General features: G+C 40.6%; 1 protein-coding gene across 3 annotated transcripts; it reads right to left on the bottom strand.

The window, feature by feature from the left end:
- Window positions 1-13,079: 13,079 nt before the first annotated feature.
- On the bottom strand, window positions 13,080-60,748 carry kiz (kizuna centrosomal protein). 3 transcript variants are annotated; one of them, XM_035435723.1, is made up of 14 exons: window positions 60,241-60,748; window positions 59,091-59,153; window positions 57,945-58,107; window positions 52,358-52,970; window positions 51,848-52,160; window positions 40,946-41,065; window positions 40,058-40,225; window positions 35,903-36,053; window positions 33,243-33,399; window positions 31,986-32,048; window positions 30,155-30,250; window positions 29,557-29,647; window positions 16,868-16,914; window positions 13,080-15,362 (listed from the first exon to the last, which is right to left on the bottom strand). In XM_035435723.1, exons 1-14 carry the CDS (start codon window positions 60,303-60,305, stop codon window positions 15,259-15,261), a joined length of 2,214 nt encoding a protein of 737 aa, XP_035291614.1. In that variant the 5' UTR covers window positions 60,306-60,748; the 3' UTR covers window positions 13,080-15,258. The 3 variants fall into 3 exon arrangements, with proteins under 3 accessions (XP_035291614.1, XP_035291607.1, XP_035291622.1); XM_035435716.1 differs by having other exon boundaries at window positions 52,358-52,973; window positions 60,241-60,747; XM_035435731.1 differs by lacking the exon at window positions 31,986-32,048 and having other exon boundaries at window positions 52,358-52,973; window positions 60,241-60,746.
- Between the last annotated feature and the right edge of the window lie 11,341 nt (window positions 60,749-72,089).

Below are 72,089 nucleotides of genomic sequence, written 5' to 3'. Positions count from 1 at the left end.
GGAAACCCTGATATTAAATCCTGGACAAGTGCCATGCTAGATGTTGGTAACATCCTTGTGTGGAAGAAAACCAGGGAAATCCAATGTAATATAATGCAGTGGATCCACAGAACTGTAATATTCAATAACATGAACTTGCAATTCTCAGCAATATTTCAGTGCAAATAGGAAAAAGGCACACTCATACACTTATTTTAGCTCTATCCATTCATTTTATTTTTTTGGGGGAAAAATAACCTATGGTTCTTTCTTATGGGGATGATGGGAGATGCAATTCTTCTCCTTCATTGTCATGGCCTGAAAGTCCATTTTGCTAAACTGGAGCAAAGACTAACTGTCAAAAAATCACTGGTATAGTGATATTTTTTTATGTCCCTCTTGAGAGATTAAATGCACAGTTAAGGAAGGATAATGGTTATTTCCAGACAAATCAGGGCTCCTTCATATCCTTTAGAACTTTTTAAGATACCATAATTATTTGTGGACAACCTGTGGTGAGTGGGAGTCATATAGGTATTTAAATAAATCAATGTCTGCCTGTGGTGAGATAAACTATAGGACCAAAACTATCTGAACACCCCTTGGTTCCAGTGAATCAAATCTGAATGCTACATCATACAATCACATTCTAGACAATTCTGTGCTACCCCAACAGTTTTGGGAAGGCCCTTTCCTGTTTCAGCATGACAATGCCCCCAGGTACACAGCGAGGTCTATATAGAAATGCTTTTGTCAAGAACAGTGTGAAGGAACTTGACTGGCCTAAACAGATCCCTGACCTCAATCCCATCCAACATCTTTGGGATCAATTGGAAGGCCAACGGCGAACATAATCACCCCATCAATGCTCAACCTCACTAATGCTCTTCTGGCTGAATGGAAGCAAATCTCTGCAGCAATGCTCCAAATTCTAGTATGCAGCCTTCCCACAAGAGTGGAGGTTGTTATAGCAGAAACGGTGGACCAACTCCATATTAATGCCTATAATTTTGGATGAGATATTGGATTTTCATGTGTCCACATACTTTTGGCCATGTAGTGTATGCTTGGATATGGTGTGGGATGTCATGTTTTAGTATTACTGAGTGGTCTGTTTTGTATTTTACAAGAATCATGGAGCACACTGCTTGGTATTGTTTTTAATTTAGCTTTAGTCTTTTGCATTATGTCTTATAAAGCAGGTCATTATGCACATTGTACCATTATGGGTGTTAGTTATATCATCTGCAGATAGTAAAAATGCAATTTCCAGTCATTTCATGTGTAAAGCACGTACCTTTTTGCATACAAAACCGCAAATCAAATACAAAATGACAATGACCAGGAAATGAGAGGACCGCTGTTGAACAGAGAAATGCAGTCACGTCAGTGTTAACATATTTAGAATACTTAATGGAATTGGGTCTATAAGAAAAAACAGCCATATTAAGAAATTGAAAATTAAATGGCCCTCTTCTTGACCATATGCCGTCTTCAGTGGCACCAGGCCAACTGTCCAAACAGACCTCGGAATAAACAAACTGGCTCAGACAGGTTGCAAGGCCTCGTGAATTTTTTTTCTTTTTTTCCCCAAGGGGTCTCACATCATCTGTTAGCTTCCATTTGAATTCCTTTAAGTTTGTGTTCTTGTGACCTTACATTGCTTCCTGTCTTTTATTGCTTATGGATATATCATAAGGAAATAAAAAAATTAAAACACATGGGAACAAGAACAGAAGGAAGCATTCATCAGAATCCTTGACCACTACAGTATCATTTTAAGGGCACACCATCCATGAGCAATAAAGACACCAAAGAGCATATGTTTCATCTCCAATATGTTCCAACTAACAACTTTAACTTCACTTGTTGATAGTTCTTTATAACGATTACTTTACATAAATAAATTAAATGTGTGATAACAAATTCACTCGTGTTTAATGAAATTGCCTTCCTTTGTTTTTGAAATAATTTTGAGGTTTCTCATCATAGGAGCTGCTTATCCTTCGCCAGATGACAGGGAGATGACGGGACAAAAGATGCCATTTTAAAGGACTCAACCACAGCCGTGCAGTGGAGAAATGTGGCCTCTGTGCAACTAACGTCAGCATTATTAGATCAGTGGAAATGGAGTTGGTACAAATACTCAGGAAGACGCTGTCTGCATTCGTTCAAGGCCTTAGCGGCCAACTCTCTTTATACCTCTCAAGATCACTGCAGTTTGCTTAATACAAGCCTTGGTCTGTAGCGCTGCAGACATTATGAAAGGGTCACAATACATTTCTCATTAAGGTTAACAATGTGTAAAAATAGCTTTTCTCTGATTGTGCACAGATATAAAGTATGGAAGAAGGAGTAGCCTTCATGAGGGCAACAACAAAAAACAGCACTCCTCTAAAAAGGTTATACAATAAATCATTTTCGTTTCTCCAAGGCTCCATGATCTGTTTTCAGTAACTCAACATCCATGAAAAGCACTACCCTGTCTAACTGAATGTTGGTGGGGGGGGGGGGGAGGGGGTATGGTAAGATTTTAGAAGTGAGCTTGCAACTCCCATTGCATCTCCACATTTATAATATTTACTGTTTAAATTCCATTAATAAAATAAAACATAAACACATTTGTTTTTTTTAAAGAGTGAACTAAATATCCTAATACGTTACTTTAGGGAACAGTAGTTCAATAATATTGCTGTTGCCCACTGTCGACTCTGATATTTGGGGGATATAGTACATAGAAAATAATGTTTTTATGTAATACTGTAGAGGAGGGAAACAAACATTGCTAACTCATGTTGTCCATAGTATTAATCGTTATTTTGACAGCTAACAGTAAAATTTGCTATTAGTATTCCACACAATGAGTCAAAAGTTTAGGTATTTCATAGTCATTTGTATTCTAATGTGTCTGATGATGAGTTATGAGTTCAAAATATTAATTGTCATATATGTATCTACTAGTTGTGCCTGGTTAAAAAGGTCATCATTACTTCCCGAGAAAGACAAATAGGTCAAGAAAGACTGCATGGGCTAATTTATCACCCTTATTTGAAGTTGCTTTTGCCATCAACAGTTCCTTGAATATCTGTGGACTATAACTCACCCAAGCATTAGATTCTGCCTTGTAGTGCTGCATAATAAATGCATACAAATTGCTTGCCTCAAAAATATCATTAAAGCAAAGCAGGCCATACAAGTCAATGACCTAGAACCGGCAATCACTGGAATGTTGCTACATAATTTAACATTAGCTTACAAATAATACTGGATTGAAAAGACACTGTTAAGACAGAAGTTGTAGAATGTAATGAGAAAAGGACTGAATAATTTCTAATGGATGCTGACTGCTTCGCTGCTTTCACACTGCTGGAGCTTATCCCAGCATGCATTGGCTGAGATACACCCTGGTTGGAATACACCCTGGGCAGGACACCAATCTATTGCAGGGCCCACACAATTCAATCACACCGATGTGCAACTTAGAGTCTCCAATTAGCCTACCTGCATGTCTCTGGACTGTGCACCCAGGAAACCCACAGAGACACAGGGAGAACATGCAGGATGTGAACCCCACACCCTCTTGCTGTGAGGTAACAGTGCTACCCACTGCACCACCGTGCCACCCACAAAACTATCAAAACATAACAATAGTTAACAGACAGCTATTTTATATCCAGCCAATAAAAGCAATACTCCAAAGTTTATGTGCTTATATTTGCACAAGGAAGAAAATAGTCATATTTATTGTGATAATTTCTGTATAATGACATGTATCATGTCAGGACGCAGATTGAGATATGGCCGCTGTATTGCAATACAAGCCATAATAAGAGGGGAACATGGCAACTATATATATATATAGGAGATATGGTAAGATGCAATCCAAGAAAGGGGAAAAGGCGTGGCCTGAAAATTGTAGTGCCTGGGCTGGAAGAGGGAGATTTATTTATGTATTTATTTATTTTTAAAGCAAGTGAGCTTGTCCATTACAAAGAATAGCTGTTTTCCTCTATCTAACTGTATGATCTTCATTGTTTGGTTACCATTAATAAAATAAATGTTTCATAATCTTTCACTGTTTTTAGGAACTCCACATTCACATCCAGACCTGGGAACCAATCACCTGGGTGCAAAAACAATAACATTGAAAAAGGGAACGCGAATGTTGCAAGAAAAAGTTTTTGAACCCTTTGGAATTACCTGGATTTCTGCATGAATTAATCATTGAATGTGGTCTGATCTTCATTTAAGTTACAATAATAGACAAGCACATTCTGCTTAAACTAATAACACTCAATCAATTGCATATTTCATGTCTTTTTTTAACACACTGTCTAAACATTCACAGTTCAGGCTAGAAAAATATGTGAACCCTTTTATCTAGTAACTGGTAGGACCTCTTTAGCAGCAAGAACTTTCAAATGTTTTCACCAAATGTTTCCTATAGCTACTAATCAGACTTACACAATGGTTAGGAGGCGTTTTAGACCATTCCTCCTTACGCAAACTGCTTCAGTTCAAGATATTTCTCAGATTGCTTGCCTGAACAGCCCTCTTCAGAGCACAACATATACATTGGGTTTAAGTCTGTGCTCGGCCATTGCAAAACATAGATTTTCTTCTGTTTTAACCATTCTGTTGTTTATTTACTCATGTGTTTTGGGTCATTGTCTTGTGGCATCACACAACTTATATTAAGCTTCAGGTGATGGACTGCTACCCTGACATTCTCCTGTAAAATTTCTTGACAATTCTGAATTCTTTGTTCCCTCAATGACAAGTCAAGCTGTTCGGACCCTGAGGCAGCAAAGCAGCCCCAAACCATGATGTTGGGATGAGGTTTTGATGTTTGTGAGCAGTGCTTCTTCTCTCCAAACATAGCGTTGTGCATTTCTGAATAAAAGTTCAACTTTTGTCTCATCCGTCCACAGAACATTGTCCTAGAAGCATGGAACATCCAGGTGGTCTTTTGCAAACTTGAGATGTGAATCAATGTTTTTTTGGAGAGCAGTGGTTTTCTCCATGGTGTTCTTCCATGAATGCCATTCTTGTTTAGTGTTTTTCTTATAGCAGACACATGAACAGAGACTTTAGCTAGTTCAAGAGATTTCAGCAGGTCCTTTGCTTTTACTCTAGCGTTCCTTTTGACCTCCTTCAGCATTGTACGCTCTGCTCTTGCCGTGATCTTTGCAGGATATAGCTATTGATAGCTAGCTAATCTAATGTTAGTTTAGTTAATGGCTCAAATAAACAACATACACACATCATTGATAAAATTTTATCGGTTGCTATGTACACTGTAGGCAGTAAAAATTTCCAGTGTTAATTTAGTTCTAACAGTTTTAATTCAACACTAACAGATAGCATTTGGTCCCAGTGAATCTACCCTGTTTCAAATGGATACTTCCAGTAGGACAATGCACCATGTGACAAAGCACAGATCATCTCCATGAACTTCATTTTACACCAATGGCTTGCACGGTCCCCAGATCTCAATTCAATATAGCACCTTTGGGATGAGGTTGAACAGGAGGTTCATACTATGAATGTGTGGCCAAAACATCTGCAAGGCCTGTGTGATGCTATTGAGTCAGCAGGGACCGAAATCCCAAAGGATGGTTTCCATCACCTTGTTGAATCCATGCTGCTAAGAATTCAGGCTGTTCTGAAGGCAAAAGGGGGTCCTAACCTGTACTAAACAGGTGTGCCTAATAAAGTGGCCTGTGAGTGTATATGAACCACTTACAAGTGTAGCCTACGATTTGTCTGACATTAACAAAAACAACTGGAAGAGCAAATACATCTTTTAATCTCAAAAAAAGTACTAAGGCATAAACATTTTAATTCCAACTTAAAAATGAAAGGACAGGGTCTTAGGAGAAAACTGTGGCATCAAGGCCTCATGACACAGCAAATCAGAAAAAAGCAATAAATACCTTCAGTCTATGACAAAGGCTGTTTTGGAAGCCCTTTTCTCTCTTCAGAAAATATGGGACAATAACTGTTACACTTTCAGTAATGTTGCACCAAACTGGGTCAGTGCTTAGCCTGTTCTGAATGTAGTACCTGATAAATTTTATAAAACAGTCCATGAACTCAGCACCCTTGAAATATAAAAGAAGGTACTGAGGATAAATGTAATGATCCTTACTGTACAATGGATCAGTGAATTGGTATCAGCGAATTGGAAGTGACCTCAAAGCCATTTAAGGTTTCATATTCACTGTAGATACTCATTAAAACTCAACATAGCCTCCACACTCTTTTAAGTTAGACAAATCGTTTTGCTTTCAGTTTCCAATTGCTATTGGAATGGATATCGCTTTTTTTCCAGGAGAGATCAACCTCTCATGGTGGCTGTTTTTTACATTTCGGAAATGCATAAGGAAGCCTACAGAATCTTTCACAGATGCAAAATTAGAATCAGAGTAGCACACATAAGTGTCTTATAAAGATGCTGCAATTGCTATATAACTTCACTGAAATCAGCTCAGGTGGGAGATGTTCAACAAACATGTTTTCATGTTTTGCTCACCATAAATGCAAACTATGCCCGATTAGCCTTAACACTTCACGCTTCAGTTTGGGCTAACTTCGTAGCTACCTTGGACCAGAGACTGTAAAAAATATGGACAAAGCTACTGTGACGTCACCCATTGACTCTACGTGGGTCTCTAAAACACATTTTGAAGCTCAATGGCGGGCGCGGCCATTTTCTCGATTTGGAGCCAAAACCATAGAGTTAAGCGGTCTTGTGATTTTTAGAATTTGATTGACAGTCCGGTGCGGAAAAGCCCATCAACCTGAACGAGGCTAGTTGACTGTCTGCCGTTACGTTTTAAAATATATTATCAGATGTTTACGGAGTTTAATTTCCATCTGTGACTGTACTGTGTCATGTAATCACGTTATATGTATGACATTAAAAATACAATTAGGCTATGTTCAGTTATCTTCAATTCATGTTTCTCAGCAAAACGAATATGCTTAGCTAGCATATCAGCTTGCCAGTGAGCTAGGTAGGCTATCCGTGGTTAGCTCACGAATTAGCAATATGAACCACAGGGGAATAACATTGACTACACTGATGGTCAATCAATCAGAGACGTGTAGGCTACTGGTGATTTGACTAGGCTAATTTTCGTATAACTGTCTGGTAGATCTGCTGTTAACCGAGCAAGTTATCGTCATAGGTTTTCGCCACAGTCAGTTAATGAGCCAGTAACTGCTACTAGCTACTCCATCGCCGTTTGTGGTGTTCACTTGCTGGGTGACGCTAGCTGACCGATCGTTCGCAAATCACTTTCTATCGAATAATAATTAACAAATCTACCAAGTATTTTAATAGCTGATCTGCAGGCGTGTAAATATGACAACGCACTTTGTACAGCAAGTTTTCCACCTGGTGCATGAAGACAAAAATGATGTAGCCTACATCGAATTTCTAATTATTATTATATTAGGCTATTATTTTTTTCTTGTAAATCATCAAAACCAATGGAGAAAAGCCAATAGACGCAAGGAGCCCCCAGAACCGATTCTGAGAACCACGGTCTTAAATGCCTAGCTTGTCGGTCTCTTAAATGCTAAAAACATGATCCTTTCTAAATGCCAAGATGGTTAATTTCGTTAAATTCTGTGTGTGATTTCATCGTGTGTTGTATATTCAGCAAATGAACCTTGAGACTTCGCTTCGTGAAACTGAAAAAGTGTTTATCCCAAAATCGGGATTATAGTAGCCTAGCTTTGTCACATGCGTGAAGCATGGCCCAGGTAGACATTTACGGAATGTACACGACTGACAAGCCGTCAAACACGTCTGACAGATTGAATGTTTGCCGGTTAAGGTTAGCTAGCTAGCCAAATGGCTTGGTAGCCGAAGTTGCGAACTGTTGTAGCATAGGCTACTACTGGACTATCAAATATAGCAAGCTGACTACGCTTTCTGCCAAGTAATTATTTGGTTAAGTAGGCTAAAGGAAACAGTAATAATGACTCGGCTACCGAAAAACTTAAGAGGAGGATTATTTTATGGTCGTCTAGTGCAGCTGTAAATAGCACACGCCATAATTAAATCACCACGAAATGGGATGCCTGTATTTTCAGACTTAGCACAGGCGGACCGTGACCATAGACTGTAGCCCCTTCTGTAGCTCAGTCCTCCGCAGTAATCCGGAAGTGACGCAAGCTGTACCTCATTGGTCCAGAACAAATATTGGCACTGTGCCCAAATGACGCAATAAATCATGAAATCGACCCATGGACAGTCATAAGACGAATAAAATACACCTATTATGATTATTTGTTCTTGTGAGAAAAAATTATTGACTTTGTATTTTGATCTCATTTGTACCGTAGACTTACATGGAAACCGGATATGAAAACACCTATACTGGAGCCATCCGTAGTGGCGCTAGTGAGCAACCAGGAACTACAACACCAGGAAATGAGCTTCAAAAACGAAGTCTGGTTTTGGCCGCTTGCCTTGGACCAGCAACTGACAGTGATGGTAAACCGTTTCCACCTTGACTGGGTGCAATAGACAGCAACTGGCCAGGGCTCCCCATGTCATCACTGCATCAGCATCCTATTGCGACTGAAGGTACTTACCTGATGCCTAGGGGCAACAAGTGTTCATCAAAAGAGATTTAACAACCTTTCCAATCAGTGCTGGCTCTCTCCTGTGGTGTTTGTAGTATAGAAGATAGTCACTAGCTATCAGGTGAGTATAGTTTCAGATGAGTTTGTTAGTTGAGTATAGTTTCAGGTGAGCATATGAGGTGAGTATCGTTTCAGTTAAGTATAGTTTCAGTGGAGTACATCAAGTAAATATAGCTTCAGGTGAATATATCAGGTCAGTATAGTTTCAGATGGGTATGTCAGGTGAGTATATCGGGGAAGTGCATGCACTTCAGCCACAGTTCTCCCCTGCACAGGCGGCACAGTGGAGGTGCGAGAGTGCATTACAACTGGTGCTTCAGATTTTGGAGAAAAACAGGAAGGCATTCACAAATCGAACGTCTTTCAAGCAAAACGACGTTCAAATAAAATAACCGCATTTCAAGAACAATCCTGACTCACCCACCCAATTGCAGCTGTCAACAACAGGTTACTCTCAGATAGAGGGCTGCTGGCTGACAGCCACAATTTCCACCCTGTAGTGCTAAATGAAAGTCTCCTCACACACAAGCTCGATGCGCAACACAAGAGACACAGCGGCCTAAGGCCAAGGACACAGAAAGTATGCATGTCTGTGTGGGTGGCTAAATGGCAAGAGGTGAGCCATGCATACAACGCAGACAACAGAACTCACAGCAGCACACAGCCCTCTACAAGAAGAATCACTTGATTGACAGCACCACCGGATGAGAACACCATTCATTGTCAAACTAAATGCAATAGAAAAAGGGCAATATTCATGCATGACAATAAATAATGCTAAGAAAACCTTTTTACTTTTTTTTTTTTTTGGGTTTGTATACACAGTATGTATTTATTCCAAATTACTGATGGTCACACAAAGTTGTTACTGTTACCAAGAAGATAAGTGTTTTGAATACATTTTACAGATGCAAATAGCTCCAAGAAACAACAACAGAAGAAAGAGCACACATTAGAAGTTTTAAGAGTATTAAGGTAATACAGAAAGGTAATGCAGTAACCCCAAAGCAGTTTTTATAGTACCATTGCATATGTACGCACACACAAATGCACAAACACACATAGGTAAGTTGTACACATGCGCAGTAAAACACCATATGACCACAATTATCTGAAAATATCTTGATCTGGGGCTGTTTTTCATGGTTTGGGCTAGGCCCTCTAGTTCCAATGAAGGGAAATCTAAATTCTATACCATACAATCACATTCTGGGTGATTATGTGCTTCCCCAACCTGTTTCAGCATGACAGTGCCCCCGAGCACACAGCAAAGTCCATACAAAAATTGTTTTGTCAAGAATGGTGTGAAAGAACTTGACTGGCCTACACAGAGTCCTGACCTCAACCCCATCCAACACCTTTGGGATCAATTGGAAAGCCAACTGCGAGCCAGGCCCAATCGCCCAATCAATGCCTGACCTCACTAATGTTCTTCGGGCTGAATGGAAGCAAATCCCTGCAACAATGATCCAACATCTAGTACAAAGTCTAACCAGAAGAGTGGAGGTTGTTAGAGCAGCAAAAGACAAAAACTACATATATATAAATAGTATATTCCAAAGTGTAAAAGGAACTGCTGCCACCACTAGTAGCCCTTCCTCAGTTAGTGGGTTGCGGTGCCAGTCCCTGGATATATTCGTAAAAGACAAAAAGTGGTCCGCAACTTTATTGTTATTTATTGTGCAGAGCAATAATTACAATTTTGACACGTTTCGACAAATGTCTTCCTCAGAGCATTGTAATGAGGTGCACTGACAGTGCCTTTCTAGACTTTGAAAAGGCAAGACTCACTGGAGGTGTTGTAGCACCACCCACATGATTCAATCAGATTTGTACCTTGGCAGACAATGGGATTTCAATAAGCCAATCACAGTTAGTGACCTACAATAGTCAAGAGACATGATACCAGATCTCATAAGGCAGGGGTAACCAACCCTGTTCCTGGAGATCTACCACTTTGACATAAAATTTATATTGGTATATATACCCAGTGAGCTAAATTCAAATGGTCTTTGTGATTTTCCAATGTGACTCATTCTGTAGCTTTGCGCACATGCTCAGTTGCATCTCCAAACTCTGCTATGTTTGGAAATGTCTGAAGAATAATTTTATTTATTTTTAAAATAAAAATACAAACTAGCAGTTAATTTACTTCAAACACAGAACAGAAAACTAGGTAATGTGCGGGCATTTCTTTCAGACCTTGTGGCTTGCTCAACAATCCCGTGGTTTAAAATCAAAATTATATTTTAAGATCAAAGAAAACAAATTTACGACAAAATTATGTGGAATCTTATTCATTCACTGTTTTTATAATAAAGCCTCAGAAACTTGAATAATTGGATAATGGAGATATTATCATTCGAATTTGAACACCTTTTGATTTGTGCAGATACTATAGTGCATGTTTTTTTTTATTTGTTTTTTTATTTTTTATTTTTTTTACATTTGTTAAAGTATTTGCTGGTAGACCATTTGCTTTAAAGCAAAGATCTACTTCAATCAACTATGAATTCAAAGACAGCTAACACCTGTGCATTCTTGTCTGATAAGAAAATATTTGTGTCATCTGATGTAATTTCATTCTAATCTGATTGCGGACCTGATTGGGGAGAACATTTAGAGTCGTGAGATACTTCAAAAGATAAGGAGGGGACTGGATTTGTGATTTCGTTCCTTCAAGAGGAAACCTTTATCATCACAATTCTCTCTTTGACAGACTGTACAGATTAGTCTTAAGGATATCTAATGCATCTCAGTCACATCATAAAGTAGCAAAGGCCGTTGTCTACATCTGTGAACAGGTACACACCGTCCCTGTTGTTATTATGACATTTAGCTCAGCGGAACCCACTGAACAGCCTGGAGTTTTGCTTCCCACTGAAATTGTGTTGCGTTTGAAAAGGCTGTTGCTTGAGTACTGCTATGCAATGGGTCCTTTGCACAGGAAATGTGTTGCTAGAGGCATAAGTACACACACACAGACACAGACACACACATCACAAATATTCCAAGTGTGTGACGTGCATCCCAAGTTTCCACAAACACAGAGAATTATGCTTTGCTTATGCACGCCTAGTACAAAGTGCTCCAAAGCACTAATGCAAACTCCCTCTACTTTAACAATGGCCACTATGAGCCAAACTAAGAATTAAACTGATTCAGAACCCGGCCCAACATACCTTTACCTTTACTTTGTGGCTACAGTGAAAGCCTGCAATACTAGGTGTGAATAAAAAAAAAAGTTCACAGAACTTATATATAATTTTATATATAATCCATATAATTTTGACACAAAAAATCCACTAAAATAAATAAAATTCAGAATCATTGAAACTTAGCCAAGTTAAAAGGCTTTAAATTGAAGGGCTGGCATGGGGGATTTGTGACATATTGTCTAAAGCAAAAAAAAATTATTTCAAGCTCGTCCAAAAATGTGATTTTCCAGCAAATGTTATGTTCCCAGGGGTTGAACATATGAACAGACTCATGCTATTGCATTTACTCACAATTATAATCAAAACATCAGTTTTCAGATTGTGCCGGTACTTCTTTCCTTTTGTGGTTGCATGCTCCGTAGGTTTTAATAGATTTTTTTATTTCTTTTATTTTTTTTTTTTTTTAATCGAACATGCAAATATCATCAAATGCAATACCAGCAAACCCAAGAAAGTGTGCTGTCACTTAAACTGTGGTCAGATGCTCGGCTTGGGGATACAAGGGTGCTGTGGGTGTGAGCCGTTCGCTAAAATGCATTGGCTTAAGCCAATGGCAAACGCCCTTATGCAGAAATATGCACCGAATAGTGGCTGAATGCCACCCCAACTGTAGATCAGAGGCATTGATACAAAGTCACTGTATTAGAAAACTTTTCTTGCCTAATCTCGGAAGCCGATTACATTCAGCAGTGCAGGTATTCCAAAAATCCACCATTTTGATATTCATTAATAACATTAGCTTTTCAATGAATTAATCAATTAAAGCTGCTGATTACACAGATCACCCCACCCTGTTTCTATGGTATAAATTAGTTGCTTACCATAAAGTAAAAAAAAAAAAAAAAAAAAAAAACCTTTCCTGGGACCAGTTTTGGGCACCCATCTTAGTTACTCCTAATGATACACGACTGGCTGCCTTGCTACAAACTACACAAAGTATATGGTGGCCAGTTGTCCGGCATTGTGGCACCTCCAGAGCTGTCTGTATGCTCCCACAATTTCTATTGGATGGCACCGACTCTGACCTCAAGATCACATTCATGAAAGCTGCCTCGTTTCACATCCATATGAGAAGTTAAACGAGCCTGCTTTCACCATCATAAATAATGGCCAATCACTGTGAATAGCAGTTCAGATTCTGAGAATATATCCATTAGCCATTCAGCTAAATGGATATATTTTTTTCTAAAAAAGTTTGTATGAACAAAGGATGCCACTGCATATGGTGTGACCTGCTTTAATTCATTCAGAGTAGTGGCAAACACACTTTCTGTCAATAGAACACTTGCACACCAATAACTGTTATAATGGGCAAAAGTATTTTTTTGCAGATTTACAAAAAGGTTGATCCAATGTCATGTAACTTCAGGTGAGTGAAGAATCGATAAATCCATGAAACATCGACTGAAGTTCTTTACTGTTGCAGATGGTAGCATCACCGGATAACTGTATCAATTATTGCGTGGTTGTTTACACTGAATAACCCCACATTTGCCCGCTCCTTTTCAGAGACACTGATCTTATTCTTTGATTAATTTCATTTCCTGATTTGTGCATTACATTACAGGCATTTAGCAGACGCTCTTGTCCAGAGCAACTTACACAACTTTTTTTTTTTACTTAGCATTCACATTGTATCCAATTATACAGCTGGATATATACAGAAGCAATGCAGGTTAAGTACCTTGCTCAAGGGTACAACGGCAGTGTCCCGGCTATGACTTGTAGAATTGCAGCATCAATTAACCAGGCTTGCGCTCTGATATTTTTGAGCAAAGTACCTGAGAAATTTTTGTCTACAGAGAAAACGGCAGGCAATTGGAACCGCATTCTTAACTGCGGATTTAATGATTTGCTGGATGTCATGAAAAGCTGAGCTATAGCCCGGTGAATGAGAAAAAAGTTCTCTTAAAAAATGTTTATTGTGTTGTTACATATTAGTGAAATATAACTCCGCTCTCACAGCGATCTGCAGCATACAAGTGTCTGTTGACACGCTCCTTAACATAGATATTATGTGAGGGAGCTTTTTAGCAAACTCCAAATTATTCAGACGCATTCACTTTCCGTGTTAGGTCAAGGTAGACCGTAGCCATTACGGGTAATGAGTGTGGAGTCCTACTTTAGAGGGTTCAGGCACATGAAGTCACCTAAAAGCTGACTAATGGATTCATGGGGATGTGCTGAATACTAGCGCTTTAGCAATATTAGATGATAACATGCCATTGCAAATGATAAAAAAAATAACATGGAAGAAAGCTTAAGAAAACTATAGGTTGGCGAGCTAATTTAGGTACGCTTCAAAATGAACGAGGTGTGGGAGCCTGGGGGCCTAGCCTGTGTGCAGAGAGTGAACACCAAACATTAGTGGGATTAAACAGCTTTCTGGCATTAATCAAGAGGTTATACATAGACAGCATATGGACTTCAGTACACTTCATAATGAAACTAAGAATTTAATGAATCAACGTACACAGTTTTGAGAACTTACAACCAAGGTAAGAAAGAAGATTTAAGAAAGAAAAACATTTATCGGGCCAGTGTAAAGACACAAATGAATAGGAATAGGAGAGTGAAGCTCTTCGTGTCAGCATGGAAGAAGCGTTCGGTTTGGTTCCACGTCTGTTTTTAAACATACTGTAATGGGGGGATCTGCGCAGAAGTGGTGTACAAGCAATTATTTTGAGTAGAATGCATAATTTATGAGCGCTCAGGAAAAAAGGCACTCTGTCCGTGTGAACCGAGCGGTTGCTTAATTTCACATGGATACCGCGCATCTGAAAATCAGTTCTTCTGACCAATCGCTGGCACTGATTTCCATCTCCGCAGGTTTAGTTAGTTAATAAAACCACGCATTTTATTCTGATAAATGAAGCCACTTCACGGAGTTCAAAGGTGGCTTGGTAATAGCCGGGATATCCATTGTTCTAAATAATTTCACAGGGGGGTTGACTCTCTTCATTATATTGCCGCATTCTGAATGCAAAGCATTTCTGAAATGTGTGCAGATTTTAAAATGTATAATATTCACCACAATGCAAACAAATCTCTTTAAAAATTAAGTTTAAACTATTTCAACCTGTTTTGAAGAGTTCTGAGCACTGTTCAAATAAAGAGATTCAAGCAGGGTTAACAACAGCATGTTAGAAAACTCTTCAGATATTTTTTTCCCTACAATAAGAGCTATTTGATTTTATTTTTCTGAAAATATATAATGGGGGGTAGGGGTGTCTACCAGTGCAGAAAGATTATCTTGTACATGGAGAAAAAAAAAACAAAACAAACAATGCTTTTACAAAGGGCACCACATACAGACAATTTTGTGGTTGTAATGACACATGCTTTAATTATGTACATTTCAATGTTGGTAGCACTCCAGTCTTCTATGTGGATCGTTTAATTAATCGTCGAAATAATCGAAGTCGTCAACAGCCGGGCCGTGAGACTGGGGGCGCAGGGCCGCTTCGATCTCCGAGTTGCTGTCGTCCGATTCCCCCCAAAAAGCTGAAAGCAAACGCATCAAACAAAGGTCAAACGTGAAACTCGGAGAAGACCTGCAAGCTAATAAGTAATAAGCAATAATGGTATTACTTATTATACAATAGTATTACTCCAAGTAATAATAACAATAACGGAAGCCTCTTGGACGACGTGTGACCGTGACTGACTGAATGGCCACTGTTCCCTTCTGGATCCATACATAGCGCCTACTCTGGCCGGGAGTAAAATCGCAGTTGGCTGTGTTTCTCAGAAAGGCCGAGTTTCAGTAGGCAGGTTTTTCTGGGCCTAATCCCAGAAGGGGGACTTCCCTGGACCACCTGGATGCCCGCAGTTGGGCTCCTCCAGCAGTGCATGAACTGAACACCATCAGGGGTGATAGTCGATGCCCTCACACATCGACAGAGGACAATAAAGTCGGATAGCAGAACCACAAAGGCATTCCTCCTGCTTCACTGTATGGCAGATGGTAGAAGGGGCACAGAAATATAGTAGTACGGGTAAGAAGACTCAAAGGCCTCCTTATAAAATATGCAATGTCACTGCTGTTATCTGTTTTTAACACTGTGGTCTGGTTTTCAATAACATGTAGCTTCTCAAAAATATTTAAGCACAAAACAAAAATGCAGTGTTGAGTAATGATAATAATGATAATAATGATAATAATAATAATGTGAACAGCTACAGTGCCATCTGTAAGCATTTGGACAGTAACATTTCTGTTTTGCCTCTGTACTACAAAACATTGGATTTGAAATTAAACAGTGAATATGAGGTTACAGTGCAGGCTGTCAGCTTTAATTTGCGGCTATTAACTGTAAATCCTTATCGGGTGAACTATGTTGGAATTACAGCCCTTTTATACACAGCCCCCCCCATTTAGAGGACCGAGAGTGATTGGACAAATTAACAATATTAAATAAAGTCACCATATTCAGTACTGCACTGAGTGTGCTGCATGAACTGATGAAGGTCAGCGGACCAACAATAAAAATGACTGAAAAGGACACGCCATTGCTCAGTGCGCATGTCTTTGAAACACAGTAGGCACTCTGACACATTTTAAGCCCTTAACGTCAGTGTGAAAGCACAGTCGACTGACCATCCGATGGCCACGTCTTCACCTTATGTCTCCCCCCCCCCCACCCCCCCACCCCCCGCCCCCCACAATTCAATACCAGTCCTTCCCTGCAAGGTGTTAGCTCAATGCCTGTGCTTGTGGCATTGTACATATAGGAACCGTGCAACACCCACCTGCGGTCTCTAACCACACTTAGCTGTTTGCCTGAGACCACAAAAAGTAGGTTGTTTTTGCATCACAAAACCTCTGTTCATTGTCAATTATGACATAACTCTATAATTATAGCTCAATAATAATAATAATAATAATAATGAGAACAACATTGCAATATTATTATTATTATCATTATTAATAATAATAATAATAATAATAATAATAATAATAATGCGTGCAACAATAAGTATCATCATGGGATCTGTAACCATCTCACCTTTTGACTGCACAGCAGGGACTGCACTCTTTGCCACCTTTCCAGCCCTTTAAAGAAAAAATAAACACAGCACTTCAGAAAAAGGCACCCAAGAAAAAAACACTCACTTCAAACAAGCAAGCAAGCCTTCCTCGTGACTCCAGTTCTCTGCACTCGAACCAAAAACGCTGAAATGCTAGTTAGGAGTAAGAAGGAAGACGTGACCGGTCCTCCGGGGGACGCAAGAGATTTGGCCAGTTGAGTCCATTTTGCAGGGGACGGAACACCAAAGCCTGCTTGCTTGACTTCTCCTTCTAATGCAAGTGAAGGACTTCCACAAGCCCCTTCTCACCGGTAAGCGATCTAAGGAAGGGGTTACCGGGTTCCCATAGCATCCGTGAAATCACTATGTAAATGCGTGACCCCGGAGAAGCCTTTGATCTGCCTCGATGCATATGCAATAGACCGCTCCGCTTTTTTTACCGACCTCCTCTTCAATTTACATCATCACAGGGCCCTTTCAGTCCGCCACAATGTGTCCCCATCATCCCGCGCTTTATCTTTTATCCATATGGACTGTTCTTTCTTACGTGAATGCACTATAATAAAGAGGTTTCGCCGTCGGAAGGGGAGGGGGTGGAGAGGAGAGAGAGAAAAAAATCGAAATAAATATAAGAACTTCCAATTTGTGCACACACGAATGCGATGTGTGCAAGTGTAGACACACACACACGTACACACACCCACATCTGTCTAGAACCTGCCCTCATCCCCATGATTATCTAAGCTTTGACCTCATTTTGCATTGCCTTATGTGCTTCCTGTGTACTGATGTAATCCACAAACAAGAACTGGCCTATCCCCTTCCTGTTCGTAAGAAGAAAAAAAAAGATTTTTTAAAAAGTAGCTCTGGATAATGTGAAGTTCCAAATTTTTAAAACTGAAAAGGCACTTGAAGCACATGATAAATCATAAATAATGTAATTTCTATGGCTCATACCAACAAACATGCAAATGCTGCGATGCTATGACAACATAAACAAAAAGGTACCAATGTGTGCAGTAGATCATTTCACCGATTAAACCAGTGATCTTAATTCCTGGTCCTGGAGAGCCGCAAGGTCTGCTGGTTTTTGTTTTGGCCTTCGGCACCCAATTTAAACCCAAGAAACCAAGTGAGGAGTTTTTTTGCAGAAAAAAAAAAAAAATCCATAGCCAACCAATATCCATTCTTGCACAATGCACCAGGTGAATATGACTGCAGACATTTGTTCAAGGCCATGCTATCAAATGCTGCTTCGTCCACTGTCTATTCCCTCCAGTTAATATGATAATTTGTTGGGATTGAACCAAACTCCTTGCTTTAGTAAAATAATTACTGCTTTATCAATGTAAATTGTCCTGATAAGTGTCCAACTAGACCTGGCATAGGCACATAACAAATTTCAGCAAAATTAGAGGATACTAGACCAGGTCGCTGAAAACATTGGGCCGTAGCTATTGCACACCGCAGAGAACTATTGAAACTCACCCTGGTGGACAAGCGTGGGCAGCACACATTTCTGAGGGGAACGTATGCCTGCCTGTACCCTCCTGAACAGATGAGGACACTGGTGACAGAATGGCCATACAAATAAGACTGGACGTTCCAAATTTGGAGACAAGAACAAAAAAAAACAAAAAAAAAAAAAGAAAAGCTGGTTGTTTAAATAACGTTTCCCTTCCCATTGGATAATAGTCTTCTTCCCTTTAAAGATCTTTAACGAACAGTGATACATTTTTCCTATTTGTGGGTAAACTGAACAGAATTTGAGCTTAAAATGACAACATATTTTAAAAACCGCCACTGCTCTTTTTGAAAGAGCCAAATTACCCTCTAAGATCAAGCTGTCAACCTTCAATCCTCAGGCAAGTGTATAGCAAGAGAGTACCTGCCTTCTAGCCACAAACCTGCTGTGGGTCAAATGCTCAAGTTGCTTTAATAAAACTATACGCAGGCAGGATGCCGCAAGGTCAACGCTGCAGCGGTACGTAGAACTTAGCAATATATATTTTTCAACAGTGACATTTTTCCTTCAAGGTTTTAATCCAATGTTTGCAGAGTACAACACGCTTGGCTATTAAACGCATTTGTGAGACTTTGCACGTAACCCACAAGAGTGCTGTAGTATATTTTCATTTTGAGCGAAGCGGGCTGTAGATACAAGTCTGAGGATAATCTCTTTGCTGGCCCTGGTAAAACAGCATGTGGAGAACATGCAAGCCTTTTGTGTCCATGGACTCATCTGTTGCTATGGATATTCTATTCAGGAGATCGGTGCCAGGCTTTTTTCTTTTTAAGGGAATCGATACGTCTTTGTATGTGTTCGGTTCTCTACGACATGGTGTGTGACCCCCCCCCCCCTCCCCCCTCCACCCTCCCCATCACCCATACTCAAACTCAAATTACACGTTTGTTGTTGGCTGTGTATGTCGGTTAATACAAGATGGTCATGACTCTATAATGGTATTTGAGGTCTAAGATGTGCTTCCAAGTCGATTACAAAGAGTAAATATTGTAATCTAGCCCTTTTACTTGCGTTTTGCTCTTCATCAGAGCTGTTACTCACATTTTGGAATTTTTAATAGTCATAAAGTTTATCTATTTGGTGCTGTTGCCATCCATGTGCAAAATGAACATACAAAGTTGAATGACTATAATTATTTCAACCTGTAGCTGTACAGCTGGGGTGCACAAATCCAGTCCTACAGGCCGATCTGGGTGCTGCTATGTGTTCCAACCAATTACCTTAGTTTTGATTTAATGACAGCTCTATATATGTACTTCATAGGAAAACCTGTAGGCTACAATTGCAATCTGTGGCTGTAGCTGGTGTTTATACAAATGTCAGTTCAAGATACAACTGAGCTAATTAAATAAGAGAAGTAGGCACTGAAACGGAATTAGCCGTTGCTGTACAGGATCCTTCATGGTAGGCAGTTTCACTCAATTAAAATATTTTCATACAAACAGGACTTAAAGAATAGGTATTAATATTTGTAACCCAAACTACTAATTGGAAAAAAAAGCTTGCATACAATAATGAATGCACAAAAAATCTATCCATTCACCAGCACTACAGTTTTGAGGGGGCGGAACCACCTGACAGACAGTAATGGCATCGAATGTGCTTTACAATACCATGAATTATGAATAGGTGGTAGTCACTATAAATACCACCCCATGGCAAAGAAGATCACAGTGACCAGAGTACAATATGTTTTTGTTTTCGAGATGCGGACGGTAGGCTCTAACCCGCCAGTGCAGCCATCACAGTGACGGCGATTAGTCTGAGTCTCGAAATCCCAAATCAAGTCTCAAGTACTGATTCGTGCTTGCCTAAAACAAATAACCGGCTTCACGTCTCACACGGCACTTGGCCTTCCCTACCGATGGTCATGCCGTCGTAGAGAGGGCCTGAAGTTGTCCTTGTTGTGAATTTTTGTCTCAGGTTCAACCTATTGGCTCGCACATTCCTAATGATTTTACCTGCCTACTGAATTTCACTGCTGGGAAACCAGACCCCCCCACCCCCCCGCCCCTGCCCCCGCCCCCTACAGTACTGGACAGAATGCAAGACAAGCAAGTGTCTAGATTCACGTGGCCTTCCTCCTAGAATCTAACCTCGGCCTAATTTTTAGGAATACAAAGTAATGCAACAAAGCCTCATTTTTAAAAGACCATTCTCTCCCATAATGTCCTTGTGATCTTGGTTTGAGAGCCAGCTATGTTTGTAAGGAAGCACAGTAGCAGTCGGAAGCCCAGCATTTTTTCCCTTTTCCGTGTTCCTGTTGAGGACGAAGATGATGGGCCTATAGCCCTTTTCAGCCTTGCCTTCGGTTCTCCGGATCCATCTAGACTGATGGTAACCAACTTTGTTCCAGGAGATCTACCGGTCCTGTAGGTTTTCACCCAAGCCCTGACAAAGTAAACCTCATTCAACAGCTAGAGATTATTAGTACAGTAAAGTGTGTCAAATTAAGGTTTAAATTAAAACGTTAAACAGGATGGTATCACAGGAACAGGGTTGGTTATCACTGATCTAGACTTTGAAAAAAGAACAATAGATGGTGTCCTTAATCATCATTAAAATGTTTTATTTTTCCCCTGTTCTGTATGGATTAATTTCCTATTTTCTCAAATGTAGTTTTTAAAGCTACAAGGCTCCCCTTCACTCATTTAGCATCTATATTATCCTCTATTGGCAATAGATGGTTTCTTTAATCATCGTTTAAATGTTTCCCCTGTTCTGTATGGATTAATTTCCTATTTTCTCAAATGTAGTTCTTAAAGCTACAAGGCTCCCCTTCACTCATTTAGCATCTATATTATCCTCTATTGGCTACCAATTGCTTAAAGTTCATAGTAATAACCTCTATATCTGTGAGTTTGACTGGGTCTGAATACCAATAATAATAAAAATCATAACATAGAAAGTGATTATACCACAATTTGAAAAGCGATCCTAATTTGCATCATCATCCTAAATCATCGTCTCAAGTCATCTTCCTAGATATCATATCCTGAAGGGATTCTAGGTCATGAAACATTTGACTTGAGGTATTCAACATAGCGCCTGCACCTCCCTAGAGGAGGAATTACCTTGGACTGCCCACCAAAAGTCAGTTTTTACAGATGGAACTATGGTTGACCTTGACCGTCATTCTGTGGTAAACTCACATCATCGCCTGTGCATTTCCTACAGGGGGACCATTCAGATGAACAGCCATGTTTGAAAACATTCTGACACCTTTCTCTAAAGTCCATCGCAGTTCAGAAACCAAGCAGCGCTATACTGCCTATTCATTCAGGCAATTAGCCAATATCCGTCATTTCTAAGGTTCCAGGCATCATGAAAGACATACAATACAAAAGTGGCATACCACGAAACAAATCCCATCTGAACACCAACTTATTTGCTCACCGGTCTAAAAATATGCTTTTCTTCAATCATTTTGGAAACTGCACGCAACTTCAACTTTTTGAAGACAGTAAAATATCTCTGACAACAGGCAACATCCATCATTTTCAAAACAATAATAACTGAAAATGACAATGCTCCATAGAGAACTGTTCCTGGTTCAACTGTACAATTCATTTTCAGTGAGTGTGGATTCTTCTTACGTCAACAGACTCGGGAGACAGCTACTGTGGCCTGCATATTTGCACATTCTGAAAGCGAATAACTCCCACATTCCTACGAGGTCATTGTTTAAATGGATCGTGTTGACTGTGAACGGACTCTGAGTTAGCAGCCCTGACCCAAGCAAGGCCTTTACAGCTTCCACGCAGTGGATACGAGACCGCCGGTGTGAAGTCCCGCCTCCTCGGGGTACTGGCTCCTCCTGTTTTATGCAGCGGCTAGGACGATATTCACTTCGGAAATGATCCCGTCTCCACCGAGGTTTGAGCAAATTCAGAGCGATGCCTTCCGCTGTTTACAATTACCACCGCTGCCATTCTGTACTTTGAAAGAAATTATTTTGAAGAGTGTCTGCAATTCTTCCACTCACACAGATCTTACGCCTCTGTGCGGCAGCCTGCCGACGGCTGAAGGGTTTCGAAAACATCGAAATGTGTGGGCATATGAATTTAACAGTTGGTTACATGAGAATGCACAACACTACATTTAAAAGAAAAAAAAAATGGCAAAAGCTTTGGCAATTTGCTTTCCCTCTGCCGTTAAAGATGCACATTTACAACAATTTTACTTTTTTAACCACTGTAATAATAACAATAATAAATACATGTTTCCAACAGCAAATTGGGCTATTCTTCTATATAACTTTCACCTCATGCGAATGATCTATCAGCTGTATCCACTTCAGACTCAGACGTGGCTGATTTCAAGACTGTGCTATTACCATAGAAAGCTGTAGATGGCATTGACCCTTTCAATCTAATACTCCATTTCCATAAACATTTATGCCAGTTCATCTTGTGCCGAGTTTGACTTAATTGAGGCAATGATCTGAATATGTAAGACTGCGACGGTGACTGTTTTTTTTTTTTTCTCTAGAAATCTAATACACAGAGGAAAATGTGATCTGTAATATGATGCAAATTGCACCTTTAACAAGGCTGGTTCTTTTCTTTTTTGTGCCCATCAACCACGTCCCCACGCGCGTGTTTGACGGTTTTTTTTTTTTATCGTTATTTCAGAGGAAAATTTATGATTTTTTTTGAGACACACCACTCACTTCAATAAAGTACTTAATGTAAACAGTTGTTAATGGAAGTACTTGTTGAGCACACGTCTGTATTTCAGTGGTGGTGCAAAGTCACGCAGACAGAATTCTTTAACAATAATAAAAATAAAAATAATAGATTCTAAAATCAAAATATCTTTTCAAATGCAAAATTTCGGACAGCGAGCGAGCGTGTAAAACGTATCTGCTCTCTGGAGGCAAAAACCAAAACCAAAATGGTGACACTTCATCCAGAATCTATCATGAGTGGATATGTGTCTTTGGAAAAAGAAAAGAGGACTGCTGGTCATTGTATTTTAGACAACAGTTTTACCTTTAGTTATCACCTACTTAAGGCAATATAGTAATACCTGCTTGTAAGAATAACATCTGACAAGCGGTGTATCAGGAGTGGAGTACGTACAAAAGCATAAAATGAGCAAATTGGTGCAAAGAAAATGATGAATTATTGCCATGTTTTAGAAACAGAACCTCAGTGAACCGTGCTTGTGTAATACAGATACAGTACAGAGGTTGCAACACTGAAGAGACTGAAGAAACTTTGCAAACATTTTTCAAGAATTCAAATTTCTTACACGCTAACAAAAACAAAATGCTGCATCTTAACTTACGCTCAATGTACTGGCCACACGGCAGCAAAGACTATACAACGGGACCATGAAGTTACCGTATTTTATTTGGACCTTGTATACGTTTGACGAGCTTAAACGTATGACGAGAAATGCACAGCCGCCAAACTGAACTTTCAAAACTAAATGAACCAGTAAGCTCACACCATTTTGATCTGGCAGAAATCGCATAGGAACATTACTTTTGTAACATATCTAATATGCACACATATTTGCATGATTTTGTCCCCGTATTTGAGAAGTTTTAAGAGTGCAGGCCGTGGGACGCTCAGAACCTCGATGACTTTAATTTGGTAAATTTTAACACCTGACATCCAATTAGGCAGCAGAAGAAAACCTTTTTAAAGTCGCCATGCTGAAGACCAGGGACTTTCCTCTTGTCATCATGTCTACCTTCAATGTGAAGAAGCAAGATATTGTGCGGGCTATTCAATCCCTTAATTGACAACTATAATTCCTTTTATTAGCTCGTGTTCTGCTGAAAGGGAAAAAGATATATATATATTTCCGTGGCATTAATACATGGGGCATTCTATGAATAGGCCATGCTTTGACTGAGCTGAAAGGAAGCATTTAAACAGCATCTGAATATGGATGATTCCGTCCTATGGAGTTCCATTACCTCAAAAATGTTATTACAGCGTACAATACGCTTACAAGCAGGCTGCTGTGTATATTTTCATATAATGACTATGGACTGAAACAAGCTCGCAATCATACATACATGCCTGTGTGCGTGTTTATGTACATGCACACAAACATATAGGCATATACACAGAGAAAAATTAATAGGGACTCATGGGTTCGAAGCACTGTACATGTTAAATGCAGACATACTGTATAGTGCACCTTATGCTAAATGATTATAAGGTATGACTTTGATCAATGTCAAGATAGTGATTCAGTTAAATGCGAAAAGAATGGGAGTTAAGAAGCCGGAAAGGTTGAGATCTATTAAAACAATACTTGCCTAACACTTCACGCACAATTAGCGCGGCCAGGTAGAAAATGGCGCCTTTATTTACCTTGGCTTTTTTAAGCCTCTCACGCCCACGCACCAATGCTAATAGCACGGGGCACTCCAGCGCCACATGCTTGTGTGGAAGGCAAAAAGGGGCCACCCCGTCACTCCCATCAAACTCCTACTCCCGTTCTCGCCGTGACCCGCCGCAAAATTGTTTTGGACTGTTTAGACATTTAAACGACGCTGGATCGCAGGACTGATTCGCACAAAGTAATCAAAAAGGCGAGCTCTGGCAACGGAGGCACTGCTTTTCTCTTTTTTTCCCTCTTCCTTTTTTATGGCCACGCTCTGGTATCCCGCTTTCCGACCTGTGAGTGCCCTCTGCTGGTTGCAAAGAGTACATACGACTCCGTTTAAATAAGGCGCCGATTCGCTGCCAAAGCCGTGCATCTTCCCCAGGAGCCTGCCTTATAGCTTCTGCTGAGCTCTGGATGAGCCAGGGGACAGCCATTACAAATTTGTTCTAATTTATTCAAAAAAGACCGGCTTTTACGAACAAGACATTGATCGAAGCAAGTGTTCATTCAAGGGTAGGATACAGATCTGAAAACTCAAATCCTGCTAATGTGAATTTTCGGCTTCACTACTGAAACAAAAGTATGCCTAATGACTGATTCACATAATCCGGTAGTTTTTTTTTTTCTGCATAATATATTCCACGCAAAGTAGCTCTCGTTGAATGTATACGAAGAACCTTTGAGAGGCACAAGCCATTTTCCTGGTGTTAATCAAAACCCTTCATCAGCTCAAATGAAGAAGAATTATATGCAATTTATAACGAGGGGAACAATAACAAATATGTTCTGAGGGGTTTAAACGGAATCTTCAACAGCACTGAGGATTGGGAACTGGGTATTTGTCATTTCCCTTTTTTATACAAAACCACAAAAAAACACAAAGTGCCTTTCATTATGCTCAGCACTTTTTAAAGTTTTTTTTTGGATTAAATTAAATATCATGGAATAATTACCATGAATTCAATTGTTTGATGTATATGAACAGAGACACAAGGATGAAAATTGTTTTTTGTTTTTTATGTACATATTTGTATGTTTTTTTTTACAGTGGAAATTAATGGAGGGAATTGCAAAGAGAGGAGAGTACAAAGAAAGAGAGTGACCTCCTCTGGTTGCTGGCTCTCACTGCTACCTACCTCAAAATGCCACACACATCGCTCTCTGCACCCGCCCACACACACACACACAGGCACACACACAGGCATACACGCGAGCACACAGACACACACACACACACCACACCACACACATGAACACACACACATGCATACACATGCGTGTGCACACACACACAACACACATACGTACACACAGGCACAAGCATACACACGCGCTCGCAAACACACACACACACACCACTTCAACGCAGAGGTCCAACTTCTGATTATGACACTTTGTCCACAAGTGATTGGAGGGCAATTGCCTGAAGACATCCCATTTCTTGAAGAGGACGTCACCAGAGGCTCAGCTCGTCCTGTTTATTTATTTTTTATTTTTTTTCGCCGAGCAGGTTCCGGGGGAAACGTACGCGTGAACACGCACGCCGCAAACTGATCATCGATAAAAAAGCGTCCGTTTACAACACCACTTTTTTTTTGTTTTTTAAAGCAGAGCTAAAGTGAAACTGCAGTAGCCGAAAAAATGAAAGGGGTAGTAAAAAAAAAAAAAAAAAAAAGATGAAGAGACACAGTCTGAGAATGCCTACAGTAAAAAAAAAAAAAAAAAAAAAAAAAAAAAAAAAAAAACAGGACAATGATTCTTGGACAAGAGGAAGCAGTGGCATGCACCTCTACACAATGGGGAACAAGTGGCCTTTACATGGAGTACAGCTGCTTATTAAGGCTCGCTCCTTCCCGCGTCATGCCTTTCATCACCACTCAACCACAAAATGATTTTGCTTTGCCGCGCACAATGGCGGCCAAAGATTTATAATGAATGAATCCTTAATAAACTGTTGCCGATCTGTCCGCATCCCCCCGTGATTTATAATACAATAAACAGCACATTCTATAAAGTATCTGTGCTGGGAGGACAGAGAGAGCGAGAGAGGGAGGGAGGGAGATGGAGACAGAGAGAGAGAGAGAGAGAGAGAGAGGAGAGAGAGTGAGAGGAGAGAGAAAGCTGAATATGAAAGACCTCGATTCTCTCCAATGCCATAATAGTGAAATGAGCACATATAAATGTGTTAAGAGTATCTCTTTGCATCTTGTAAAGACTGCATGTATTTAATCTGTAGAGCTTATTAAGACGGGAGTCATTGCTATGCAAAGCAGCGCCCAGTGCTTTTCTCTCGCCTTTCAGCCGAGTGCACTGTTTGGCCAATAGAGCTGGCCCCCCGCCTCTCATTCTGCATTCATAACATGCAACATTTGCACAATGTATCTCTCAAAGGCCTTCTGAATAGAAAGCCTTAATACTCATGTAAACAACTGCAAACCAATTACTTAATGAATCGGGACCCACACATAATGAGGTGCCACACAAAGAGCTATAAATGCATTTTTTGCACCAAAGCCTCCTGCTTTAAACTACAATCCCCTCAGCTGTAGTCCGGGCTTAACTGGCCCATCATAATTATTGTCTGTAAGACAACAGAGGCGGCCATTTTTCTTTTTTTTTTCCTGTATATTTGGGCCCGGGCAGAGGCTCCCCTTTTGATGTCACTCATCAGCTCGCTGACAAAAATAAGGCAAATAATTAAAACAGAAGCCAAGCGGCGCCGGGGCCGCGGCGCGCTAACGCTCGCGGGCTCAAGTGCGGGGCTTCTCCGCGCCACTCGCGGACGCGACAAAAAGCGCGGGGGGGAGCGGCCGCGCGGCGAAGTGGAGCGCTTCCAACGTCGGAGGCTCCAAAAAAAAAATTTCTGCGCCAGGAGGGCGGGGACGGGGACGGGGATGGGATTATGCTAGCCGGGCGTGGCGCTCCCCTGCCGAAATTCAGAGCCATGTCCCGAGAGGTAACCGCTACTTTTTCCTCCAGAGCGTTGCTACATTCGTCTTTCCTAATTATCCTTTTTAGTATGATGTACGCCGCGTATAAATAAAACAAATATACGCAACGTTTTTATGATCAGCACCTCCTTGAACTCCCTCCTTATCTACATGATGATCAACACAATTTTTTGCTGCGTCTACAAAAATAAATTCTAGCACCTCTCTAGCAATAAACACAAAACATTTTTCCACCCCCCCCCCGCTGGCCATTATATCACCGCATATAAAAATGACACGGATCGCGGTCGTGTTAGACAAGAGTGTTGGTTCAGCAGGTAGCGTGTTTTTCACGAGCGCGCGCGCGCACTGTGCCCTTGCCTCGGTGAGCGAAGGGGCTAGGAGGAGAAGAAGAAGAATCGGGCCGCGCGCCCTTGTGCCAGCGTGGGGCCCGGTAATCACTAGGAAATCAAAGGAGATTATTCTCAGCGAGGTTTACCTACCTATTACCTTTGCAAATGGATTCCCCTGTGACAGCCTGCTCAGTGAATTGCTGCTGTGTTAGATCACTTTAACATTTCCCCTTTTTTTAAAATTTTTCGTTTAATTGTGAAATGCTGAGGCCACAACGTTTGAAAAACGGTGACGAAGTTGTGTTGACCTTCGCGTATTTTAAATTCAAACACACAGACACACGCACACTTGTAAAAGCCCTTATTTGCATCACATCAGTCCTCATGTCCTTGCATTTAAAAATGGAAGATAGAAGTTAAGTAGTGAAATAGCCTCGCTAATTTATTTAAGCTCATCAGTGACACTGTGTTCCCAGTCTGCATGTTTCTTTTGCTAATAGCCAGCTCTGATATCACTGGCAACAGTAGCTGAGAAAAGTCTCCTCCATCCTTTCGGCAGTTCCAGCATAATTTCACCTCCCAAAAAAAAAAAACCATGTTTGGGTTAGGCTGCCACTGCTTTTCTTCATCTGTCAAAACACCGTCTGCGGTTCAGCAGGCTCGGAACAAAACGGTCTGAAAGCGGCTATCCGCCAGCAGGAACCGTTAACAAAACATTTACTCCCTGAGCGGTTCGCCTTTTCAAACACTAGACGTTAAACTACGGGGTCAAAGACGGGGCGGAAGTACTCAGGCCGTCGAAAATATATTGACCTCAAAATGCCTTCAAAAGAAACGAAATGCGTTTCATTAAATGCAGACAGAGGATAAGGGTTTTTAAGTGTTTAAGCACAAGGCTCTAAGCACTGGTGATATTTAAATCCACAGTATACTCAGGCTGCCGGTATACTCAGGTGGCCTGAATGTTTTTCTCCACGTGACCACGTCCATCTTGAATCGGTGCACTGGATCCCCGCGTCACCAAAATTCCGCCCAATTGCGACGTAATCGGATCCGCCCTCAGCCTTGAGAGCCAATTACGTAGGTGGAAAGATTAAGTCTCGTCGTGTGTCGGCCAAGGATTTTATTTACGAATTTAGTAATTAACCTGTCAGGCCTGCGTTTGATTTGAAACGCCATGTAGGGTAATGTAGATTTTTAAAAATCATATGTGGAAATAATCCAGGGTCTATAGGGTTCAATCTAATTTCCCAGTTATATTCAAACTCGTCCATCTGCAGCTGTAGATACCTGGTCGGGGGATGTAGAAAACCTCTGGCATTTGACATCATCAGCCGTCTCGAGAGTTTTGTGCTAGACTAGCTTCCTCGGCTTAGCTGCACAGTTGGACAGCCTCTCAAACTCAGGACTTCATTTCGGGACGTGCGATGCAATTCTGCTTTAAGCTCAAAACTGAACCAAAAGCGCATTTCGGTGGCAGACAATCAAGACAAGTTTTTTTTCCTTACCCAACAAGAGGGCGCTCACTGAATGAAGACGAACTTGTTCTCGTCCTATCGTCTTTCCCAGAATTCTCCATATGATGGTTATGTGTCACTCCTTTCAGGGCAAAAATAAAAATAAAAAAAACATTGATAGGTATGTGAGTGTATATATATATATATATATATATATATATATATATATATACATACACACACACCATTTAAAAAGTACAAAAGTACAATAAAGATTAAGAGTAACATGGCTCAGAAACCCTGATAAAACATCTAATTCCTGGCTTAGTTTAAAAAATATATATATTTACTGCACTGTAAATTGCATCTGCACTGCACCCATTTTTAAATGCGACAAAAAAAATGATAAAAAAATAAATATTAAAAATGAAATATGACGCCAGCTTCACTCCTTGACAAGCCTAGGGCAAGACCTATCCATTCGTGCTGGACTTTTCATAAAAAGCCTTTTTTAGGAGTCCTCTTTAAGTTACGCATTTTCTTTTATTAGACTGTTAAATGTACGACTCCTCCCCCATCTCGGCCCCACGCCCACCCCCGCAGTCGGGCCCCGCTGCAACGCGGGGGGCCCCCGCGTGGGTCTCAGTACCTGACGGAAACGCGTCGAGCTCGTCCTCGTCCTCCGGAGGGCTCTGCGGTCGGCGCTGCGTGGCCGACTGTTTAAGCAGCTGATACGCTTTTGTCTCTGTTTTTTGACAAAAAAAAAAAAAAACACACAAAAATGCCAAAGTCAAATATTTGCGCGGGGGGCCTCGGTTTCCAACTTTCGGGCGCCTCTCTGTTTGACGAGGCAACGCGCGACAATACGCTGGGTCTCTGAGACTTTTTGATGAACGGGGTAGGTGGAAAAAAAAAAACACTGAAAGGCTGCCAGGCTGTTAGTTTAAGCAGCGCACACATTACTGCATCGGTTTCCATAAAAAGCAACCGTTCCCCATGCAATGCTACAAACCAGTGTCTGGATGCGATGGCTCCCATCTGGATTTGCTGCTCTTCTCATTTCTACTTCAGAAGCCACTGCAGAGCCAGGATTTGAAAAAAAAGGTCTGACCGGCTATTTTTTTTTCTGCAACCATTCACAAAGGCCGTCTGTCCACTCTAGTAGGGCGCTCTGCGCGTCTTTTGTCAGGAATAAAGAGGGGCCGCGAAAGATTCGTAACGCCATTAAAGTCACTTGGCTGTGAATGCCCTTGCATGCTATCACACCACACTCCGTTTCCAGTGCTTGCTTTCAAACACCAAAAAAAAATTAGAAAAAACAAAAAAAAATCACCAAGCTAAAGCAAAACAAATGGAACAAACTGCCCCCCCCCCCCCCCAAAAGCTCTGGCTTCCGATTTGTCGGAGCGAGAGCCGCGAGCTGAAGCACGTTGACCGCTGGCCGAGTTTTGGACTCGGCTTTTGGCACCGCACTTCGGTTCGCGGCGAGCGCGGAAAACATCGCTCGATCCGCAAATTAATGTCACGAGGCAATAACTAAACACAATCAAGCAAATGGCCGTCGTAACTGCTCGGTCAGAGAGTGCCCCGTGAGTCATTTAGCCCCGGGCTGACAGCGTAGTGGGTTTTGGGGAAAGTGCCAGGGTTTTTATGCGTAAAACGAATTGACGTTTAAATGCATTTTTAAAAGTTATTTACTTTAACGAAAACGCGTTTAATCTGTACTGTAGACCAACATCACTGCTCGCAGCGCACTTACAGAAATCAATCCTTTGCTCAGTTATACATGCAGACCTACAGATGTTCCATAAGACAGTTTTTTTTACCCCTTTCTTTTTTCTTTTTGCTGCTGCTTTTGATTAGTTGCAATTTGTAGCTAGAGTATTCGTTTTTTTGTTTGTTTTTTTTGTTCTTCTCCACCTTTGGATGCCTTTACTTAAAAAGCTCAGTATGAGATCAGATTGCCAAGTGTAATAATAGATGATTTTACATTTCTAAGGTTCTGGCGGGGGCCGGGGGGGAGGGGGGGGGGACGCGGTACCCAAGGCCTTTTCAGGGGAGGCATCGCGCCGGGTTCTTTCAAGTCTCCTCCGCCGCAGCATTGTTTAGAAGATAATGAGAACCAATGACAGACCTTTTACTGCACTCGCTGTCCCGACAATTAAACCCGGTGCATTATGCCGTGGGGGGGTGGGGGGGTGGGGGGGGGTGGATTATCAATTCGGTTCCGCTCCGGGCCCGGTTGTAGGGAGGAAGAAGGATAAGGGAGAGAAAGAAAGAAGAAAAAAAAAAAGTGCCGTTTTTCTACCAAGATAATTAGAGGGACTGAGCAGCTCTTCAGGTGGGAGTCTGACCCCAGATTCACCTTGATCATCCTTCCACAGCAATCCATTTAAAAGACCCCATTATCCGGTGCTGTGGGAGGAAAACGAGCGGAGCACAAGAACTCCGGAACGGCAGGCCGCTCGCTGCCTTTTTACCTCTAATAGGAATACTTTCCACAAAGCTTTCTTCCCGGCTGTCCTCTTCACCACTTTGTTGTCCTGTAAGAAAGAAGGCCCCAGAGAAGAGCTCAGAGAAGACTAGGGGAAGGTTGGGACTTTGTATGCTTCTTTTGTGTCCCGTCTCGTACTATACGTGTGTGTGTGTGTGTGTGTGCGTGCGTGCGTGTACGTGTGTATGCACGCAAACGCCAGAGAAACAGCATTCGTTTTAAGTGGATTTCGCCAGGGCAGAGAATGAGGCTACAACGCAACACCAGACGTTTTCTGAACTATACTTCAATGCCCGTTCCTTCTCCCTTTCATGATTTCGTGCAGTGGTGTTCTTTACTTGTGCAGCAAAGTGACCTGCAAGAAAACTAACAAATGGATAGTTTTCTTGGCCGCAACTTAGCGCTAGCCCACTCAATGTTCCTAGAGAGAGAGCGGCCCACCCAGGGAATGGCAATGGTCACACGATAGATAAAGCCGATAAGGGGATGCGCTCAGGATGCGCTCAGGAAGCTACAGCCCATGAGTTGTGCCTGTTCGGGATCTTATACACAGATGAATGTTTCCTTTTTTTTTTTTTTTGCTTTTGTTGCTTTACACAAAGACATATCATTATGAAGTGTGAGATATGTCAGCCAGAAAGTTTACAAACATCAGCCTGAAAGCTAATATTAATGTTAAAATACACTCTCAAAGAATTCAACATGAATATTTGCTTTTTTGGAGTGATGTATATATAATGTACTCATTTCTAGTATAGGATTTTCAAGTACAGGAGAGGTTAAGTTTGGGGTAACAAAACTGGCTCTCATGTGAGTCTGAAACCACACCTTGCACCTAGTTTATCAGGTGGATGTTCAAATGTGAAGATACATTTGTGTATAAGAAACTACAGACAGATATATCTGTGGCATGGAATATGATACTTCGTCTCATCTACCAGTGATCCACAGTAACTAAGGATAAAAGGGTTGTTTCCGTTTTAAGTTATTTGTTAATACACGTACGTACTTTAGCAGACTAAGTGCCCTGCATCAAAACCCAAATGCGACATTACATTGCAATGGCTTGTATCAAGATAGAAATGATACAGTGACAGAAATACCAGATCGATGACCTTCGAAATTGGCAGACATACAATTAAAATGATCAAGATGCTCCTCCTCCTTTAATTTGTTGTGTATGGACTATGTCATCGCACAGACAGCAATGGCGATGGCATAAGCCGCGTAAACCTTTTCTTACCGTGGGCGTAGGTTTCGTGCCAGCCAGCGGGCCTGGCCGCTTTGATTTCACCGCCATCGAAAAGGAGAGACGGCAGACCGCCGGACGACTCATCGCTGTCGACGGAGGCGGCATCTCCGCCGGCTTCCTCCAGCATGACGCTCAGGAGCGCTTCGGCCTACAATGGGGACAAATTAAAAATAACTTTCCATTGCTTCCAAATGGAGGACATAAAAGGTAAAATCGAAGCCCCTGACATTTTGTAAAATAGGCATTATCGAGAGCGGTTCTTTTGATTTTCTGTTACTTCTGCAACAGTCTGGCGGCAGGCAAAATTCATTTAAAAAAGTTGCGCAAGCAACAAAAAATAATAATTCCCCGAGTTCCCCTAAATGGAAGAAGCCAAATTAAATGTTCTGAGCAGGATTCTATGAACATGCATATGTAAAACTACTAAAATAGAACGCAAAGTTACCAGGTCAAATCTCTTTTATTTCAATTCTTCTGAGGAAGTTTCATTTTATTACCTCAACCAACAGAGTTGATGAGGGTTATGTTTTCTTCCCATTCAATCTGTCCATCTATTTGTCTGTCTGTCTGTTAGTAGGAGATCTCCAAAAAATATGAACGAATTTGCTTGAAACTTTGTGGAAAGCTTAGTCATCATGGGGCAAAGAACTGATTAGCTTTTCACAATGACTGGTCAAAGACCAGGCATTCACACAAAGGCATATAACTTCCAAACTGATTCACGTAATACCACAGTACTCGTCGTATTACAGCCAAAGGGGGGAGTGGTTGTGGGCGTGGCTTTTCACAGAAATGCATGTAACTTCTGAAAGCATTCACGCAATACCACAAAACTTTGTGGAAAGTTTGGTTTCGGTGTTTACACCGATTGGCCGAAGTTGGATGTAGCAGTGGGCGTGGCTTCTCGGAGGGCATAAAACTTCAGAACGGATTCATTTAAGACCATGAAACTTTGTGTGCCTATCAGCAGGGGAGAACTGGACAACTACTTTCCAGACAAATATAGTATTGATTGGCCACATGATATCGCCACAATAACCGACTAAAATGCTTAAGAGTGGCTGAAAGTTAAACAGGCATATCTCATGTCCAATTTGAGAAACAGTCATGAAAATGTGTGCATCTCCTCATGTCAAGGACATGGAAGAAATGATATCCGAGATGTGGAACTGGCAAATCTTGACATAGGGCATAGTGTTGGTGGAAGTATACACTCTATTGAGTGCCATCTTCTAATTGGAAAAAAGTGAATATTCTCGGGGCTCAAGGGATGGGCTAAATCTGAAAAACACACATCGAAAGATTTACTGTGGGCCCCCAGGCTCTCACTAATCGATAATGGCTGATTGATCAGATACAAAAACACATTTGCGATAGTACACTTCCAGAAGTGCACTGTAGCACAGCAACTTTCTATGCATTTACACAGTTCACGATCACAGCCATAAACATCGAAACGTCCTAATGATGGCAGGCTCCTATTTGCTGTTGCCACGATACCACACACGATACCATCGTACGGCACCCCCGCTCTGGACTGGTCCTCTCCCGCACGGTGTGGTACGTACACAACATGGCTGAGAGACGAGGTGTTCGGCTCAGGTTCTCCTCACAGGCCTGAGCACGACGACAGGGGGACTTATGCTGTGCTCTTTCCATTGTCTGCTTAAATCTGGAGAGCACTACAGCCACTCTGGAGCTCCAGACCCGAGCCAGTGCAGACGGTCCCCTAGCAGCAGGAAGCTCACTTAGGACTCCGCCATTACGGCTCTGTCACTTCTTAAATGAAAAGGGGGGAGGTTTTCGCAAATAAGAAAATCATCTTTTTTTTCCCCTTCCTTCCTTCCAAGACGGCAAAACTAGTCTAATTTATAAGCATGACGGTTCATGAGATGCCACTTGCAGGCAAAATGCAAAGCTTTGTATATATTTATACGCTCAATGTATCCGTTCAAATTGGCCAAACTGTCTAAAAATACTTTTTCGCCATTATGGAATTATATTGTTATAACAATGTTGATGGGATCCATAATTATCAGATGGCATTGCGGGTTTCTGCCTAACAGAAAATAGCTTATAATGGTTCGTAATGGAGAAGATGGCCGCATTATATAACGTTCATGTTATGGAAGGCCCTAACGATCTGTTTGACCTTTCCTTCAGCAGGCCTTTGCCTTACATATTCACTATCATTTTCTGTTCAGTTAATTGGACATTCTACACTGGAAAGGCAATGAAAGAATAATACAGAAGACTTGTGCCATATACAATATCTGTAAAAGTTTGTTTCTTTTTTTACGCAGGCCTGGATCAAACGAACACTTTGCTTCTGAACAAATAAGGAAAACAGCGGGGTTTTTTTTAAAAATTTTTTTTAAAGGTATCAGGCAGAGCCTTGCCATTTGTGATTAGCACACGGGTCAAAGTTTTGCTTTGGTCACGGTCTCCGTGCGTAGCGATCTGACGAATGGGCGGTCCCCCGTTCCGGCGTGACGCAAAGGAGGTGACGTCCGCTCGCGCTGGTGAATGCGTTTTTTTGTTTTTGTTTTTGTTTTTAACCCTCCAATGGCTGCTTTTCAGTTGGGGCGAAAACTCGACTTTGCGCGGATGCGGTCAGGTAGCTCGATGCAGCCGAACGGAAAATAGACTACCTTGTCAGCGTAAGAGGCACCTTTCTCCACCAGCAACGGCGCGAACAGCTTCGCGATGCCGTCGGCGGCGAGCGCGCCGCGGTCCCGCAGCGCGACGGCGTGTCTGAACCAGCGGTCCCACAACCTGGCTCCGTCGGCGGACAGGCAGGACCTGCGGGGAAAGCAACGCGCGGGTGAACCGCGGCTCCTCAAACGCATTAAGGCAACCGACAGATTTATTCAAGGGAACCACAACGGTTCTCCGAAAAGTCCTGAGAGAGTGTTGCTTGGACATACCTGGCGTCCATCAAGTACTTTCGCACAAGCACGATTCATCCAACCCATTTAAAAAAATGTTTCATTTGTTTTTCTGTGAGCTTTTAAATGATGTGGGTTAACTAACAGCATGACAGGCAATGTCCAAGAATAAGCCAGACCTGATTACACCTGTGCCAAACAATAGATTCAGATGTGTTAAGGAATCTCCCAGTCAAACGTGCCCATTTTAAAGGGAGGCTCCAACATTTGAATACTTCAAATGTGTAAGTAGAAGAGGGTGAAACCTGTGGGTTATTTGGTAAAACTAACCAAAAAAAGCAAGCTGTCATACTGACTTGTTAAAATCCTATTTAAAACCTTCATTGTTAAGTCAAAGAGGACACTCAACCTTTGATTTTTATAATTTTGATCACACATTCAGCTGCAGCAATGTATCTGTAGGTGCCAACGACACCTGGATTAATTTTCAGTGCTAATTTTTGTCTGAAAACAGGTCAGCGCAGTGGTTTATATTCATAAGTTAATCAACACATTCAATACACAATTCAATTTAATGTGATACAGAGGAAGGTGCTCTTATTTGTTTGACACTTAAATGTGCATATAAATGATTTTATTTTATTGTGCTTAACAGGTGGAAATATGCAAAAAGTACAAAACTGTGCGATTAAAGCAGCAGAAAATTATCAAACCAGTTCAATCCTTGGGAAAATGAAGGCTCTTGCCTAAACATTCGCTGCATTTTTCCATACTTTTTCCACTTTGAACATTTATTTTTCAGCAGGTAAGCATAATAAAATTTAAATTGCTAGAACTTCTGTGTGGAACGCTCCTTCATCTACTGCTTTCTAGCTGCACACACCAGCAGCATTCACTATTTACTTCAATGTATATTAGAAGAGAAATTTCAATAATAAAGAAAGTTTAACAGTTATGGATTCCTAAACAAATTATGTACAACTACTAAAATTAAACTTTTGGAGAATCCAGCTCAGCTTCAAACAGCAAAGATTGCACTAGTAATACAATACGCAATTGAAATATTAAAACAATCAATAAGAACCGTAAGAAAGTATTTTTTGTTTGTTTTATTATTTTTTATTATTTTGGAGGAAACAACATATTAACAAACAGTGTTGCACACTGTTTATGCGAGCAAAACCTGTCAAGCGGTTTCAAATTCCATTCCCTGTGATCACAAAATGGACAGATTACGCCATGTTCGATTACAATATTCGCAATCATCATTTATTAGTCTTTAAGGTGATGCCACTTTAGTTCACTTTTGGTGATTCATTTCAGAGTATGTTTTCAGCCAGGTTGTGGGCGTGTGATGAAGGGTATTTGAGATATGTATAGTTTCTGATGACCTGCTGGCGTTACAGTGGCTGGTATAGGGGCATTAAAGTGTTTGCAGTCTAATGCAAGAAAATACACTATCAATACACTGGAGTTACCGAAGTGTCTTTTCTGTGCCACAAACCCCCAAGTGCCCCAATACTAGCCACTGTAAAGCTGTAAAATATCTATACTACCCTTCATCACATATTAAAAGTGTATTAGCCAATTGGAAACATACTAAACATAGACATTAAAAACTGCAGAATGTGAACACTATCTCTTTCATGTAAAAATAAATATAAAACATCAAACACAGCATTTTATATGTGATATTGTATACATGACCAATAATTACTGTAAAGCAAAGCCTTTTGTTCAGAAAATTCTGTAGTTAGTTAAGGAGTAACTAAGTTCAAAGTCAACCAAGTTATTTATCGGTTATTTCTGCAGCAGTTCCTCAAACTTTAAAGTTCAAGGCCCCCCTGTGATCATTTTCTGTCTGGCCGTGGCTCCCCCCAATGATTAGCCCCAGCGCTAATCCAGCGCTGCTTACATTTACTGTGCGCAACACCGAAAGGACAGTGATGCTACAGAGCAACTGAAGGCCAGTTCAAAGCGAAACACAGATTTTTTCGAGCTTTGCCATTTCCAGCTAATCTGTCGAGGAAAACTAATGAGGAAGGAGCGCCCCGCCCCCTTTCAAGTTTGAGAACCCCGTAGTTAAGGTTGCGATTTTTCGCACTGGAACATTTACAGCCAATACGGCCTGGTCACACAACGCAATACGACAAGACACGCACCTCTAATTCGCAAGACGATCAAAACAATGGTTTTTTAGCATTGTGTTTTTCACTGCATTAAACATCCTCATCGTTATAATCTGAATTTTATCCGTCATCATATCTTTTGCGCTAACAAAAAAGTTTTCGGTCAATCCTCAGCACAAGCACTGGTAAAACGTTGGTTGTCCTAGCCTTGTTCTCCAAACACATTGTAGGAACGACTTCAAACACCTTTAGCAGGAGGCCTATACAATCCAAAGCCTTCAAAACAAGCTGAGTTTTAAAATAAGAAATGTTTATACTTCTATGTTGTTATTTTTATTTTATAGTAATTTCTACAGTTTTCATTGCAAACAGGTGTTGGAGGCAGCACTTAAAAGATTTACTCTGCCAAACTTGAAAAGCAATTAACAGCTCTTCCAAGGTGTCGGTCGCGCCTGGATTTGCACATGCAACATTGCTGTTTAAATTTTCCAAGTTTAAAAAAATCTTTTTAGATAATTTACAAAACCCCACAATTTCACATCTATTTTGCAACTTAATAACGGTTTCTCACTGTGGGCCGACATTTGCAAGTAGGCTTATAGGACAAGCATACATTTTAGATTTTTTTTCAAGCACGCTTTCAATTTGTGACATCCATGACCTCAATGACTCCATAACTTATAGCATAAGCTAGACATGAAAAAAATGCAGCACACAGTACTCTATCCTATATGCAGTAATGGTTCTGAGAGTCTCAGGTCTTTCTATGAACAAACTACAGGGCAACACAAGCGAGTTCAGAATTCTCTAGAAGACGGTCACCGGAGGACCGGGAAAATCGATGGTATAATTATGCCCATCGGTCCTCCAGATCGGGGTCAGTGTCCTTGTAATCAAGGACGAGAGTCACGGATAGGTCACCTCATTCGTTTATGACACGCAAGCTATGGTGTTAAGGTTGCCCATGTGACCTTTATATCTGAGGTGGCTGGAAACACACGCACCGCCAGCTCAACAATGGAAATTCCTCGCTATTTCCTGTCCTTTCCTCTTTGCTGACAAAATGGACAGAAAGAGAAAAAGGAAAAAAAAAAAACTCATCTCTCTGGTGCCTGAAAAGGGTATTTCACCTTTCTATCTTTTCAACCTTTCATTTAGACACTTTCAGAGATCAGTGTGTTGAACTCTTGTGAAACACAGATATATCTGCTTTAAATTACTCGCCACTGGAGATTGGATTTTACAGTGTGGACAAATAGGGGGAAGTCACCGAAGCCACAGTATATGGGACTCCATTAGCCCTGTGAGATGTGTGTATCTGATGCTCTATACGATATTTAAAAATAAACACTTTTCGCATAGAAGAAGTTGCTTTTTCAGACCCATTTTATCATTTAAAAACATCCATTCAAAAACATTAAAAACAATTAAAAACATCATCCTTGCTATTTGATGGCAATGAAACATTCACAATAATGTAAGTGCCCAAGTACACAATGCCACTAATGTATCTCAAAAAAAAAAAAGTTAGTTACAAATTACAACTGGCACCAAGAGATTGTCTTTTTTTTTTTACATGAATCATTTCAATTTCACCAGTAATACCAGCATCCTAGACCAGTTATCCAAACAGATACAGTAATATGTGCTTCGGCAACCGTTGGCTGTCCTTAATTTTAAGAGTGTGTCGTAAGGCAAGCGGAAGCCACGAACGGGGGGAAAAAAATCTAAAAATAACAAAAACCCAACCACACATCAGACTGCAGCTTAACACAAGAGCTCGACTCACCTGATTCTGCCCTCCTCTGCCGCCACTGTCCAGCTAGCGCTAACCACCTCTCGGGGCAACAGGCACCCCTTCGACGTGTTCCATGACAGCCTCTGAAGCTGGTGAAGGGCAACGGCTCCACAGGCTTCAAGGTCCTCGTCATTCAGGGCAGCGTTCCCGTTACAAAGGCTGCCGAACACACACACACACACACACAACCACGTGAGCCGTTTCCACAGTCAGCCGGTCAATATTTTGGGTCGCCGCGGCAGCCACGGAATTGCTCCTCACGCACCGCGACCGGTCTCGATTAGCCTTTGGGGGTAAGGGGGGGGGGGGGGTTACACACAAGGCAAAGGCCACGGCTAAATGGCTATGAAACAACAGCACACGCCAATGAGCATTTCCCCCATTTTGCCTTAATAAAGAGGCATAATCAGGCAACAGCTGGAAACCTTTCTTTCCTTCCGCCCAGATTTTCGCATCCTGTGATCCTTTCTCTAACATTATAAAACACCATTTTGTATATAACACACATAAACTTAAACAAGTCTGGGAAATCTTATGGCTTAAAAGAAAAACATTTCTATAAAAATGTACAGTTAAACAGTTAACCACAAAAAAAAAAAACAGGAAAAGGTTAAGTTTACAGCTGTCATTTACAAGCAAGCATTTTCTCCCTTGTAAACAAGCATTTACAAGGAAAAAAGCAAAGAATAATTAGAACCCAAGACCCTAAGACCTGAAGGAGGATTGCAAGAGTTGCTGGTGCTAAATAATGACACTTGATTGAGAGCCCTCTAAACACCAGATAGTTTACTTTGTTGCGGGTTAATATCAATAGTAACCGTGCTGAAGTGAAAGGATTTTCACTCTAAGGCAAATAAGGGTGAGGCGAAAAAAGCTTACCTTATCAAATAGCTGAGATGCTGCTCGCTGACAGATGAGATTCTATACACCTCTTTTTCCCTTTCATCTAGCCTTTCTTCAATGCACTCCAGTAAATGAAAGAATCCCTCCAGCGACAGCCTGAAAACACATCGCAAGAAAACAATGCAATTTCTCTTCGCTGATATAAATAGTGTATATTGCCCCTGTGACACAGAGCATCTTACCAAGCATTTCTCCCGACCTACACTTGCTTTTGATTCCCTTATGTAACACAATTTGCCATGTAATGTAAACCAAGTTATTCTTGAAAAGAATTTTAAGATTTATCAGATTTTTGAAATTTTCCATTATCCCACAAATTTTTTTAGGGATGATGACCCCATTTTGAGGTTGGGCCTTGTACTGCCATGACCTAAACATGGAGGGAGGGAGGTGTTATATTGACAGTGTAGACCCTCAATATTTTGTAATAACTAGACTTTTCTTTAAAAGGCTTTTAGTCTTTTTGCTTAGAGGGCTAGGTTTGAAGCTGAGGCTGTCCCGACAAATGTTTTCCGGCTAAGGAGACAGGAAAATCTTAAATTCACCAAAATCAAGTGAATCTTTTCATATTGCACAAGCCCCTCTAGACAGGCAAGGTGATAATAAGGGCCTTTGAGTTTGAGTACACAACATCCACACAAAGCAAAGCACTGACTGCGGCACAGAGTGTATACAGGAACTGGAGAGGAGGGAGGAGCCAGGAGTTGTAGGAGTTTCTCCATTATAGTCTACGGGAGATTGAGAAGTGCAGTCCACTGGATGCCATATTAGTCGCTGGAACGTTGGCAAGCAAGCGTTGCAATCGTTCCATAAGCGTTACGTCTGAGTGAAGTGAAATCAAGACTTTGGAAACTTTTTTGGGGAGGAACCCTTGAGGCCACTCTCTCAAAATCTCTAGAGACATTTATGCACATACACTATGAATGAATAAAAGATATGAAACTGGCATAACATGCTGGAAATTATGATGGTACTAATATACTTAGGATCCATAATCTGACTCTAAAAAATGCTATTTACGAAATACAGAACCAAACAACTAATAGCTGCAAGCAGCAATTATAGGGTCCAAGCACAGAGGGCCATCTGCCAATCTATAGGGCCACAATGTCTATTTTTTCCTGATTAAAAAATATATATATTTGTAAGCATTTGGACCTCTGTACTGTCACTTGGCTTGATGCTCAATTTTGTATCGTGGGTGTCAACGTGATTACCAAGTTACGTCATATTATGTTGCTAATTATAAGCATTTGTAATCCCCCAAGTAAGTTCATTAGCTTGACATTCTACCATTATTTATCATAACAACTTTTACGTTGTCATAAGACTAAAGAACATATGAGACATATGAGTTCTTCATTAATGTTTTCACATTGATACACAACTTAGCAAACAAAAGAAAATTATTTTTAACTAAATATTTTCAGAAAATAAACAATGGAGCAAAGTTTAACATGGTGGATATAATGAATTGTTGAGGCAAATTTGTGAGGATGCACATCTATGTAAATGTTTTTTTTAAAGCGTGACTCAGAATGCAAAGCCCCGTTGACAAATTTATCCAAAAGTTTGCCATTTCAGACAAATGTTGTTGTGCGTCTACGGTCCGGATGCTACCATACTTGCAACGGGTCATTGCAGTATACACACAAAGTTTGTGTACAAATATATTCAGTGAGCCCTTCAGGGAAAACAATAGCAAATCCTTCCAGCACCTCCATTGCTTGGACCCCATACAGAAACAACAACAGGATTTATTCCCTATTCTTCAGGGGGCAATGTCTTATTATTGGATTCCAGGGTCCCCCGACCCCAGTTTTGGGAACACTAGCTCAAAGTCTTCCAACCACCTCAGGAGACCCTGGGTCAGCCTACCTCCCAGTGGAAGCAGAGACCCTTGGGATAGGAGGACTATTAAGCGAATAATTACAAGCAGAAAAAGAGGAGCCCGGTTGAACCAATTGCAAAATGCTTTCATCGCAGACATTTCCAACCTGAATGGTGTACTTGCTACAAACAAATAAGGTTTTGAGTTCAGGGATGATGAGATGCATTTAATTGAGGACTCTTTGCTGAAGATGAATTTTTTGTGTATATAAATAAATAGCCTGGCAGGAGGGCACAAAGGTAGGTTTTCAAAATGCATTCATCGAGCTAATGGCACAAAATGCTAATATATAAAAAATAACAACTGATGTGATGCTGACTGATGTGCACCCCCCCCCCCTCCCCCCCCCCCCCCCCCATCAGAAAAGCCAACATCCTTCAGTTACAAGAAAATCCTCTCTTATTGTTCTCGTGATCTCAAGGCTCTTTGATGGGAGGAACATGCACTCACGCACTAATACAATAGATCAAAGCAAGCCATGATGGATATCAGAACAAAAAATAAAGACTACTGTATGCACAGAACTGCAAATACACACACTGCTGATTAAATATAACAGACCATCTGGATTATTATTTCAGTAATACAACCTACATTTACTTCCTAAAGTAATAATTAAGAGGTATGACTAATGGATGGCACCCGCACAATATGTAGCACTTCTACCCTTTCTCAGGAAGATAAACTTAATTCAACCTAACTTTACTTTTTACACTTTCTGAATGTTATATTAAAAGCAAAACAAACCATTTTTAATGAACTGAAATAGCCTAAATGTGACTCCATGGTGAAGAATGGGTGCCTGTCCAATAGCACTGTCTGCTGTGCACTATACAGACTGTGGCATCTCCCAGACTAAATGAGAAGTTGAAAAGGTTTTCGCTAATATCCCATTAAAAAATGCTGTGAACAAATGTATGGCAAGGGAGCTTTCTAACCTGTTTTCTAATACAACAGCAATTTCACCAGCCACATGTTAGCCCTGACCAGGAACAGTGCTTAATGTAGCTAATGTTGAGTTAATTACCTTGTTCAGTTAGCTGTAACGTACCTTGTACTCTTCCCATCTACTGGCAAGGTACAACTGTAAGCTAGGCAACTTAGCTTGTTAACGTTAGTTAAGAAATTAAGATTGCAAGGAAGCAATTCATTTGGATTCTAGAAGCTAATCATTAGCTTGAAATATTAATCAAATGAACCTAGTCTGCCTGTTTAAATTATATGGCATAGCACTGCACATCTAGTTTGTAAAATAACATTTATTTTACGTGGTTCCTCTTCATGCTAATGGTCATCATTCCATATGCGCTGCAGCCCACGGCCTATTAGCATGAGTGAGCTGGTAAAGAATGAAACTGCTGAAATTGAAGTGGAGTTCCACTGTCAAGATACCAATCAGCATTCAGGAATCAGCATCCGGCTAACCGGTCTAATCAAGTGAGAAGCCTTCAAAAATGACCAGTGATCTCAGCCATTCAGATTTTTGTTTTTCCCCTTCTTAACAAACCGATTTAATCCATAGTAAAAAAAAAAAACTGGAACTGGGAGTGTCACAGATTGGTAGCCCGAGACAAAATAATACTAACGATCTGTCCATCCCTGAAAAGTGAAATTCAGGTAAATGATAGAGGAGGAATTTGGTCTGTAAGGTTTCTCATCTCGCCATCATCAGGACATAGAAGCATGAGTAAATAATGTTGAATGATACTACAGACTTGGCCAATCATATTGAACATTGCATGCATTTGGTACATGTGGCCAGCAATTATATAATTTTTTGTGCAAGAAAGTAGTATTGAAATGGTTCTCCCTGATGCTACTTGCAACCTCTCAGATTGTAAAGCGTTGTCTGAGGAATCAAAGTTGTGTCACAGAAATGGTACAGTATATATGTAACCCCCACTTAAACATTCCAGTTTTAACACTTCTGAAATGTTAATGAATGCAATTCTTAATCTTTTCAGTGTCCTATAACACTGACATCAAGTTACCCGTTGGTGGACAAATATTGCCCACAATAATTTGTCAAGTTCAGATGTTGTAATTCAAGCTATAATAATTGCAACATTGCCTTTCCATGCTCTGGCCACTTTAATGGTCTTAACATGGTGGATTTTTTTGGAATGTTACATTAGAAGTTACATTTAGAACACAAATCTATACAAAAAGTTGTTCTATGTCACGCGTGTCACAGCAGTTAGCATTTAGCTATTATTGATTTGTTTGCATTCTGATAAAGCATCGGTGGTTATTCAAGGTTGCAAATCGACCTCTGTAAGCATGATAAATTGGGACAACTGTCCAACTTTTTCGTGGTCATACAAGCAATATTAGCAGGCATTAGCCGATCGGCTTTCCTGATCAGTGAAACACTGGCACAGATTATCAGCCTTGAGAAATTCATATTGGTTGACCTCCAATAAAGAATGAGTGCAATACCCTCTGAGGAATGAGAGCAAGCAACGCACAGTTCAGCAACAACTTTCCTGCACAGTTCTTCCAAAAATGCCAATTTCCACCGGCTGCACAAGAGCCTCACAATCACAGAAAATACTCTTGTTTCTTGAGCTGGGGGGGAAGGGTTTGGGGTATTTATAGTTACTTCTAACCAAGTCATTTGTGGTTCCGAAAATGAGAAATGTACGGCAGACAGATGAGGATTTTGAGAACCTATCTCTTTCTTGTGTATTAAGCTCTGGGTGGCCCTCATTGAATACACCCCCCCACACACCCCCCCGAAAAAACCCAGCAGAGATGCTGAGCCCCCCAACATAAAAGAAAAAAAAAGAATTTATGACAATCTGTAATGGGCATGGGGTGGGGGGGAGGTCATAGGTCAACAAACAATTGGTCCTTCTCTTTTGCAGGTTGTTTCCTGGTAACATCCTGATTAAGCTGGCAGCTTGAATTATATCCATGACATTCTGTAGTGCACAATCCATCTGCGCTAAGTCCTCTTCAATGCAGCTGAAGTAGCATGGGCAAAAGCGCTGCCTTTTTTTCCCTCCAGTGTGGGCCTTGAAATAGTCATCATCTTTCTCTCCACTTTATTTGTCAGTGCTCTTCAAAAAGAGACCTTTAAAGAAAAAAAAGTGACTGTGTTGCATGCATTGTGGCCATGGTTTGGGTCTACAGCCGCATGTTTTTTTGCTGGCGCATTTTGCTGGCGAGTTTGGTTCAAGGGCGCGAGTCCATCCACCCCCAAACCATCCCCTACCCCTCAAAAAAATGCCATCTCAGAAACAAAAATCGACACAAGATAATAGAAACTCCATCATGCAATGCCATCATGCAACATCAGTCGCATTACCGCAAGTTAAATTTACACGCCTCACGCATTCTTTCAGTGAACCCCACTGACATCTGCACATTTAACAGACCTCCTGGTATCAATGTCCGTCTCTCAGCTGCTGATACACAAACATGTCATTAGTGACCAGTGCTGCTGATATCAAGCTATAATGACAATAACAAAAAGCAAGGATTGTTGGTTATAGGGTGATCACATTTCCAAACAAACAGAAAATACTATTAGTTGGAATGTGCAAAGGGGAATTGCCCGTGATAATATTTGTTGACTCTAGGCAAATACATTTTGCAGCAGTGAAGGGGCCAGTTGTGAAGTAGCTCTTCGTCGTGATGACAGGCAAGAGGCTAGGAAGGATAAAAGCTAACAGTCCCAGGTGCTCACTGTCAGCTCAAAGATTATAAGCATTTTCCTCTTCTTTTTTTTTACTGAATTGTGGCTTACAGTAGCTGATAATGATAGTACAGAGATATCCCAAAACCATCATAACACATTCAGCAGGATTGGCATTTGACAGGAAATCACTCTAGCACAGCGAGCTACCGTATGTGACACACTTCTCTTCCTGCATTCAATGCACATATGCACTTCACAAATCAAAATCAACAAACAGGACTGAACAACTACATTTGTCTGCTTGCCCAAGGGCAAGCAAAACCAGTTGTTGGAATGTGAAACTGGTCAGGCACTTGCCCGGTTAGGACAGTGACATTGCAGGGCTAATTCAGAATTCAGTTTGTTTAAGCTTTGTGTTTGAGAGTCAAAGCTCGAGCAGAAGCAAGAAAGTTTCTGGGGCAGGGGATCTCATTGGTTACAGAGACCACTGGCCAGTCATAAAATCGGAATGTTAATAGCATCAGAGACAGTAGCTAACACTGCTTAGCATTCCCCTAAGAATGTGGACTTGTAGTATTAGCTTCTCTGGTACAGCAGACTCTAGACCAATATGTCATGAAAGTGCAGCGTCACTGATGTAGTAGCATACATAGCATAAACAACGGCACCTCATGTTAGTTCATATGACAACTTATCAATTTTTAAGGATGAGGCTAAACTAATGAAGCATAGCAAATTGGCATGAAGTGCAAGCAATGTTAATGCATTTCATGTCATTTCCTTCCAGGTAAGTCAATTACAGTAATATTTGTCGCTACCTTTATTGACTCACTCCATTAACTGAGTTAATGTTAACGAAACATTAAAATGAAAAGATGTTAATCTTGATATCTAGCTACTTAGCTCACAGTAACATTAGCTAGTAACATTAACAAGCAATTTCTGTTTTAACTTGTCCAGGGATTATGGATGAAAATGAGCCTACACGTAAATGTGCCTGATTGCAAAAACGTCTAAAAAGCCGAAACTTGACAATGAAGCCATTATGTAAAATACTATCAGAACCATTGGGATTGATGAACAATATTACAAAAATAAGTCCCAGGTTGAAAAAAAACAGACCTTCAATGTCCACACACTTTGTATTGCTTCCAGACGGCTGACATTTTGGGAAAGAGATAGCAGCACGGCCAATGCAGCTAGCAAATGGACACGCCAATGCAGCTGGCACATTTCCTACATCATAAAACCAGAATACAGATCGGCCAAAATAAAAATAAACCTGCCGGTCACCGATCGAGTGTTATGGAGCAAAAACGGGTCCTATCCACAGCCAATCGATCAGAGCATCCCCAATTCGCAGTTTCTTTGCTTGTGCGTACATCCATCTTGGTGATGTAGGCGTTTTTCACAACATCATGGACAGCTAGTTATCCATGACTACAACTTAATTCTGCCATTTCCTATATTAAACAGTAATTTGGGTATGACTACAACTTAATTCTGCCATTTCCTATATTAAACAGTAATTTGACTACAACTTAATTCTGCAATTTTCTATATTCAAGTTATTTTGGTAATTCTGGGGAAAAATAGCTCATTTTCAATCATGACCTCTCAAATCTTTCAGACATTTGACACCCATAACATAACCTTGGTGTATTGACCATTGGTGTACTTTTGATGGAAAAAACATAAACACACACACACACACACACACACACACACCTTTAAAAAAATCACAGACAAAGAGTCCATTTTCACTCTACTTTTGGCTTACCCACCTCTATTTTTTAGACCTACATTACTTACATGAATCAGATTAAGATTCATGTCTATAAATATGTTATGTACCTTGTGCCACCTTTCATTTGCACTTTGCCCACTTTTAAGTCAGCAAATGTAGCTTGCGCTACATAAACCGTACACACAATTTAGTTAGCAAATGTGTTCAACACCTGGGTCAAAGGATCACATAGGTTTTAAATGTTGCCGATTACCGAACGTTTGTCAACGTTCATTTGAAATCCCACAATGTAACAAGGTTTCATTATGGCGTCCCTTAACATCAATAGTCTGAGTTATGGGCTTACATGTCAGAAAAAAAACCTGGATTCGGGGGCAGTTATTGAAAGGGGCTGAGAAAGGGGGGGTTTGGGGGGGGGGGGGGGGGGGGGGGGGGGGAGTGTTCAGCGCCGCCTCGCTTCCACCACCACCGGTTCGCGCCGCGAGGAGGTTACAATGCAATAAGCGACTGAATCTCCCGGCCTCGCTGCTGGCCACCCCCAACCTCCCCTCAGCGCCCCCCCACCCCCCCCCCACCCACCCGGAGCTGAATGGAGGGAGCGATATAAACGCTAACCTTGACCTCGCTCCACAGAGCGGCGTACAGTGAAGCCGCGGCGGCGCGGGGCCGGGCCGGATTGGCGAGGCTTTACATCAAAGCCCCCCGGGCCTCCACACACATCGCCGCGGCGACAATGAGGAGCTCGGCGCTCTCCCCCAGAAGAGTCGCTTAAAGGTCACATTTTCACATTTAGGCTGTTTGCTGAACGTAAAGAAAATAATTACAACAATCTAAAAATAGGCGTCTCGCGATAGTTAATTTAATAGTTTACGTTAAAAATATCAACGCAGCCCTTAAATACTGTTGATTTTGTGGACTCAGAGGGCAGTGGTAGCACTGAATAGTTTCATAAATGCACTTTTGTTTCGAGTTGAAAGGTACTCTCACCCCACGAGTGATAATTATATTGTTCTAACTAAAAGAAAAGAAGAAGAAAACAAATACCTATATATATATCCAACTCTTCCTGAATCATTTCCAATTGGACAACAAATGCCAACTGAAAGATAATAACAAAAACACAGTGACATTATAAATAAATTTAATTAGGGGAAAACATTCTTGTGAATATTTAATCTAATTTTAATGCCATTTTATAAAAATGAGTCCATCAGCATATTTTCTTTGATCTTCCACTTCATGATTAACCATCCAACGGGTGAATAAACACACTAACATTTGCCAGGTAAGCATATCATTTCCAAACAGCAATCTTTTTAATTACAGTAAATAAATAAATAAATAAATGAACTTGCAAAAACGTCTGAAAACTGTTCCTATGCAATAAAGATCTTTTCCCACATGGAAAAAACAGTCAAAAACATGGCCGCCTCCGGTCTCTAGCTTTAATCCAAGTGTGGATCGTCTGTGCCAAATCACTCATGACCTGTAGCCCATTCAAGCAAGAGATGAGAAGCTCACAGGAGAAGAAGCACAATTTTTAAAAACAGTTAAAAAATAACCCCAAAAAAATTCAATACATAACATTTTTAACGAAAACTTAACTTAACCAAACCTTATGCCAAAAAACATCAGTGCAACTACTTATTTCAGCCAGTAGTTACGACGCCACTGTGTTCCGAACGGCATGTAACTTTGGTTCCAGCTGTTCGCACTGTCCACGTCCCCCTCACTGTACGCCCTCTCGGCTCAAGCCTAGGTCCCCTCTGTGTCAGCACAGTCAGATATTAGCCCCTTCCTGCAAGGTACTGTGCCGGATCCGGCGGTGTACGGAATAACAAACTGCCACGCCCCCCCTCCCTACATCCCCAGCCCTCACCGCCACCTTGTTAGGAGCGGCCAGCTGCGGATCTCGTGTTTGGACTGACGCCTGTAGGTCCCCAGCGTGCTTATCACCGAGGGACACTAACAGGCCTGGCCAGTTCACTGCTACGGCTCTGTCGCTCAGACACATCGGCTGACCTCATTACCAGTTGCTCTGTATAGGACACAGCGCTAAAAATAAAACAACAAATAAAAATAAGCAAGTAAATAGAAACATATGTTTGCACAGTGGGGTTTGATTATTATTATTAGTAGTAATAGTAGTTGTATTATTGTTATTATTATTATTATTATTCTTATGTCTAGGAGTCAAGTCCCGGGACATTATTATTGTTGACTGGTGGAGGCTCCTGTAGCAGGTGACATACTATGCAAGGCCATCGAGCAAAGGTCATGTAGGGGCAGATCATAAAACCTGCAAGTATTAACACATGAGTACAAGACAAGACATCAGTGAGGAAGCACAAAGCTCACAAATGGCAGCAAGACAGGCATATGACCAGTGCAATACAACCATTTACCCAGTTTTAGCTCAAATTAAATAATGGCAATCAAGTGTTTATATCCTCTTTGACACCTAGTTACAATGATCTTCATTCCTGGTTCTGGCAGGCAGTAGGGTCTGTTGATTTTTGTTTTCTCCTTAATATCAGCAACCAGTTCGGACCCAAGAAACCAGGTGAGGTCAGATAACAGTGTAATCAACTGCTTTCTTTGATGAATTAAGTGCCGAGTATCAACAAAATCCAGCAGCAACCCACTGCAGCCTGCCAGGAATGAATATCACTGCCTAATGCCTTTTTACCAGATCGTCTACAAAACCCCTCCTCGTAGACTGATGACCTCACTGAGTGATGGCTTTTCCTGGGTATACAGAGGACAAAGTAACATATCCAGTTCAATTGATCTCCTAAGAAACGTAGGCAGGAAGTGTAAGATGTTTCAATCTTCCCTGATTTATCAGTATAAATCATTGTCGTTCAAGCATGCTACAGCTTACTCCTTGCTTCTTGTAGGGCTACCAAATAAAAGGTTTGCACGCATAAACTCATTTGTGGTGGCACTGCGTTTCAATGCTGAAGTTGCATAGCACACCCAATGCAGGGTTTGTCTGTAAGGCTCCCGATGAATTATTCAGCCATAACAAATAGTAAAGCTATTTCATCATCTTCAAATATGGAATAGTGAATAAGATTATTAAGCCTACACCAGAACAGTCTTTTCAAACTGGAAGGGTACACAGAACAGCATGCATATCCTACATCTCCAGGTATTTATTTTCACTCTGCTGTCCATCCGTCCATTGAGCTACTTGGCCAACACTACAGGCACTACAGGTTGCTAGTCAATCACGTGTCTGTCTGGTGGCACCACCATGGTCAGAATTCAAATCCACACCAAGGAGCACATCACTGCTACAAAGACATGTGCTTCAGCAGGACACCGACCCAGGAGGCCCAGAACAAATGAAATCTAACATTTGTAGGGAAGAAATCGCCAAACAGACAAATCAAACTCCTCTGGGCAGCATTCAAAAGAAATGTAAGAAGCTAAGAAGTTATGTAAGAAGCACTTAGCCTTTCACCATTGCATTGACGATCCTATAAAAATAGGAATTTGCTTTATAACCTCAAAAAGCAAGTTTATAAAGGGTGCTTGACGGTCAGTTAATACATTTTATAATTCACTTTACCAAACACGCTCAATACTCACATCGGCGCGGTCGCTTTTGATGCGGATTTCGTTTTGCCACGCCAAGATTCTCTTCCGACCTGAGACTCTCCAGTGACCTGCGACTCCTGACGCGCGTCGGCGGCGTGGTAGCCGGCAGCCACAAGCTCGTCGCTTCCATCGGCGGCGCCCTCGGGCCTGCTGGTCTTTAAGCTGCGAGCACTCGGGAGGGCCGTGCCCTCGCGAAGCCCACCCGGGTCTCTGCCCTCGCTCAGAGAGGGAGGAAGGTCGCTCCCCGAGCTGAGGGTGAGGTCCGCGCTCCTTTCAGTGCTCCGACTCGGGAGGCTCTCGCTGTCTGAAACGCAAACCGCGCAAAGTTATTGCAGACTGCAGAGAAACACACGGAACCCAGCAAGCAGCAAAAAGTTCCTTCAGGGCTATTCCAAATAGTCAAAGCTTCCCTGACAAAACGTACAACCCCCGGACTATCTGATTGACTAATGAAGACATTTTCTAAGGGAATAAACCCTTTCTTAGAATCGAAACACAAACCTAGAGCATCTTGCCGTTTTTCTCCAGACCCAAATTCAGGGGAGCACGCCCGAGAGGTACTTTCGCCACCACCCTCCGCGGCTCCATCGTTCGAGAGACCCCCCGGAAGGCTTTCTGCAGGCGGCGTCCTGGCCCCCTCGCGACCGGCACCGACCGCGGGCGGTGCCTCTCGCTCCGACGCCGTCAAGGCCGCGCGGGGTGAAAGCTGCTCGGGGATTACGTGCGGCCCGGGGGCCAGCGACGCGATGTCGAGCGAGGGGGGTGCCCTCGCCACCGTCCCCGCGTCTCCGCCGCTCGCGTCCCGGCGAGCGGGGACATCGCCGACAGCTGAGGCGTCATCGGGCGAACGCGGGGGACCGCCGGTGCCCTTCCTCGAAAGTCTCGGGTTTTTCGACGTGCCGCTTTCCGACTGCTCCGGACGACGGGCCAGCCCATCGTGCTCTACGCTCGACTGCTGAACAGAAGCTTCCTTTGTGCACTCAGCCTCCACAGGCAGAGATCTGGAAGTATGGTGACTCATGAAGATGGCGGCAGGTTGGTAGAGACCCTTAGCGAGATGTGGAGAGCGGTCACTGGCCGTGGATCCTTGTAACGCCTTTCCCTGCATTTCGATCTGCTGAGGTGGGGAAAAAAAAAAACATTGTGTGACATTCTCCATAAAAATGAGCAGAACTAGAAAGTTAATAATGTTCTAAATGGGAGGAATACCAGAGTATTTGTTTTGTATTCGGGTTTCAGCAATTGTTCTAGTATGCATAAAATCAGCAAATACACCACAATTCCAAGCCACTAACGTTACTCTGTCACAGATTAATACAATTGAATGAGAAAGGTTACTATGACTACAGGCAATGCTATAATGTCCTATTAGAATATAACTGGAGTCATTTATATAATAATAGTTAGGCAAAAAGTAAAAAAAAGAAAAACTGTCAAACAGTCAAGGACATCCTTCACTATAGGCAATGGCATATTTTGTTAATACTAGCTTTATCAGACATGCTTTCTCCATACCTAATAATATTCCCTTAGTGCTTTAGCTTACAAATAGTTTGCCTATTCTCCCACACACAAGCTAAGTATCTGCTGGAATTCAACACTCACAACACAGGTTATAGTGATTCTCATAAAAAAATTCAGCTCTACAGTGTTTGAAAGTGTCACTTTTTCTGTTAAAGGACATCTACAGTTTTATGTGGGTCAAGGTTGGATTTCATTTTTTTTAAACCACCTTTCAGAAGAATGTTACAAGATCAATGTTTTAACTTTTAATCTTATTAACAATCCTTTACGTAAGTTCTGATTTATGTCTGCTATGGCACCGAGGGGGAGAGAAAAAAACGTAAAAAAAACCTTCCACCAAACATAATAACAAAAAGCAGGGCTTCTGTTTCTTTTCTGATAAGAGTCTTAAATACCAAACAGTTAGCTGCTTAATAACATTCACTGTAAACCATGCAGTCTGCCCACCAGATCCACAAAGTAGGTAAAAAAAAAAAAAGGAAAAAAAAGAGGAAAAGTTAATTTCTTGGCTGAGTGATTCCATCGGTGGCTGCGGGGCAATGTAGAAAGTGTTTCACTAAAGTAGCAATTGATTCTTCTATCAATCTGTGGCACGCGCGTGCTCTTCCAAGGAATGTATTAAATATGAAAATCATATCCCGTTATCATCTGTTTCCAGCTTTCAGCCCGGTAAGCTTTCCTTAATGAATGCTGCAGCCTTGGGGACATGCACACTGCCAGCAATGGGCTGTATGCATAATGGAGTGATGGTACCGGTTTGCTCATTACAATATCTGCAAGCTGAGGGGGGTTTTTGCTCGTAGTCACAAGTGACTGCTCTAGACAGCATGCTCCAAGTTATTATGAGATGTCTTCGACATTTCATCTAAAAGAGCTTTAGCTGCTTTAAGTGAAGGAATAAGCAGCTATGGGCTTGAACTACATCATTTACACAGATGCAACAGTCGGGATTAGACACCTGCATTATTACAGATACACGCTAAATGTATACCTTTTTTGGGGGGGGGAGGGGGCGCACTGAAGATAGCTCTGCAGTGCATTAACTTTGAATTTTTTTTGTTGTTTACCATAAGCTGAGAAAAATGCAGAGAGCAAAAGAGTGAAGACATATTGTTGTTCTTTGTTTTCGTGTCCAAATTATCGTAACAAAATAACCGATGACAGGCATTTATGGGCGGCAAGCTAATGTGACAATGATGGAAAATATTCTTCCCACAGAATTTAAATGTCGTGACATTGCACATCATGCCCCCTCAACCCCCAAAAATAAATAAATAAATGAATGAATAAATGCACATTTTTGTGTTCTCAGGGTTAAAACAAGCCTATACATGGTGACCAAAATGCTTTCTGCTGCAGGAGACTCCTACACTTTTAAAAGGGAAATACACCCCTTTAATGTTCAAAGACGATCACACAGCAATTAGGCCACACGAGTGGTCTTCTAAGTACAATAGATTACGTGCATTGTTTAAAAACGCCTCATGTGCTTAATAGCAGTTCCTGGATTCAAAATGGAAAACATCAGAGAGGGAAGTGGTTAAGTACAGCTTGCTTGCACGACAAAGTGATTTTTACTTTCTTTGACAGTGATATAATGAGACACTTGGAATTAAGCGAAGAAAAAAAAAAAAACTAAGGAGGGCAGTATTGCAGGCAACGCAATTGCAGGGCAGCTTCTGCATGAACATTCAGTGACTCCAGGTCACGGTCTCTGATACCTGTTCCGGCACTGTACAATTCTTCCTTCCGGTACTTCAGCTCAAATATCCCAGTTCATTTTCATATTGAATATTTGCCACTTTTGAACATTCACAGCAGAACTAAGATAAATGAAACAAAGCAGTAATATGATTGCGTACATTTACTCATTTTACTCTACTTGATATTTCAGACGATGTTAATCATCATCTCGACTGCCTAGGACAGGTATTAAAAAATTGGAAACATCTACTATTAAGATACAGAAAAGGGTCTTGTTTTCTTTTTCTAAAATTCTGTTTTGCATATTTTCATAAAACAAGGATGATAGAGGGGCAAGGACTTTTTCCAACAGACACTTTTTAAAAATTAATCCTGGACATTTCTTCAAAATTTTAAGCTAATAAAAATGTCAGAAGCATGTTAGCACTGTCCTTGATAAATGGCATGGTGTGTTACAGTTAATCCCAATGACAATGGAAAAAGCCAACCAGCGACAAAGAGACAAAGAAAAAAGATCACCATAAAAAAACATTATAAATACCAAACGTGCGATATTCACCGTGGTCATATACGAGGCATCATGAGTATTCCCCACTGAGTTGCCTACACATCGACTGCCAGCCCTTTTAATCAATTATCAGAGTAGCCAGACTGGCTGTCCTAATCCCAGCTCCAATTAAACAGTGTAATGGCACAGTTAAAATCAGTGGGATTAACTCCAACACGCCACGCCATTTATCGAGGACAGTACTAACGAGCGAAATTAAGCGCTGAATTCATTAGTATTGCAAAATGTTATTTATTTTCACTGTTTCATCAGCAAATAACAGCTACATTCTTATTAGGAGTACGAGTACGTTTGTTTAAACAGGAACAGGCTAAATTATGTTTTTATTTTTCATTGGAGGAATGTATTCAGCATCAACGAGATATTGGTTGTACAGTCTTTTTTTTTTATAACCATGACCATTTACCTTGAATCTACAAATAAATTATATACATATAGCATAAATAAAACACATTTCATTTAGTTACTGCTAATGTGGTGAAAAAATTAAAAACTTTCAACTTTAATTTCAAATGTATGTTGCAACACAGGAATATAGGCAGTATTGTAATCTTTTTCTCAGGGGAGTTCTGTAAAATGCTATGCAATAAAAATATAGAATATCTAAATAGAGTGACAATGGAAAAAGCCAGCAACAAGCTAACAGACAAAGAAAAAAATCTTAATCCATGTGGCACTTCAATTTATATGTATTGGCCAATTAATTTGGTAGGGCATAATTAACTGACTCCATAAATTAGATATAAAGATTTTGAGCACTGTTATTCAGTACTGAGGGATAAGCTGACTCCATAATGGCATATGATAAGCTCACCATTGTTCTTTCTGTTTTCCCACCATGTAAAATTGCTATGTTTTTCTGTTGCTACACAGAAAAAGAAAGCCAATTCTCTGAGTTAATAGCATTTTGATTTCTTTTTTTTTTTAAATATGGATCAGGAAACATCATTATGACCTCTACAATGTAATAATTAGCTTATCCTTACATACCGGTCGAACCCGTGCAGTTATTTGAACAGAGTATTGTCCACAGTGGCAACTGTTAAAAAATTCTAAACTGAAGAACAGTGAGGTAAGAATATGTTGAATCCATTATCATTATATTTATAGTAAAAAGATGAGGCTACTAGGCCTATATCACACACCAGATTTTTGTAAAAAATTTGTCTCAAGCATGACTATCTTCATTGATGTCAAAGACAAATTAATAAAAGAGCATGATAAGCACTGAGATTCTTCCTACTTAATTAGCATTGGGTTAATTATTGGGTAAAAACCATACAAAGCATTACACTCCAATCCTTCAAGCATGTGAAAATGCCATCTGTACTCCTTCATCTAGAATTTCTTTGATATCACGTTTTTATAAGCAGTCATTTATGTTAAACATATACACAGCATATCAACGTCCAAAAAAACATTATGAAAAGAAGTTATTTTGCCGGAAAGCTCCTAAAATTCATTCCTGAGCTGCACGGCACACACACCTTCACCCATGAATACCGCATTCATTGCTGGGTCACCGTATTTCTTACAAAAGGTTACTGAACAGCTTGCATGGCAACAGCCGCTTGACAGAAAATTGATTTTCGAGCACGGACTTTCCCTGGGTGGCTGAGTAGCACGTCGTTCCGGGGAAGAGGAAGGGAAAAAAAGAAAGAACAAAAAAAAAACATTGAGAGGAATGTCTTGTCGCGTCAGCGTAAACAGAGTTTGGTAGGAGGGCTACGAAGGCACCACAGAGGGCCGTGTTTTTACGACCCCCGCGAACGCGCCGGGATGCAGCGAGGAGCGGCTCCAGAGTCCGCGGCCATTCACGCGGCGGCCTTTATTGCGCCAGAAGCGCTGAGCCGCTCCGATATCTCTGCGGCCAGCTGCCAGTGCCGCCCTCCTCTTCCCTTTACCCACAACCGCAACCTGCGCTCTTGAGGTTGGATAAGTGCCTTCTACTCTGATTTTGAAGTTTAAAACAATGAAATCGAGGTAAGAGGGCAAAGGACTATGTCAAGCCGCGTGCACTGCAAATCACTCTGGCTAAGAGCATCTGCTAAATAAATGAATGTAAAATACAGCAATGCACATGCACGCACAGCTTATGATCACATGCAGTTAATTGTATAGGCCTTTATGTCATTTAACTATGAAATATATACTACTTCTTATCAGCTTTTAATCTAAGAATCTTTGTTTCAGCAAACAACACAGAATCAATCCTAATTGCCCTGAGAATGTGGATGAATGCGCTTAACACTGGCTGAAATGTAACCCAATGTTGACACATTAACACATTACCTTTTTCTGACGCAGCGCACTGTGGTTAGAACACAATGCCTTCATGTTAAATTCTATGATCTCCATATTTCTTAGGAGCTCAAGGTTTCTTGCTTTAGCCCGGTTTTCTCTTTCGCATATCTGCTTCAGATAACACCGCAGTTTGGTATTCTTCATCTCGGAACTGAAAGCCAAAAAAAAAAAAAAACTTTGAAAGATGCATTCTTTCATTTAAAGGGGTTGATCTACTGTACCGTACACTGAGCCCGTATTCATTCCAAAGATTACTGGTGCCATCAGATCAGCATGTTGTTCATTATGCAGTAATACAAAACATCTGCAAACAAAACCTGCAAAAAAAGTTAATAGTTTCACAAACGTTTTGATAATAAAAAATGTGCCGCATTTGAATCTGCAAGGTGCAAACGGTTTCACTGACCTGTCACATTTGTGGAAAATCATTCACTTACCTGGCAAAACATCTATGAAAGTTTGTTTGTTTACACCACAAATTAAAAGAAACCAACATGCCCATCACATTTAAAACAAAGGTTTTAGAGCACTTGTGGCAAGTACCATCATATCAACATTTAATGAGATGCAAACAGGATTTCTGAAAGTTACTTCCCTAATTGTTTTAATAGAAAAGTTCCTAAGGTCAAGTGTTATTGAAACAACACGTACACTTTGTGCACAGACAGTGGTACAAAAACAGAATTCCTGAACCTGAATATTTATCATAATAGTTCTTCTTTTTCTGGCTTAATCTTACAATTTCAGAGTAGTTTATTAATATTTACGTCTAAACAATACTAGATATCTATAAACCTGACATGTGACAACCTTAATTTTTGCAGGTAGGCTAATTATTTAATCTGAATGGCTACAAACTGTGATATCAATACCATTACAAAAGTGACAACAACGGAAAGTACTTTTGAGTTCAGACAGTATTTTAGAATAATAGTATTTTGTCCATTATAAATAATATTCTGAACGTGTAATAAGATAACGTCTTAGAATTGTTCACTCTTTTCCGTTATTTAAAAAAATATATTATTATTATGTTCATGTTTCGAAATAATTTAAATGAGTCATGTAATCTAGAATAAGGGAACTGGTTTATTAGCAATTAGCATTTCATACAAGAACTGAAAGCACACTTACCCTTGCTTGCCAGACGTGCAGATGGCTAACAGTTCTCTTTCCAACTGAAATCTTCTCTTTTCACTATGAACAGTAACATATAGATGACTCAGAAAAAAACTCGATAACTTTTGATTCGTTAATTTATGCTAGATAGTTACTAGACATCGGTTCATCGTACCCACATCGGATTGAATCTGGCAAACGCTACAAGTAACCAGGCGAATGCTAGTTAGCGGGTTTCTGTGCAACATTCCTGAGCTAAGGTTAGTACAGGAAAATATCAAAAGTATAATCAAGAGATGTAACGTACAATTAAGTCAATTATTTTTCGCTTTGTGTTGCACTTTCTTCTATGTCAGTCTCTGTGCTCCTTGTTCAAGTACACTTTACACAAGTCTGTACATCGCACAGGGAGAAACATTTTAAGCCTTTTTTGTCTAAATAACGTCACGGTGTATTTGCAAGAAATGTCTTGATTGCTAATAACATTGCTGGTTTGACAGCCTAGCTGCCTAATGTCGCATTGCTAGCCCAACGTGCATCCATCCCCGCAAAGCGTTACTTTAGCTACACGGCGTTGCAAACGCAAACGTTCAAGCCGGATAACTTGTAACCGGCAGGTTAGCTACGGAGATAGCTGCCTTAGATGACAGTTAGCACCATTTCTTTCGTAGTGTCAAGAAATTCGCGAAACGAACTAGTTAGCTGCCAGTAGATGCATTAGTATAGCTAGCTAGCATAAACGGTGTCTATTTGAGCACAGTCTTGTTAGCAACACTCAGCATTTGCCGCATGCAAGCCTGTCAAGATGAACGGCTGTGCTTACTAGCATGTTTACCAGGCTCAGCAGAGTTGACAGCAAACGTTAGCAAACTCTGATTCTATCAGTAAGTATAATTGCTGCTAATGATCATTCATATGAAAGCAACTCGCTGTTATTATTATATGTTCTGTAAATACAGATGGAGTGCTGTGTATAACTATTAAGCTACAGGCGAGGCGTGACAATGTTCTAGTACGGCTAAGCAGGCTAACGATGTGCGCTGTGACTGCTTGGACAACTCTTGCCCGCGGTCTTCATCTGGGCCTACTTCGTGCAGTTAAAACGTACCTTTCTTCGTCATTTTTAAGGCGAGACCCGCAAAACAAGAAAACAATCTGAGCCTACCTTTTGTGCATATTCTGTTGAAGCTCCCCGATTTTCTCAAAGTACTCTTTATCACAGAAAGCCATGACCAGAGTCCTGCTCCGAGGCCGGGTGGTGAGTGTTTACACTGGTTGTCATAAGCACCGCTTCCCCAGGAAGCACCATTAGTAAACAGTCCAACCACGCGGGAGAGGGCTACAGCTGAAATTCTGCCACACTTGTTCTTCCTGCTGTAGGGTGTGTGGTCCTCCAGCTTTTGGTTAGATCTAGCTAGGACAGCTTTGCTAGGCGAACATGCGTGGAGCAAGGATTAAGGCTTTGAGTGTCTTGAATCTTACGGACCTTTAAAAATGTAATTCAAGAAAACTGATTTATCCCATGCCAAACATTCCTACTGAGATTGTGACCTTTAATATTGCTGCATCACGAGGAATCCAGAAATTGAAGCTTCCTGCGGGGAATCTAGAAATGAAAGCTTCCTGGTTAACATTTTATTTGACATAGCGTAGTTTAGACTGTCTTCAGTGTTTCCATGTATGCCCACGTGTCATGTTGATGGATATGTTTAGTTTAAATGTCAAAAAATAGATTAATATATCAATTGATTTTTGAAGTCTTAAGAAATTGCCGGTACACTACTGACCCTGGCAAAGAAAATGGCACATGATGTACAATGTTTGTGTTTTTTTTTCTTCTGTTTTTTGTACATTTGTGATTCCCTATACACAGTACTATTACAGATCATACAAAGATACATATTCTCAATCACAATGGCTTAGTGGTATTTTGAGCCACAGTGTGAGTGTACAGTCGTGTACTACAGCTGAAATATTCTACAGTGGAAAGGTCAAGGATAGGTGATGTAATGCACAATGAAAATGTCTGCATTGGGAGGTGATGTTATTGACTTGCTAACGGTTTGACCGTTCACAACAATTAGCGTAAATAATATATTTCAAAAAATGATCTTGCCATCCAACTAACAGAAAATGTTCCCCTAAGAAAGGTACCATTGATCAGAGAGGTTTTGCTGTTTTTATAGACCAGTATCTGTGATAGTAGTTGTATAGTACAACGCACGGTCTAGTAATCCTTTTCACAAAGCCAGCTGGACACCCATTCAAATATGTAGCAAAGGAGTAATTGAATTACAGCAGTCTGCTGTACACGTGCAGAGTGCCATGCGTGCACATAATGAAACTGCCAAATAAAAGCATATAAAGTCATTTTCTTCATATCGTATATTCCGAAATATTATAGGACTGCTCTGTGACCTTGTTCATGCACAAGTCGCCTACTTGTCATATTGTGTTGCAACGTTGACTTATGCTTACAGCAGTGCACCAGGAGTAGTTAAATTAAATGTAATTAAATTCAATAAAACTTTATCCCCCCAGGGTCAGTGTAAACAGGGAAACAATGATAAGTCTCCAACACATAAGGGCTTTGCAATAAAATGCCTGCCATTCTCCCTTCCTTAAGAATGTGAATTTATCCTAGCACAGAGATGGAATTCTTATGACCACTAATCTGAACAGGCAATGCGAGGGCACCATTTCACACGAGTACCCTAGACATGGATTTACCTAACAAGGAGACTGTGGTGTGTCACATAGCACATTACCTACGATGCTGATAAAAACATAACTGCAAATACAATTTCAGAACCTTAAGACAAGTGGTGAACCAAGTGCTTTATGCATAGACATTTAATATATTTCTATAAGTTGAATGTTATTAATCATGTTTAATGTTTCTTATATTATTAATGCAATGATTTTTTACGCAGACGCACTTGTAATTATTTGATTATTATTTGATGTTAAGACAGATTTTAGTGTTTGTATGTCTCAGAAGGTTATGGTGGTATTACAGTTTTCAGTTAAGGCTTATGAATGACTTTTTTCAGTGTCCCAATTATGAATTTTTCACAGACTATGTAGATCGCTCAACCCCATCTTTAGTTTGGTTGGTATGAGTCTAAAATAAGACTTTTCAAAATCTTTTCAAAAGATTGATTGTAATCAAAAAGATTGTAATGAAAACAGGTCTATTGTGAATCCCATGTTAATTGATTTATTTCACATTTCCGCAACTTTGAAGAAAAGGGATCAGTGTCGTGAGAGGACTAGGGAAGGGGTTGGCCTGAATCTTGCATTGTGTTTGGCTCGCTCTTTGAACCAAGAGACATTCTGCATAACAAAAGGGCCCACAGTGTTTCACGAGGGCTCAATAAAGCAGGAAAATGCGTATGGCACACAATCTGTTGAATTTCAGAGACCACTCTATCTTTGTATGCCTACGTTTCTCTATATGTGCTGCTCTGACCCCGGGCAAACACGGCTTTTCAATGAATAGCATCTGTTTCAGAGTTGCGTGGGCTCTCCTCGACAATGAAACACAAGGTTATCTGAAGATGACAGCGGGGGCAATTAATTATCTGGTTTTCCATTTAGGGAAAGGAAAAATCAAGTCTGCAGGGTTAAGCAGAACATTTGATCAGCGTGACATTTCATAATGCCACGATTTTTTGGAATTTGTACTCTAAAACATTTGTGAATTTGAACTTGGATTAAGAATAGCTCTCATTACTTGGCTTTGTGAATTAGATAATGCACATTCACAGTTGCAGGTAAAGGGTATTCAGGGATTCAAAGCAAGAAAATGTCCCTGAGGTAACTCAAAAGCAGCTTGTACAGGGAGTTTATGCCTTCAGAGGTTGGATGTAGGCCTATGTATATTACATTCTGTATGTCTCTATATTATTCTTAAAGCAATTACATTTAACATTATTTTCAGTTTTGCATATTTGCTCTGGCACATGCAAAACTGCTGTGTTTAAGGAAAGGACTAGTGTCAGGATTTTAACTGATATTTGTGCATAATTGTGTGAGTGAAAACTATAAAGTTATTCTGTTTATATGTGCAGCCTCTGGATACATAAATGCCGGAGTGGGGGCTGCTTTGGGAGCTATACCCTCTGTAGGAGGATAGAATTTTCTCTAACTTAAGGTAATGCATAATATGTCTTATCCAACGGCTGTGAGACACTGAGGCAGCTGAACAACACTAAGCCACGGCCCAGCAGTAAGGCAAAGGCCAGATAATCCAACTGTGGCTTTGGTACTTGGGCCATTGGGACAATCCCAAAAAGTGCCAAGAGCAGAGTAGACTCAGTAGGGCATTTAATTATTTGCGAAAGAGATTCAAAGGAAACAAAATGAACTCCAGAATTCTGGTAATTCCGAGGCACAACCAAAATGTGAAAAAGAGAAGCTAGAGCAGTCTTACTTCCACCATATCCACCTTTATGTTCATTTTTGACAACTTTGTTCTAGAACTTCTAAATGGAATAAGAATGTGATGCATGCAGATAGAGGAGGAGTGAACTCTGCGTGACAGATTCTCATCATCTGGAAGTGTCGTATTGATGTATTGCTCCCATGCAGTTCTCACAGCTGAGGAGAATTGCCAGTTCAAATTAGAAATACAATTAGGCTTATACATTGCTAAACATTGCACTGGATGTTTCTACATTCTAACCAAGGACATGCTTTTTATGGAACTGTTGTGAAGCAATTTGGCTATTTGACTGTGGTTTAGTTTTCCAATAGCAAAATCACAGTTACTATGAAAGGTAACTTAATTGTTTAATTACCTGGCAATGTACTATGAATTCAGGATTATACAACCGTGTTTCTACCATTTATGTATTGGTCAAAATGGACTGAACCCAAACGTTTTCACTAATGACAATGGCACTGTCACCCAGCAAGAAGGCCCTCGGTTCGAATCCCAACCTGGGCCTTTCTGTGTGGCGCTTGCATGTTCTCCCCCTGTTTGTGCGGGTTTCCTCTGAGTGCTCCGGTTTCCTCCCACAGTCCAAAGACTAATTAGGTTAGGCTAATTGGAGACTCTAAATTGCCCATAGGCATTAGTGTGTGAGCGAATGGTGTGTGCGCTGCGATAGATTGGCGACCTGTCCAGGGTGTGTTCCTGACTCTTGGCTCCAGCACTCCAGCGTGTTAGGCTGTTGCTTTTATTGCAGTTCCCCATGTGACCCCGCCCAGGAATAAGCAGGAATAGATAATGGATGGATTTGTAATGTGAATGCAAGTTTTCGTAATCACAAATAGTAATGCACTATAATGTGGATTATCATGAAGTGCAATAAAAATGAACCACCAAATATAAAACAGGTTAGACTAAAGTTGTTAGAAATCATGTGCTCGAAACCGTAAGAGGATATTTCCGTTTTTGTCCATTGAGAATAATGTTAGGTTGTTTCTTTTAACATAGTGCGAAGTTACCAGTGATTAGCTGCATTCAGACATCCTTGTTTTTCATTGAACAGATTTAGAACTATTCACAGAAAATGCTGTCGCTTAGCTAATCCTGCGTGTAACTGATATTTTCAACATGAACTTTGTTTGACAGCCATCACTGCTGTCTGTACCTCCATATTCTAAAGGGTTAACTTGATAATTAATTTTAATTATTGGGTTTTTTTTTTGTTTTGTTTTTTTTTTCAAATGGAGCATAGCAGTTGATAATTGTTCAGATATTAGTGTAAATGTATTTGGCAGCTGAAACAGGCTTCCTTTCTATGCAATGTAATATATTAGTGAGCATCAATATAGCCAATTAGAATACTAAAACACAAAAATGAGACCAGTAATCATCTCGTTTTCTTAAACGTTTGCCCACCAAAACAAAATTTCCCTTTTTTGAAGTTCAAAGTTGCCATTTTGTTCAATTAACAGATTTTAGCATAAGGTAGATATAATTATCAACATTAAATTGAGTAATTAATGGAGTTGTGGGTTTCTCTAAACTACTGTAGGTAATTGCTAAACTTTTTACATTGTACCAAGTGTTTCCATTTTTACACATACTGTAAAACAGAATACAGCCTTGAAACACATGCCCCCGTACCTATTATTCTTGTGTCATATAAATGATATTTCAGTTCAGTTCAATGGCTGAAAGACTGTGCTGTTTGCAAAAATCCTCAAAAAGTTTGTATTTGATGATGCAATCATGTGATGTAGTCATACTTATGCACTTATTTTTGCAGACTCAGTCCCTAGCTAAAAAGGTAGAGAAACGCATGGAGCAATCTGTGATGTGATTTTCATGACGAAGTGAATAGCTGTCTTTCTTTAAATCTTTTAAGTTATCACATGATGAGGAGCATAACATCTTGAGAAAATGACTCCTGTCCTTTTTTCAATACATTACAATGTTCATCAAATGCTAAATAAGATAAAGGATGTAGCAAATCTGACTTAGATTTACACATGTATATTGCAGTATACTAATATACACCTGAGCTACAAAAGATTGGGCTGAGCTGCCAGATTTGGCTTCTTGGTAGCCTAGAGCAGTGGTCCCCAAACATTTTCAGCCTGTGGACCAGCAAATCTAAGTCTCAAAGTCTCAGGGACCGCCACACTTTGTAAAGACAACAACATCATGCATTTCATTATGACTACCTGTCATTTCTGGGGACTGGCGGTTGTCGGACCGGCACCGGTCCATGGACCAGTGTTTGGGAACCATGGGATTAGAGGGCTACCCACATGGGTTGATGGATTAACATATGACTTTCACACAGGTCATGTGTTATTCAAATATCCTGCTTATACCTTAAACCATATGCAAACAAATAAAAATAAACATTCTGCTCAAAGGTCCTTACTGATTATCTGTCTCCGTCGTGATGACAGCAGACTTTTTTTTAGGGTTAGCTAGCTATTCAAGTCACAACATGCATACTCGGTGGAAATTTGAATTATGGAGAGGCACAATGGAATGCAATGGAGTGAAATGGAACCACAAGCAAAATATTATTGGATGAAAACCATGCAAGTAAAGGGGTCCTGAGCCATCCTCCCCCTCTGTGGTACCAGAGAACTTGCAGCTGTGAGATTATTAGAGCCATTATGCACCCATGGTGGCAGTTCTTATGGGCACTGGAGAGCCAGGTAAGCGTTATACCTTAAAATGAGCCCTCTGGCACTGGTTGTCCTTTGGAATCACCTACCGGCTGCACACAACTGCATCTTGTGTGTCAGCAATGTACACTGAAACTCCTTCATTTTTTAACGGGCCACAAAAGTGCAGTTTCCTTAGACTGCTGTGCTGAAGATGGCGTGCCCTTCGGGTACACTGTTATTTTTTATTTTATGTTTGTATTTGCTGAGTATGGTTCAAAGCAAGCTCAAATTGGTGTCTTGTTTCACTTGGTGCTGCTTGCAAGTTTTAGCTGGCCAATCAGGTCTTCATCTTCTCTGATGTCATCCCGTGAGCCCTTTGTATGGTCAGTAGCTACTATGAAACTTCCCTGTGACATCAGGGGAGGAACAGAGATGTCTCTGCCTTCCCTGTGGCTGATAGAACTGATAGAACTTCCTTTCACGTCCAAAAGCCTCGGGGATCTTCATAACTTTGGTCAGCCACACCTGCATGCAAATCCCAAAAATGACTTTCTTGACCCAATAATATAGGCTAGTTCTGTAAATGTTGGCAGCTGCCAACTTCAAAGTAAGCTGCCAGACTTTTACAATTTTTGGTAATCCAAACTGTATCCCAGTAAAAAGCTAATTAATCGTTTGTGTAGGGCATAGGTGGGACATTTCTGAACATAGGGCAGCATAACTGAAAAACACTTAAAATGTCAGTCCTCCTACAAAAATTTATCAATTTGCCAAAAATCTCCTCTCCTGTGTCTTTATACAACCATTTGACATAAAGTTATGAAACTTTATGAAAGATGGCAAAATAACAGCCAATCATATATGAAAATTAGCCTACAATGCTAAACCACGACTATAATTCTTCGTCTGTTTCATTCCAGACCTGATCTTCAGCTTTGATACACGTTCTGAATTGAAGGGCATGTCATTTTTAACAAGGCAAAACTTGAATGGTGTCAATAGCTTAAAAACATCCCTGCTGTATAAAAATGTAATGTTTAGAATTGTTGGGCAATGCAACAATGACATAAGGCCAATGGACATGACATTTTGAACATGAACACTTTGTTCAACTGCAACTAAATTGCAAAGGAGAAGTTTTTATGTTCAAGGATGGTGAATTGACAGCCAACCATTTTTCAATACATGAACATTGGCATATGATGCTAAGCTACAGCACTAATTTCTGGTCTTATTAATTTGGCCTTGAAATTTCGGCCTTAAAAATTGTTCTCAATTGAAGAGCACATTCTTCTGAACAAGGCAAAACTTGAATAGTGCCAATAATATGAACAATATGGCTGCCAGTAGGGTTTTAACATTTTACATTCATTTGTGTTGTGGATGGTTCAAGGATGTGGCTTGCTGAGCTTTAAAGTATAATTCGATGACAATTAATGGTGTTGTTAGATTGACATGGTTGACTTACATAAAGGCAAAACTTGAAGTGCTGATTCCCTGAAGAACTTTAAAATGCATTAGAAAATACATTCAAATCTTCTTCTCCTGAAGCATAAGTCTAACCATATTACATTTAGAACATCAACTCTCTATTCAGTAACCGTCAACATAGCTGATTGCAGCATTATGTTGTACTAGCTGCTTGGATCCTAGAATCGCCGCTTTGCAGCTATATTTATGTGTATTATGTTTTTTGTATATTTATATATTTAAACTCTTTTTTCAAACTCTTAAGGGGAATAAGCCTGTGGGTCATTTGACTAATTATTACAATCCATGTGAACTTCTACATATGCAGCATGTAACGTATGCCAGTACAGGCCACTGTAAAGTTACTAATAATTGGGGTGGCATGAATAAACTGTTCTTTCTGATCAAATGTATCGGGATTTCACCTGTTCCCTTACTGCAGCCCAGTCACACACCTCAAGTACCTTCACAAGTAGCCATGCAACATCAGCATCTATGCACCAGTGTTTCAGTCCCAATGGTGTTTATGAGCTCCAGCACACAAAGGCCATTTGTTTGTTTCACTGATGTGTATGTATGTATGTATCAAATAAACTTTATTGACAGTGGCTCAAATATTCAAAATCTTTCAATGATTGGATGACTGACAACATAACTGCATGGTAAAGAATAGATACAATGCACCTGCATATAATATATCTTCTTTGCATATAGTGTATCCATTGCATATTGAAGGCTATTTATTTACTACTGATCCACAAGAGTAAGTTGTGGCTCATGAGCCTCAAACAGATCTTACCTTTAATCTGACCAGTGGTTTCAACCTGTTCATGTTTGTTTGTCGACATCAACAAGCATTTCAATTATCCCTAGTCATCACAAAACATTCTCATAATCTTTTCTCATGCTGCAGCATTCTCTTTCTTCATGCTACATTAGATAATGTGAAGGGTGTACTTATTACAGCGAATACACATTCAACTTAAAACAGTGAATTTCTCGAATAAATATGTGTGTTCCACCAGCTTTCAGTGCAACTATTAACAAAAGCTAGCAAACAAACTTAGGAAAACTGCTAAAACACTGTTCCAGCGTGTGGGTGTACTCCATGTTCGGATATCGATGCCTGCCCAGTGTCCCCCTAACTGTATCCTACAGCCATGCATCACAGTACATAATTGGTCTTAGCATTCCCCAGGGAAGGAGCCTTTCAGCTGGTGGAATTGTCAGTATCGACTGCAAGTCACTCCTTCGGTGAACTGAGTACTTGCAGTTGATATTGTGTGCTCTCACGAATTTGCAGAAAAATTAGGTGACAAATTAGATGACAAATAAATCAAAGACTGGAAGCTATGTAAAATTTTATGTTGGAGTGTTGTGCCTTAGTCAACCACTAGGCAGCTGGGAACTGAATAACCGGGTAGCTAAATACATCTGTCCCTATGAAAATAATAAAACGACACATCAATTTCTAAGAGCCTCTTGAAAGAAAGATGCATGCCTCTTGAAAGAAAGATGCATGCTGGGAAGATACTGTATGCCGTTACAGCTCGGTTGCATTTCACCACAAGATTTCACCATGTTGTGGTTTCATTCATCGCCCTCATGACCCAATGACCTTCAGTATGCACTTGGCATTGTACGTCGCTTTGGATAAAAGTGTCTGCTGAATAAATGTAATGTAATGTAACATAATGCCCTCACCATATATTTATTTGGAAGGCCATTAAGCTGGCATCAGCCTCCTGATAGTGAAAGGACAGAGCTCGCCGACTTTCCCAGGTCCGTCTTGGTCGGATTTTCGGTTCTTCGGCCTCCGACATTGTGTTTCTATTTCCGCGGCTCCATGTTCTTGTCGGGCTGCCACGCTCCACAGCTGAGGTGCCGCAGTTGCCGGCACCCCCAATGGCAGACCCTAAATCAAGCAATTTCCCCTATCCCAGCCCCATCAAATTGCCCTTTAGCTGTCGAACTGGGGAGTTTTGCTCTCCTTTTCACATGATAATCATCCTTATTCACCATCCCCCTGTGAGGCTATTTGTTGTGGTATAAATCCCCTTGTTTTTCCCCTGCATGTTTAATTTGTATTGTTGCTTAGCAGTTTGTTTGTGCAAAGGAGAGCGGGAAAGGCAGTAGTTTGGAGGTGATGTGGGTTAGAGATTCCCAGCATCCTTTCACAGCTGAACTTTTCCGATCAATCTTACTTGATTATCTCTTTCATTGAATCTTCACAAGAGGAAACATTACTCCTTTTATTGATTAAAAAAATTTTTTTTTTTAAGTTTATTCGGTTTTACTTTGAATTCTGAACTGGTGTGTCAATTTGCTTGAACCCTGAACACTCTCAAAATGAGTGCGTGTAGTTTATGAGAAAGGTTGAGGCTAAAAACTGATAAAAAACAAAATTCAAGGCCACTTGTCAACAAAGTTTTGGAGTCAAGGAGTGAGTTTATTCAGAACATAATTCTTGATTTATAAAGAGGAACTGTAGAATATCAGAAAAAATTGGCAGATTGTTTACCAATATCAGGATTTGGGGAATGGGTCTGGATACTGTGCCTTGGATACTCCTGGAGAAATTGGCAGAATTATTATTATTATTATTATTATTATTATTATTATTATTATTATTATTATTGTTGTTGTTGTTGTTGTAAAACCATGCCAAAAACTCTGCATTGTTGTGGATGCAGTGTTGGCATGATAAATTCATATTCTGTGCAATGCAACCCAGGTGTTAGGCCTGTAAATTCTTCCGTTAAGAGAGATTCAGCATGTTCACCATTTTAAGTAAACATGTGACATGTTAAAAAAATGGATCATCTCAAATGGCTACATTCCAGTTTTCCAGTTGCCAGAATGAGCCACAAGTGAGTGCAATCCTTTTTAACAACGTTATAGCAACATATTATAGCCAGAAAATGAAACAATTAATGCTACAATGTGAGAATGCAACACACACGGCGGAATGCCAGACAGGAAAATGCATCTGAAAACACGGGAGTTTGTGTGAGGTTGGAATAGTAAAATACGAAGCGGGAAATGTTCCTTTGTTCTGCTTTTTTTCCATTTTTTTAAATGCCATTCCTCTGCTTTTTTCATTCTGTCCTTTAGATACAGTATGCGGGGTAATTGATATGCGCTAAAAAGAGGTCAGAATTTGCATGAGAATTAATGGCAGTAAATTAATTTAATATTCCACGCACATCTCAAATTGCTCCTTCAGACCTTTGTTTCTTTGCTTGGCAGATCCAGGATTCGGCTGCTCTGCAGCCAAACATCTGCTCAGTTAATAATTTGATAAACAGCTAATACTAATACTGTTGGAATTATCAGCTGTAGACCTCCTTTTCCCCCTTTAGAAACTTGCAAATGTCTGATGCCGTTTTTATTGTGTAGCTTGGCTGGCTTTATCTGTCTTTTTGTTGCTATTCTTTCTGTCATTGGTTTTCATGGTTTCCTCACTATTTGACTAATGTGTTCCTGGTTTAATTCAAATCGTTATTCTGTTTTTCATAATAAGTATAAAACATACATGTATTTGGGGGGAAATTGCATTATAAAAGACCATGTTCTGTTTTCATTAATACAAATCTGAATCAGAAGTCATTCTTATGGACAGAAAATTTGAACGATAAAGAAACATAATTGTTGAGCGTCTGTGTCGACTTATAGTAGAATATGACTTTTGACTCTTTGTGCAAAACAGCTGTTTCCATTGAACTTGCATGTTAAATTATGGACCCATCACCAACTGAATATACATCCTCAGTACAAAAGATTTTGAGTATATATTGGGGTGTTAACTTGTAGTGATCAGAGATGAAGCCATCAGGCAGTGGATGTGTGATAGGGAAATTAAATTAGACAAACCTCCAATTCCGTCGGGCCTTGGACAGCCTTGGTGATGTTCCAAAAATATTTCACATTAAGACTGAACCATGCTTTAGGTGAAGGGTGGTCTTACAATGTGCCATTCACTTTGAACCATTTAAATCTATTGTTAAACGAATAGGTTAGTCGATGAGCGATAAAAATATAAGAAAACCGTCACAAAGTCTGATTATTTTTAGAACTTTTTAAACGTAAAAATTTAAATGAATAGCGCACACCAAATTGCAGCCAAACACTTCAGAGTAATGGAGTCTGCGATGATTTATTGGCAGCCGGGGAAGGATGTGGCCGACAGCTCCTCCCAGCTTTAAATAAGTAATCAAGCGCTTTGCATACATGGGTGACTCATGTTCGAGGCTTGTTTTGAGCTTGAGTGAGTGTTTGATGTTTAAATTCAGGTCAGAGGGGCGGTTTTGTCCCTCCATGTAAATGGAGCAACAGACACCATAGCCCTCATCGTCCTGAAAGCAATACACAAACAGTTCCTCTACAGTCTAGTGGGGAGGAAAGCAATTAGATAAGTGCTGTCAAGTGGATAAAAAGGTGCAAAATCCCATTTTTTGTAAT

Source organism: Anguilla anguilla, chromosome 1, assembly GCF_013347855.1.
Source record: "Anguilla anguilla isolate fAngAng1 chromosome 1, fAngAng1.pri, whole genome shotgun sequence".
Classification (NCBI taxonomy): domain Eukaryota; kingdom Metazoa; phylum Chordata; class Actinopteri; order Anguilliformes; family Anguillidae; genus Anguilla; species Anguilla anguilla.
Note: the sequence above shows the minus strand (reverse complement) of the source record. Positions and strands in the feature narration are given on the sequence as shown.

Coding starts and splice junctions, on each gene's coding strand:
- kiz (XM_035435716.1), bottom strand. CDS start 60,305: ATGGCTTTCTGTGATAAAGAGTACTTTGAGAAAATCGGGGAGCTTCAA. Junction 33,400..35,902: donor GTGCCTCTTACGCTGACAAG/GTAGTCTATTTT, acceptor TCCCCATTGTAG/GCCGAAGCGCTCCTGAGCGT. Junction 29,648..30,154: donor GCTCGACGCGTTTCCGTCAG/GTACTGAGACCC, acceptor TTGCCCTGAAAG/GAGTGACACATAACCATCAT.